We start from the raw sequence: 72,089 nt of genomic DNA, 5'->3' as shown, positions 1-72,089 counted from the left end.
TCAAAAACCTTACGAAAGAATGATTTTTAGCTAGTAAGATAGTGGGAATTGTCCCTGTAAGTTCCTGTAATTACTTTAATACAATGCTGCACATTAAACTTTACTCTTGGTGAATTTAAATAAGTACAAGAATGGCATTTAAATGCATTGGATGATGTTGATGCTAAAATGTTAAAAGGCTAAAATGGTAGACTCTTCTTGTCTATCATCTTGCTTATTTTGGACAGCTGGCATCAGACTTGACATGTCTTGGAAAAGCAGTGTTTTGGAAAGAGTTCAGAAAAATTGCTATATCACTTTTATAACAGTAAGATTTGAAATTGCTGAGATTGAAAATTGCTGAAATTAAACACTTGAAATAATGTACCTAACAAAAACACAGATGCATATTGTTTTTTGTAAATAAAAAATATTTAAAGAAAAATATATATTTGAGATCAGTAAGATTTTTAATGTTTTTTTAAGAAGTTTCTTATGCTCGTGATCACAAATACAGAAAAATATTTAATTTTGTGACATATTATTGCAATAAAAAAAACTGTTTTGTAATTTAATATACTTTAAAATATAATTTATTTCTGTGATGCAAAGCTGAATTTTCAGCATCATTACTCCAGTCTTCATGTCACATGATCCATCAGAAATCATTCTAATAGGCTGATTTATAATCAGTGTTGGAAAAAGTTAATTTTTTTTTTTAATAGTTTCACTTAATATTTTTGGGACCTGTGATAGATTTTTCAGGATTCTTTGACACATAAAAATTTTAAAAGAACAGTGTTTATTCAAAATAGAAATTTTGTGTAAGAATATACACTACTATTCAAAAAAGTTTGGGGTCAGTACATTTTTCTTTCTTTCTTTCTTTAAGAAATTAATATTTTTATTCAGCAAGGATGTGTTAAATTGATAAGAAGTGTTAGTAAAGACTTATATTGTTATACAAGATTTCTATTTTGAATAAATGCTGTTCTTTTTTTTTATTCATCAAACAACCAAAGAAAAAAGTATCACAGGTTCCAAAAAAATTTTAAGCAGCACAACAGTTTCAACACCATTAATAAATCAGCATATTAGAATGATTTCTGAAAAATCGTGTGACACTGAAAACTGGAGAAATTGCTGATGAAAAATCAGCGCTGCATCACAGAAATAAATTGCATTTTAATGTATATCAAAATAGCAAACCAATATTAGAAATAGCAATACTATTTCACAATATTACAGTTTTTTCTGTATTTTTGATCAAATGAATACAGCCTTGATGAGCATAAGAGACTCTTAAAAATTTTACAACTTTTATACAGCAGTGAAAATAAAGATTAGATTAGACAAAAAAGATTCTTCTATGGCATCGTAATGCACCTTTATTTTTAAGAGTGTAGATAAAAATGATTTAACAAGAATAAATTTTAGTTCTGATCAGTGCAGTATTACAACTCTAAAGCAGTGCAATATTTGCTGTAATCCTAAAAACTGCCAAGTGACTTCAAGCTGTTTTTGTTTGCGATCGCAGCGAATGCCAAAAATGCTTCATCATCTTAGACTCTACTCAAATGATACTCAATCTCTAGCATCATAAACATGCCTCAAACTTGATACATGAACTTGGCATCAGCCAACAGACTGAAGAGTTTATGCTCTTGAGCAATGAAATATTTCATCCACTGATATCAGTTCAGCATCTGAGGAAACCACAGCGCACCAAGTCAGTGGATGAGCGGGACAACATGTCCTACTCATGTATGTTTTAGATGGCGTACCAAGCTCTTTCAAATATGTATTTTTCCTTTCACTCATTTCCATCCTGTACACACCGGATGGACGAGTTTCTTCTGTGAAGTGGAGCATAGAGCAAATTAGCAAGTAAATACAGCACATTTTTTCAACAAATTTTTCTGCTGCACAGCAAACCGCCCCACTTCTCCTTACAAAAACCTATCCAGCTTCAGCGCACATATCAGAGACAACTCCCTTACAAAGGAACACAATGCCACATGAAAACAAACCGAGTGCAAACACAAAGCAAACAAGCCTCCTACAGAGATAAGCACATAAATCATGTGCAAAAAGACCAAAAACTCTGCTTACCGTCCAATCCGAAGCAGGACGTAATTTTTTGGGCGTAGTTGCACAGTCCATCGTAAGGAGGCTGTTTTTGCTGGTGCACTGCACTCTTCTCCCCCATCTCTACTGACAGACATAAACACACTCACACCCTTCCAGCCTCACACACTCACAGGACGGCCCGGCAGGACCTTCTGAGGCTGCGTCCTCATCAATAATTCACATTCGCACGCGGCCACGTGCACACGCGCGCACGCACACTCACGAAAGTGCTGAGGCGGTGTGTCCTCGCTGTGTGCGTTCTGGTGTCCGGACTGGGAGGAAGTGGAGGAGGAGACTCGGGTTACCGCGGAACCGGTTGCCAAGGATAGGCCAGTGATGCCGCAGTCTAACAGGTAGAGGTCTGCTGCCCTGGTGCAGAGGCAGGGCGGGGCATTTACGGGATGAGCAGCGCTACTGTTGGACACAAAGATGCAAGAACACACACACACACAAACACACACACAAACACACACACACACACACACACACACACACACACACACACACACACACACACACACACACACACACACACACACACACACACACACACACACACACACACACACACACACACACACACACACACACACACACTCTCTCTCTCTCTCTCTCTCTCTCTCTCTCTCTAATCCAATCTATTGTTATAGAAAAACTCCTTCCTAGTTGTCCACTGTGTCTGCATGGAAGCAGGTTTCTTTCACAGTTGATTACAAAATGTAGTTAAGTCATTACTATGAGCTAGTATGCCATTCTATTAAAAGGAATAGAGAAATCATTATTATGAGAAAGTTTCTCATTATTAGTAGATATTAAGTCATGATGTTTATCATCATTATGATAAAACAATTGAATACATCATACTATCTATATCATCATACTATCTACAGAACTACAGTGATGGCCAAAATTATTAGAACGCTAGGATTTTCACCAGTTATTTCTATCTTTTGAGTAGTGTGTCAGTAGGAAATATTAGATTACATTTTCAAACATTTATTTTGCCATTAATTGTAATAAAAGTGAGATTTAGATCTGATCTCATCATGATCCAGTCTGTCTGGAATGACGTGAAGAAATAGCACAAACTGAGACAGACTAAATCCAGAAGAACTGTGGCAACGTCTCTAGGATGCTTCAAGAGACCTACCTGCAAAGCTGAAAAACTATGCACAAATGCAAAAGAACGCAAAGGATGGTCACACCAAATGCTGATTTAATTTAGTTAATAGAAGTTATTTCATAAAGAAAATCAATTTATGATATTATGATATTAAGTGTCTAAAACTTTTAACAGTACTGTAGCTTTGCAGGTAAGTTTCTTGAAGCATCTTGGAGACGTTGCCACAGTTCTTCTGGATTTGCTTTGTCTCAGTTTGTTGTGTTCCTTCATGTCATTCCAGACAGACTGGATGATGCTGAGATCAGATCTCTGCGTGGAGCACTGGCTGTTGTCAGACTCCTTGTGCAAAATAAAAAAATCTCACTGAATTATTACAATTAATGGAAAAATTAATGTTTGGAAATCTAAACTGATATTTCCTACTGACACAAAACAGCAAAAGATAGAAATAACTGACTTAAAACCATTTTTAGCTGGTGAAAATACTAGTGTTCTAATAATTTTGGCCACCAATGTATATTTTTTTTAACGGACGACTAATAATGTTTATCATTGTTGATGCTGATTTATAGGGCGGAAGGTGGCCAATATAACGCTAATACACATTACAGTTCATAAGTTTGGGACCAGTGAGATTTAAACAAAAAATAGTTTTTTTTTTTTTTTTAGTAAAGATGTATTCAGTTGATCAAAAGTGAAATATATTTTAAATAAATGCTGTTCTTTTTAACTTTCTATTCATCAAAGAATCCTAAAATAAATTGTAAAAAATCACAGATTCCACAAAAATCAAAAATGTTCAACACGGATAATAATAAAAATGGTTTCTTTAGCAGCAAATCAGCATATTAGAAAGATTTCTAAAGGATCACGTGACACTAAAGAAGAAAATTCAGCTTTGCTTTACGGGAATAAATGACCTTTAAAATATATTCAAATTGAAACTGTTATTTAAATGGTGATATTTTTAATATTATTACAGGTTTTTTTAGATTAAACAAACACAGCCTTGGTGAGAATAAGAGACATTTGACATTAACATTTTTTTTACCGACCACAAATTTTTTAACAGTAGTGTACATTCAATAATTAAATTTAAAGATTGCCAATAAATATTTAAGCTACAGTTTCAAAGTCCAAAACTGCTTCCAATAAAGCTGTAAAATAAACAGTAGGATTAGATTTAAAGTCCCCATGAAATCAAAATGTAAGTGTTTTAGTCTTTTAGTATGAATATGTTAACCTTAAAAGGTTAGTACACCCAAAAAAAGAAAATTAGCCCATTATTTACTCACCCTCAAAGCATCCTGGGTGTATATGACTTCCTTCTTTCAGTTGAATGCAATTATAGTTATATTAAAAATTGTTCTGGCTCCCCCAACCTTTATAAATACAATGAGTGGGTGTTTCTCTTCATCAGTCCAAAACAATTCTAATAAAGTGCATTCATCCATAAAAAAAAGTGCCTCACATAGCTCCAGGGGGTGAATAAAGGCCTCCTGTAGCGAATCGATGCGTTTTTGTAAGAAAAATATCCTTATTTAAAACTTAATAATCACTTTAATCTAGCTTACGCTAGCATGCACAACGCTGACGATCAGCTTCTGTGTACAACTGTTAGTGCAAACTAGAGAATAGTGATTATTATGCTTTAAATGTGATAAAATGCATTGATTCACTGCAGGGGGCCTTTATTCACCCCCTGGAGCTGTGTGGAGCACTTTTTATTATGGATGAATGCACTTTATTGGACTACTTTTAGACTGATGAACAGAAACACCTGCCCACTGCCATTATAAAGCTTGCAAGGATCATTTTTAATGTATCTCCGATTGGATTCGCCTGAAAGAAGAAAATCATATATACCTATAATGCCTTGAGGGTGAGTAAATCAAGGACTAATTTTCATTTTTGTGTGAACCAACCCTTTAAAGATCAAAACCAAATATTTGATTACGGTTTTAGCCAAGGAAAAAATGCTAATAAAGTATAATATAGTGATTTTATCTTTCAGGATGTTGCTCGGACATGCGGTAGGGGTAAAGCTGCTTCACTCCTTCACACAGTTCACTCACTGAACATGGGAACATGGCCTTTGCTCAATAACACGGACTGATATATTGATTTACCTAAGAGCATCAGCATTAAAACGACAAAATGCTGAGCTGTGGGATACGAAACCACTTGAACATCCCGCAAACCTCCGTTGCACTTAACATTGCACCATTAATATATTACTATGTGTATTTAACGGTTATGTTTTAATAACCGAAACTAATCTCCTGTTGTTATGCATAGCTAATGTGTTTTATCATCACAGCCAAGCACGTTTGGAAACTGGATTTGGTGACTTTTGTGTCCCTGGTAAAGATCATGATATTATTGCCTTAACATTTTCAGCAACATCAATTTTAAAGTTGTCCTTGACATAAATAACACCTTTTGACCTTTAAACATATTTAAGTTTTTTTTTTTTTTTATAATTCTAAACATTTTACAGCAGGGGTGCCCATCCTGGAGATCCTACAAAGAGATCCTACAAAGTTCAGCTCCAATTCTAATCAAACACACCTGAACCAGCTAATTAATCTCTTAGGTAGCACTTCATAATTACAGACAGTTGTGTTGGAGCAGAGATGGTACTAAAGTCTGGTGGTAGGTAGATCTCCAGGAATAGGGTTGGGCACCCCTGTTTTACAGCATTTTAAACCACCAAATATCATCAGTTTTTTTATGTCCCCAGGTCTGTCTGCCATTCTAATGATGAATACAACACTTAATATTTAATAAAGGTTTTTAGCTTGTCCCTCAGAATATTGTCCACCCTGTTATATTCGACTATTAGCCCTTTAAATGAAAGTTGAAAAAAGGAAATTACATCATATCAAATGGCTGACATAATTTCATTAAAGGGAGAACAACTGGGGAAGGTGAGAGAGAGCATCTGTTTTGTTAATTGTCTGTTTTCTTATTTTATCTTTCTAACTGGATGTGGTCAACTTCAACATGTCCACCCTGTTAAAGGGGAATTTGAAAAAAGTAAATAGAAATGATTATTTGTAAAAGTAGCATTAAAAAAAAAACATCTACATACACCATCTGAAAGCTAAATTGTTAGAATATGACAATATTTGACCGAGATACAACCATTTTAAAATCTGGAATCTGAGGGGGCAAAAAAAAATCTAAATATTGAGAAAATTGCCTTTAAAGTTGTCCAAATGAAGTTCTTAGCAATGCATATTACTAATCAAAAATTAAGTTTTGATATATTTATGGTAGGAAATTTACAAAATATCTTCATGGAACATGATCTTTACTTAATACCCTAATGATTTTGCCATAAAAGAAAAATAATTATGACCCGTACAATGTATTCGTTGACTATTGCTACAAATATACACGTGCTACTAAAACTGATTTTGTGGTCCAGGGTCAAAAAACCTATATATGCCTAATTAAATAGGCCTAAATCAAGTTAGACGCCATTTTAAAAGTTAACGTAGGCAAAAACGAAGCTGTGAGAGAGATTTATAATCTTGAAAATTAATTTTCAAACTTTCAAAAAGCTGTTTATGGAGTTTTTGTCTACTTAAAGTCAGGAAATGTTTCCTTGTTAAACAAAAGTATAATTTATTGAACGCAGTGTACTTTAATTCAATCCTCACACTCTTGTTTTCATTCCTGTCAAACATTAAATATGGCGCTAACCTGACTAAGGTCTATCAAAGAGGAAAAAAACACTCTATAGAATGACACTATATGCATTTTGTGGCCAAGATTATACTTTATGTATCAACAGCACTCAACTTTTATCATAAACGCATCCAGAGAAATAATCACTTTAGTAAAGGGGTGTGACAACTAGCCCCGGTCTGCTGTACTATGATGAGCTCTACTCTGGCGCCATCTGTTGGTTAGCTAAAGTGTTACGACATTTCTACCTACTTGTGTTACTATACAATTTTTAAACCAAATGCAAGTTGTTTTTTAAAATCTTCACACAGAAATAAAATCTATCTTTTGGCACGTTGCCATTAAATTATGACATGCTTTCAGTCCCTTATTGAGTTAACTCCGAGATATTGAGGATCGATGTATTGTATTATGAATGAGAGTTCCTGAGAAGATGGAAATAGATTTTCATACCGCATATTCACGACGAGCCTGATAATAGGCGCTCAAATTCTGCAGCATGAGCAGGTAAGGCCGATGACTGGAGTTACTGGACATGACAGGTGCTGTAAATCCTGGGCTGATGATGATGATTATGATGGTGATGATGATGCATAAACGCGTGCTCCACTCACCGCGCACTGACATGCCTGACAACACCGCGTCCGGTCCAGATGGGAATGATCCGTATCGGTTCCTTTCGGTTTTGTCAGAGAATGACGCGCAGGGATCTGATCCAGCAATACTAAACAACACTGAACTGCAGGATGCTCGAGTCCTAGAGGAAAGAGGCTTCACGTGTCTCTTTAAGAAGCTACACTTGATTGCAATAACAAGTTTGTTTAAGCACAGTAAATAATAATACATAATTATATGCATTATTATTAATAATATATTAATAATAATAATAATAATAATAATAATAATATACAGCTAGTCTGTGGTTTCCAGGGGCCTGTTTCAATAAGGAGGTTCAACCAACTCTGAGTTTAAACTTGAACTCTGAATTGACTTACCCTGAGATGGGAAACTCTGAGTTTTTGGTTTCAGAAAAGCTGAACTAAGTTAGTTCAATCCACTCTGAGTTGGTTTACTCTGAGTTTAATGCTTGCACCATGACTATGAAAAGCCCTGATCAATGGAGCTCCGAAATTATGATTCACCATGGCAACAGCTCCCGCCAAAAAGACCTCTGCATACTTCGAGCCAACGCTTAACTTTAATTCTTAATAATTATTAAGAATATAATAATTGAATTATTAATAATTAGAATATCAAAGGTAAAAACTGGCAGAATGGTAAGTTACTGAACTATTAATTTTCATGGTATCCCACAGGCAAAAAATAAATAAATAAAATAAAATAAAAAATAATAAGAAGAATGAAACAGCTAAACATGAAGTATAAAAACATAATTCAACCAGGTAAAGCTTTAAGCATAAAGGGTTCATGAGTGTAGGCTACATGATTTTACTAATATTTGACATTAAAATATAATTCTGGGTCTATTTCAATTTGCAGCAGCTTTTTCCACATAGTCTAATGCTCTTTTCACATAATTAAATGTTCTCTAATCCAAACAGATGCATTTCTTAATTAGAGTAATGAAATGAACATTTGATGCCTACTCAGCCAACAGCAAGAAGGCTCAGATGAAGAGGAGATGGAAGTACTGGAAGAATATTAAAATCCAACATGAAAAAGAATAAAAGTTGCATTTGTGCATTTAGGAAAAAAAGATGGCTGTGGTGGTGGTTATATATATACTATATAAAAAATAATAATCTTATGTATGAAAGGACATGCCGTTTTTGTCACTTTGACAGTGTCTGCATTATGAAAATATGTGCAATAAATCAATGCACCTAAAAAATGCTTTTCTTACTAAGTGTTATTGTCTTGTTGTTTCCAATTTTAAAAAAATGTAAAGATTCTTAACCCTGGAGAACCCAAGAACCCTTTTCTTCTTTGGAAAATTATGAAGTTTACATTACATTACTGCTACAAGTTCACTGAACACCAAAATATCCACTTTTTCAATTTTAACCCTTTATTCCCTAATTTAGGATTAGTGCCAAATTTGACCCATTGGGCTTTAGGCGTAGCATATTAAAGAATCACAAAAACAAACAGTGTCAATGCAAACTATTTTAAATTTAGGAAAATAATCAGTCAACCACACAGCTACATTTAACAATGTTTTTTTTTTCTTCTTGCTTTATTTGTTGCATGTTAGAACTGGATTTCTAAAGGATAAACACTTTGGCTAATGGAAAAAAGAAAAATCAGGCCAAAATCACAACTGAAAAAAACTTTGCTTATCCAAAAATCTGTTTTGCTAGAGAGAGGAACTCACACTAAACATTGTGGTAGTCTTTGAAACAATTATTTTTGTAGTTGATGCAGAGAGGAACTGCACATTTTTCACAGTGCATTTCAGTTTTGAGGTCCTTGCACACAGCACATTGGAGCGGCCATACTCCCTGAAATGATATACTACTTTATTAGTCTCTGGCCTTGTACTACTGAGGTACCTTATTAAAATATATTATACAAATGAAATTATTTCAAGGCTTTATCCAAATACAGGACTGTCACCATTTTTCATCAAAGTCACTTAAAGAACCAATGGGTCATTTTTGACCCGACATTTTTTTAACCCATACACCCAGAGGGTCATTTTTGGCCCATTGTTTTTTGAACTAGCTCATAGTCCCTAATTTATCCAAAAAGAATATAAAACATACTTCTAGGCATTCAGAAAGCTAATATTAAATAGATTAACAAAAAATACACCATTTTACCAACCGCTGGTTTGCTGAGAAGACGATTTTGTTTGGGTAGGTTTCCAGCTCAACAAAACAGCATGTGGTCAGCCATCTTGTTACTACCACTCTGGCACTTGTGAGTTCAATATTCATCCACTAGGTGTCTCTATGCAGGGGCCAGAAGTGGCACTCTGGGCTTTTGAAGTTAAATTTGAAAAATTTGTTTTTGTTTGTTCATTTTGGGTAGCAGCAATTAACAGCGGCCAAATTTGACCCCGTGGGTTCCCCAGGGTTAAATCAAGATGCATTTCTAAGAAAAATGTCTTTCTTTTTTCTGTCAAAAAGGTTTTTGAGGAATTCCAAGATTTTTCTCCATATTTCGATGGGAGCCAACAGGCCAAATTTCAGTTTCAATGCAGCTTCAAAGGACTCTACATGATCCCAGCCAAGGAATAAGGGTCACTGGAAACTTGTAAAGCCCTTGAAAAGCTGTATGAAAGCTGTATTGAAACTGAAATTTGAACCTTCTACCCATTAGCTCTCATTGAAGTCCACTATATGGAGAAAAAATAGAATGTTTTCCTCAAAAACTTTAATTTCTTTTTGACTTGCAGAAAGAAAGACATGCACATCTTGGATTACATGGGGGTGAGTGAATTATCTGGAAATATTTTCTCTGGAAGTGAAGTTGTCTTAAGTGGAATATATATTTAATTAAACATTCTGACTGTTCCATGTTCTTCATCATCAAAGTATTTTAAATGTAATTGTGCTATATATAATATATATTATATTCTTAACAACAACAAAAAAAAAATGTAGCTAAAAATGTAAAATGTAAATTTTATATGGCATTTGTGCAGACTTTGTATTTTGTCTTTTAAATAAAACTCTTCATTTTTCACCTTGAGCATGCTTTGACACTTTATTGAAGGTTTTTTTGATTGTAATGATTTGTAAAATAACAGTGTTTCTCTGTAGAACATTTAGTGCTTTCACTGTAATAATCTAGGTAAAATCTGTCAAATAAGGGTTTTACACTGTAAAAAAAATGGTCAAACGACTGGCAGCTATGGCTGCCAAACAAAAACCATAGAATTAAAGTAATACAGTATATCCTAATTGAAACAAGGAAAAATCTGTAAAATAACGTTTTGTTTTTTTCTGTAAAACCTTTAATGAAAATCTCTGTAAAATTACTGTTTTTGCACTTTATTTCAATTTTTTTTATTTATTTTACAGTGTACATAAGGTGTTTATTTAATCTTTTAAAAAAAATTCTTATTTTGCATATTATCTGCCAATTGGGTAAGAAAAATAATCTTGTTTCCATTTGCATTAAGATTATTTTTCTTATTTTAAATAAAATGCACTAAATTTACATTCCAAAACACTCACTAAGAAAAGCATTTTTGGAGCATAAATGAATGAATGATGTATTTAAACATCACTTACACTTTAAAAAGGGGGAGGAGACCGAAAGAAACTCTGGGTTTACAGAAGAAAACTTGCTCCTGACCAGGTTTGGTTCACAGAGTAAGTTACCAAGGTAACTGACTCTGAGTATAAGTTACCTCTCTTTCAGAAACAGGCTTGACTTACCCTGCTTTCTCAGGTTTGATAAACCTCCCATTCTGAAACAGAAAACCCAGAGTTTCCCTTATTTCAGGGTTGACATACTCAGAGTTTTCACTTAACCTCTGAAATTCACTACACTCTACATATCCATTTGTAAATGAACATATCCATATATATATATATATAATATTTTCATATCTATTTGCAAATTCCTGATTACAGTTAAAAGCAAATGGTATATAATGTTCATCTATTGTAAATCTCTGATTAGGCTATAGTTAATGGCAAAATGTATATTTGTGACCCTGGACCACAAAACCAGTCATAAGGTTAAATTTTACAAAACTGAGATATATACATATACTTTCTATTGATATATGGTTTGTTAGGATAGGACAATATTTGGCCGAGATACATCTATTTGAAAATCTGAAATCTAAGGGTGCAAAAAATCAAAATACTGAGAAAAACATCTTTAAAGTTGTCCAAATTAAGTTCTTAGCAATGCATATTACTAATCAAAAATTACATTTTGATAGGTTTACAGTAGGAATTTTACAAAAAATCTTCATGGAACATGATCTTTACTTAATTTCCTAATGATTTTTGACATAAAAGAAAAATCAATAATTCTGACCCATACAATGTATTTTTGGCTATTGCTACAAATATACCCCAGCGACTTAAGACTGGTTTTGTGGTCCAGGGTCACATTTATGCTCACAGTACATCCATCTGTAAATATACCCATAGTTTCTCCCTGCACATATCCCCTATAAGTGCACTTACAGTGCCTTGCAGAAGTATTAATTTTTTTTCACATTTTGTTTTGTTGCAACATTATGTTAAACTGCTTTAAATTAGTTTTTCCCCACATCAATTTACACTCCATACACCATAATAATGACAAAGCAAAAACCAGATTTGCAAATTTTTACAAATTTATTAAAAATAAAACACTGAAATAAGTACATTGCATAAGTATTCATACCCTTAACTCAGTACATAGTTGAAGCACCTTTACAGCCTCAAGTCTTTTTGGGTATGATGTGACAAGCTTTGCACATCTGCATTTTTGTCAATTATCTGCCATTCTTTGCCTCACCTTTTCACCTCTCAAGCTCTGTCAGCTTGGATGGGGGCTGGCAGATATTTTCTAGAGTCCTAGTTGTTCCAGTCGTCTTCCATTATGGATAATGGAGGCTACATGCTTCTGTGAACCTTCAATGCAGCATATTTTTAGCTGAACTCTTCCCTAGATCATTGCCTTAACGCAAGTCTGTCACTGAGCTCTACAGGCAGTTATCTTGACCTCAGGACTTGGTTTTTGCTCTGATATGCATTTTCAGCTGTTAGACTCATTCAAATGAATTTGCCACAGTTTAACTCCACTCCAAGTGTAGTAACATCTAGAAGCAATAATGCTCCTGAGCTAAATTTCGAGTGTCTGAGAAAAGGGTATGAATACTTATGCAACAGGATCTTTTTAGTTTTTTATTTCTAATAAATTTGTTACAAACCTGTTTTGTGCTTTGTCATTATGGTGTATGAGATGTAGATTGATGTAAAAAAAAAATTAAAACAGTTTAACATAATGCTGCAATAAAACAAAATGTGAAACAAATGAAGGGGTATGAATAATTTTGCAAGGCACTATATAACTTATACATTTTTCCTGCACTTGCTGCTTATTGCACTCCTGGTTAGACCTAAACTAATATTTATCACCTTGCTTACCCAGTTGATTGATTACATTGATAATTGCAAACTTTTTTTGTACTACAAGTTTTCTAAAATGTTAGGTTCAAATATGCAAATGAGGCATTATTTAATGAAATATGTGCTAATTTGCATGCATTTCTAGTACAAAAATCTAAACACTGGATGAAGTCAGTTTCAAAATTCTTGTACGTTTTTTTTTTTTACATATTAGAGTCAAATGTTTTTACAGAGGGGATTTTGGGTATCTCATTTTGTCATGCCATAATTTAGAAAAAAAAAAACAGACTATTTAGTCTATTTACTAGAAAACTATTTATTTTTTTTAATTTTTTTTTTTACAATTTTGGGGGGAATAAAATGTATAAACAGGAATAAAAATAAAATAGACAGGAATAAAAATGTAAAGTCTGGTGTGTGTAAGTGCTACTGAAGTGGAGATTTATGACTCGAGTGTAGGAGAAAAAAACTCATTTTGAGAAAACAGCCTTTAAAATATGGATTGTAATTTAAATCTATTGACACAAATAGACAAAGTGCTATAAAAGAAACACTTAACTGTAATTTGGGTGGTTTCTTTCCACTAGTCTAAAAAAACACTTTATGAAAAACCAAAAAGGCGAAAATCTCAAACTTGACAGGTACATGAAAAAAACAGGGCTTTTGCCTGCAGTGTCTCCACTTAATGCACCAAAGCATCTGAGCAACTTAAAACTTTTACTGATAACCATATTGTTACAGTGCAACATGGTGCAGTTAATCAAAATGGGAATGTTGTTATTTACAATACTATTATTAAAAGGAAAAAAGTATTATTTTAAGTGCTATATCACATTATTTTAAGTATTTTAATGCATTATGTCACATATAGTATTATTAAAATTACAGAATAAAACTTACTGTTAAAAATATTAAAATTGTGTAATTATTTTACGGCGTTTGTGTATACTACCCCAGAGCGCGTACACGTGTAACGAGCCGGATGAAAAGCTCGTGCTCATGACAGATGGACGTGGCTGTGTACCAAAGGTAAAAAATGATATAAATGCTGTTCAGTTTCTCGCAAAAAATGATCGTTTCGTGTCTTAGGACATCAATATATCGCCACGAGCCGCAGGGTGTAATTTTGTTTACTTTTAAAGGTCTGGTGCCCATCCACTGTCATTATTTGGCTGACAGACTGCACCGTTTTTCGTTAAAAATCTTCGTTTGTGTTCTGCTGAGGAAACAAAGTCACCTACATCTTGGATGCCCTGGGGGGTAAGCAGATAAACATACATTTTCATTTTTGGGTGAACTATCCCTTTAAGAGCGCGTATTGCAAATCATTTGATTTAGATCAGAGCTTTGAAATGGGTTCTCAAATCTTTTGATTCAGTTTAGGAGAGCGGATTGTGAATCATTTGATTCAGAAAGGGACTTTGTGAGTTTGTGAATCTTTTGATTTAGATCAGAATAGAGTGGATTCGTGAATCTTTTGATTCAGATTGGAACTTAGGAGCGCATATTATGAATCATATGATGTAGATCAGAGCTTTGGAGTGGGTTCTCAAATCTTTTGATTCAGATCAGGAGCATGGGTTAATTTCGAATCATTTGATTTAGACCGGAGATTTGGAGCGGGATCAGAGCGGGTTCACAAATCATTTGATTTAGATCAGAGTGGAGTGGATTTGTGAATCTTTTGATTTAGATTGAAACTGAGCAGATTTGCGAATCTTTTGATTTAGATTGGAACTGAGCAGATTTGCGAATCTTTTGATTTAGATCAGAATAGAGTGGATTCGTGAATCTTTTGATTCAGATTGAAACTGAGCAGATTTGCGAATCTTTTGATTTAGATTGGAACTGAGCAGATTTGCGAATCTTTTGATTTAGATTGGAACTGAGCAGATTTGCGAATCTTTTGATTTAGTTTGGAACTTAAGAGCATGTATTGCAAATCATTTGATTTAGATCAGAGCTTTGGAATGGGTTCTCAAATCTTTTGATTCAGTTTAGGACAGCAGATTGCAAATCATTTAAATCAGATCGTAGCGGGTTCAGGAGCACAGATTAATTTCAAATCATTTGATTTTGATCGGAACTGAATGGATTCGTGAATATTTTGATTTAGATCGGAACGTAGCGAATTTTGCGAATCTTTTGATTCAGATTGGAACTTAGGAGAGTGTATTACAAATCATATGATGTAGATCAGAGCTTTGGAGCAGGTTCTTGTAACTTGATTCAGATCAGGAGCACGGGTTAAGTGCAAATCATTTGATTTAGATAGGAACTTTGGAACGGGTTCTCAGATCTTTTGATTCAGATCAGGAGCGCGGATCACGGGTTAATTGCGAATCATTTTATTTAGAGCTTTGGAGTGGGTTCTGGAATCTTTTGATTGAGATCGGTATCAGAGCGGGTTCGCGAATCATTTGATTTAGATTTGAACGAGTAGATTTGTAAATCTTTTGATGTAGATCGTAACTGAGTGGATTCGCAAATCTTTAGATTCAGATTGGAACGTAAGATCGCGTATTGCAAATGATTTAATTTAGATCAGAGCTTTGGAATGGGTTCTCAAATCTTTTGATTCAGTTTAGGACAGCAGATTGTGAATCATTTGATTCAGAAAGGGACTTTGTGAGTATGTGAATCTTTTGATTTAGATCAGAATAGAGTGGATTCGTGAATCTTTTGATTCAGATTGGAACTTAGGAGTGCATATTATGAATCATATGATGTAGATCAGAGCTTTGGAGTGGGTTCTCAAATCTTTTGATTCAGATCAGGAGCATGGGTTAATTTCGAATCATTTGATTTAGACCGGAGATTTGGAGCGGGTTCACAAATCATTTGATTTAGATCAGAGTGGAGTGGATTTGTGAATCTTTTGATTTAGATTGAAACTGAGCAGATTTGCGAATCTTTTGATTTAGATTGGAACTGAGCAGATTTGCGAATCTTTTGATTTAGATTGGAACTGAGCAGATTTGCGAATCTTTTGATTTAGATTGGAACTTAAGAGCATGTATTGCAAATCATTTGATTTAGATCAGAGCTTTGGAATGGGTTCTCAAATCTTTTGATTCAGTTTAGGACAGCAGATTGCAAATCATTTAAATCAGATCGTAGCGGGTTCAAGAGCACAGATTAATTTCAAATCATTTGATTTTGATCGGAACTGAATGGATTCGTGAATATTTTGATTTAGATCGGAACGTAGCGAATTTTGCGAATCTTTTGATTCAGATTGGAACTTAGGAGAGTGTATTACAAATCATATGACGTAGATAAGAGCTTTGGAGCAGGTTCTTGTAACTTGATTCAGATTAGGAGCACGGGTTAATTGCAAATCATTTGATTTAGATAGGAACTTTGGAACGGGTTCTCAGATCTTTTGATTCAGATCAGGAGTGCGGATCACGGGTTAATTGCGAATCATTTTTTTTAGAGCTTTGGAGTGGGTTCTGGAATCTTTTGATTGAGATCGGGATCAGAGCGGGTTCGCGAATCATTTGATTTAGATTTGAACGAGTAGATTTGTAAATCTTTAGATTCAGATTGGAACGTAAGAGCGCGTATTGCAAATGATTTCATTTAGATCAGAGCTTCGGAATGGGTTCTCAAATCTTTTGATTCAGTTTAGGAAAGCGGACCACAAATCATATGATTCAAAAAGGGACTTTCTGGGTTTGTGAATCTTTTGATTCAGATCAGGAGTGTGGGTGGTGAATCGTTTGATTAAGATCGTAATCGAGCGTGTTTGCGAATCATTTGATTTAGAACGGAACCGAGTGGATTTGTGAATCTTTTGATTTAGATCGATTCAGAAAGAAACATCACTTACAAAATGAGATAAGAAAAAAAAAAAAATCTGTGTGGGTACATTGCCAAAAAAGTGAATAACATCTTTATCAGAAGAGAGTAACAAAAGCAGCAACTCACTTTAATGTTTGACTTATAATTACACCTATAAGGTTTTTGTAAATATTAGAGTAACTCATTAATTTGTGGACCTCTTCATATTTAAGAAGAAAACTATAGTTCCCAGAGAGTCAAACAGGAGTTTAGAAAATGTTGGATTTCCACTGGGAGAGTAGAAAATAAATATTAGGAATATGCAACATTGCAAACATATCCAATGTAGTCAAAATAAACTGCACAGCAAAATCATTCCAAAACAAATTAGAAGAAAGCAAATGTTTTAATTGGGACGGAGTAAAATGAATGAAAGAAATTCAGAGGACACAGCAAACCTCATTATAGAGATTTACAGGCCCAACAGAATTAAGCAACTGAGATCACATGACATTACATCCCTAAAATTGTAATCGGTTAACTTTGTTCTTCTAAAAAGCGTCACATTGTGACACCATGGCAGTGGCGTTCAAATTCAACAGAAGATCCCTCCTGACACGTCTGACAAACGAGTGAGCTACAACTGTACAAGTGACGGGAATAAATCAGTCAAGCAGAACAGTGATTGGGTCTAAGCAGATGAATTACATATTCAGAGAAAACAAAAATACGTTTACAGCAGAAAGCCCAGAATCATTTTAACCAATGCTTTACAACATTTTTTTAAAAATTAAATGGACAGCATTAAAACAAAGATTTTTTTTTTCTCAGGTGTATAACTCAAAAACAAGACTGCAGAGGTTATAGGCTATAACCAATTACTGCATTTAAAATAAGGCATTACAAATATCCCCATAAATAAGCAAAAAAAAAAAAGGAAGGTCAGATAGAGAAGGAATATGCTTTCCTCTGCTGCATAATAACAGATATGACCTCGCATGCATTTCACACCAGACATCACTACTGTTATAACTGTACATTTGTATATACACAGTTCTGAACTCGGTATAAAATGTGCATGATCAAGAATTAAAAAGAAAAAAAAAAGATGCATATTTTTTACTTTCTCTCTGAAGCAGTCATGCTGCTCCTATGATCATACATCCTTTGGTTTTTAAAGAAAATAAAATTAAAAGGACAGACATGTAAATGGATAAATAGACACTAGTGTGCAATTTTTCAAAAATAAACGCAAATCTCGAGACGATGCAGCTTTAAATATACACTAGTATTATGGATGGAAAATGCAAAGTAATGGTTGAGATACACAAATTTGAACCCTGTAAAGATTGTTAAGTAAAACCAAGGCATTGTGAAAAGGCCCTGGAAGCCAGCCGTCCAAAAATAAAGAAAACCCAACCCTATTTCAAGCTGTGCCCCGTCTTTGCCAAATGTACACAGTGTGCATTTAGCACAGCATGTTCTTTACAAAAAACAGCAGCAGATGAAGCGAGCAGCCTGATGAATAACACTATTGCTGGTATAATACCACACTGCCACATAATGCAAATGTAAAATGTTACAGATCCCTTGTAAGGAAGCAGCTAAACTCCAAACTAGCTGATCGTTTCTGAGCTTTACAAAGAATAGTTCACCTAAAACTCCTTAAAATTTCCATTCACTCAGTGATTTTTTACTACCAAGCTTTAAAAACACAATAAAAGTGTCATAAAAGTGATCCATATGACTTGAGCACTACATTTCTAAATCCTATTCAGTGCAGTGTGATCAATTTAAACTGTTATTCACTGAAAATCTTGATTAATGACTTAAACAACCCATTTTAGTTCACAGAAATCTATTGCAATGGCTTCAGAAGACTTGGCATAAAGCGCAGAAGTTGTATGAACCATTTTTATGGTACTTTTTAGGTTTATCAATATTCCTTATTGCATGTTGTTTCATAGAAACTCTTAAGTTACAACAACACACGGACAAATACATTATCATTGTTATTTTAGGTGAACTATTCCTAATCATTTGTTAAATTTATAATAAATAGATGATGATACAGGATGAAGCACACAGCTACTGTCTAGCTGAGACCAAGGCACACACATAACACGTCAAGTTTAACAACTAAAATGATTTAGGAACACTGTCAGGAACATAAAGGATGAACAGCTCTCTGGGGATGCACCAGTGGAAACCGGTTTGAGTGCAAATGTGCCCAATCTCAAATCAATCCAGTCCGCATTGCTTTCGGTTCACTTTATAAAAAAAAAAAAAACATGAGTTGAGAGAGGATTCACTTAAAAACTGCTTGTTTTCTGATTCTCCAATTATTTAAAAACAGACTTTGAATCCTGAGTTATTGTAATTTTTCATTGCAAATTAACTGCTGCGTTGCAATTGACATTTGTATTAGAACTATTTTTCTCAAATGAACAGAGAACAACAGACGACAGTATCTTTGATACTGCAAATGACAAACAATAATCAATAATTAAATATTTAATTTAGCACATTCAGCTTTTTTTTCCTTTTTGCTTCTTGTGTTTTCATTACTTGAATTGAATTATTTTTCTACATTTGAACCTAATTTTTTGGCATGAAATTATGAAGTTTTATACTCTTTTTTTTTTTCTTTCTTTACATGTCAATGCTACAAAATCCTCTCCAGATGGGCTGTTCCACGAGAGTCACAATTCACTCGTCTCATTACGAAACTCTCCTCTCTTGCCTTTAGAACAGTACGCTCAGTCAGAGTTATGGAAACATCCCAGAGATAACGCGAATGAAACATCCTTGAATGCGAGTCCTGCCACAGGCAGTCTACGCTGAGGGATGAGTACGGTTGGGTTTGTCGTTCCTGTGTCATCCGCCTCCTTTCGTCTGTTTTTTCATCTGTTTGTGTCCTGTGCACAGTGGCGAGAGGATCAGGGGGAAGTGGAGGCGGATGCATGGAACTTCACAAACGCGATAGCCGCAAGCTCTTTGCAAAACTCCTCAAGAACAATGACCCCCTCGAGCAATGTCACGTGATCCACGCTGTAAGACAAAAGATGAATCTCTTTATCAAAGAAAAAGAGATACTCAGCAAAGAAACATCTCTCTTCAGGGGCAGGTTGTATGATGTATTGAATTTCCATATAGTGAATCAAAATATATTCACACTGATTTAATATTTAAGAAACATTAACACTGTTTTATACATTCTTTGTTCTGGATTTTGGTGCAAATGCACATACATGCGTCCAAGCCTTACCTCATCCCCTCTGGCTCTAGTCCCAGAAGTCTCTTCCTCACCAGCAGGAGTTTAGGGGTAAAATCAGGGATGCGGTGAGTTCTCAACATTAGATCGCCAACCACCTGATCAAAGCATCCATATAAACAATGGGTTAAACAGTTTCCAAAGAGGTGACCAAATTAAACCACAGTAAGGGGAAAAAAATTGATCCCATGTTGATTTTGTATGTTTGCCCACTTACAAAGAAATTATCAGTCTATAATTTTAATGGTAGGTTTATTTTAACAATGACAGACAGAATAACAACATCCAAAAAAATCCAGAAAAACGCATTTCAAAAAAAGTTATAAATTGATTTGCATTTTAATGAGTGAAATAATTATTTTACCCCTTTGCGAAACATGACTTAGTACTTAGCAATCACAGAGGTCAGATGATTCTTTCAGTTGGCCACCAGGTTTGCACACATCTCAGGAGGGATTTTGTCCCACTTATCTTTGCAGATCCTCTCCAAGTCATTAAGGGTTTTTTTGAGGCTGACGTTTGGCAACTCGAACCTTCAGCTCCCTCCACAGATTTTCTATGCGATTAAAGTCTGGAGACTGGCTAGGCCACTAGGACCTTAATGTGCTTCTTCCTGAGCCATTGCTTTGTTTGCCTTGGCCATATGTTTTGGGTCATTGTCATGCTGGAATACCCATCCACGACCCATTTTCAATGGACTGGCTGAGAGAAGGAGGTTCTCACCCAAGATCTGACGGTACATGGCCCCGTCCATCAACCCTTTGATGCAGTGCAGTTGTCCTGTCCCCTTAGCAGAAAAACAACCCCAAAGCATAATGTTTCCATCTCCATGTTTGATGGTGGGGATGGTGCTCTTGGGGTCATAGGGAGCGTTCCTCCTCCTCCAAACATGGTGAGTTAAGTTGATGCCAAAGAGATTGATTTTGGAGATTGATTGTTCATTGGCAAACTTCAGGGAGATGCTTGGCAATGGCCTTGTAGCCCATTCCAGCCTTGTGTAGGTCTACAATTTTGTCCCTGACATCCTTGGACAACTCTTTGGTCTTGGCCATGGTGGAGAGTTTGGAATCTGATTGATTGATTCTGTGAACAAAACTTTAATAGAGTGCTCCTAATCTCAGCTTGTTATCTGTATAAAAGACACCTGGGAGCCATAAATCTTGCTGATTGATAGGGGATCAAATAGTTATTTCACTCAATAAAATGCGAATCAATTTATAACTTTTTTGAAATGCGTTTTTCTGGATTTTTTGTTGTTATTCTGTCTCTCACTGTTTAAATAAACCTACCATAAAAATTCTAGACTGATAATTTCTTTGTCAGTGGGCAAACTAGGGCTGGGCGATATGGCCTAAAAATAAAATCCCAGATTTTTTTCACAAAAAAAAAATTGATTTAAAATCGATTTTTTCCCCCCTACTACTTTTAGCATGTAAAGAAACCCCAGCTTTTCCACAATATATATGGGCACCATATATTTTGTAATATACGTTGCAACTGCATCAGTGATCGCTTTCCACCAGGCCCCATTCTTATCATACCAGACACAGTAAATGTTTGTAAGACAAATAAATATGAGATGGGAGGAAAATATATATTTCCATGCTTTTCTCTTGCACTTATATCGTATACAAAAATATACAATTTTGAACACAGAAATATTAAATGATTTAAAAAACTGAAACGATCTGCCAGCAGGTGGTGGTAAGACACTGATTTAATTACTGAATCATATCATTCATTTGATTCGTTCGAATGGATGGTTCATTCAAGAATAAATCAAGTGACTCTTTATGAATGGGAAATTGAATCATTTCACTAGATTCGTTTAAAAACGCACGTTCATTCATAAACGAAACACCGCTGTGTTTGAGTGGAGATGCGCAGCGGCTCAGCTGTGACTTGTTTCAGATTACTTTTGGCGACGAAATAGAGCAAAATCAGGCAATAGTGTTATAGTCAGACGATGTAAGTCACTTAATAATACCTTCTTGTTTATTTAACTGTTGTAATAAATCAATATCTCGTTTACAAACTCCCTTAAAAATGATTAAAAGCTGTCACTCATCTTAGTTCACAATCTCACAAAGCTCTATTATAATAAACAAAGCTACTGCCCATTCAGTCTCTTATTTACACTCTCTCTACACTTGAGATACATTAGTCCACGTGCAAAACACATAGAAACCTTTGAAGCTCCACTCAGCGCAAACACAAATATGCTGGTCAGGTCAGTCGCACATGGTGCGCCTAAATATTTTTTCATAGTCGCACGTAGTAGGTTTTTTTTTGCCCTTGAACTGCTGGTCGCACCATTGAGAAATTAGGTCGCACTCTAGAGCCCTGATATGCAAATAATTCGCCATTGTCTTCAATCATCTCTCTACTCTGTTTATGTGGTAAGTGAAATTGTATGTACTGTAATGTAACAGGCTAACTTGCTAGCAAGCAGCTAAGCATTTAAACCATTCAACATCTATCTAATATAGTCACCATCAAAGGATAAACAGGAATTATATAATACTGTATGATTAGCATACAGTCTAACAGGCTATGGATGGAAGACATCTATTATAAAGGGCAGGTTTGCACCTTGAAACTGCTAGGATCATTTTGATTGGCACTACTTGTGTTTACAGTGGTGATTCAGCATGGAGAACAGCAGACGTACCCTGACAATGACTGAGAAAAGAGACCTGCAGCCCGGCGCCAGGTTAATGTATGGGTCCAGCAGGTATTCATGAAGATGAGCATGAGGCAGCAGAGACAGTTTAGACAACACAGACGTCACCTGTAGGTTAACATCATACGGCTGGATAGAAATAGAGAGAGAACAAGAGAGACATCAGCAGGGCATTCAACACTGATTTCAGGATTGCCTAAACAAAAATAAATTGTATTTATAACTTGTGCACTATATTCCATCTCTTCTGAAGCTATATATAAGCTCACAAACCTGATCGAGGATTCGTCCCATTCTGTCAAACAAGACTTTGAGGAAGTGTCCCTCGAAAAAAGGACTGTCGAGATTACACTTCTCAAAGGGTTTTGGACTGCTACGCCAGTCCCACCTCTGACAAACTCCACAATAGTCCCGAAACTGTCAGCATACAACCAAATATGATGACAACCACATTTAAAAAACAGCACTCACAGCAATGTCTCACTTGAATATAAAAAAACATTAACAGCAAATATCTGACGTGGTTAGGAAATAACATCACAATACATTCACAATGCTTTATGCAACATTATAATAATTACTTCATTATTATGCCACTGGTTGTTAAACAGATAAATTAATTTCCATCTCCATTAGCTATGACATCTATATTGTACTAATCCCATGAATGAATAAAACTAAATATATTTTAAATAACCAATAATTGAAGTAAGAATTTAAATATATTCAATTTTTCTTATTATTACAGTAGTGGCCAAAATTATTAGAACAGTAGTATCTTCATCAGCAAGTTTTTTTTTCTGTAGTGAAATATCAGTTTACATTTCCAAACATTTATTTTGCCATTACTTGTAATAATCCAGTGAGATTTTTGTTTGCACAGAGAGTCTGACAACAGCCAGAGATCTGATCTCATCATCATCCTGTCTGTCTGGAATGACATGAAGAAACAGAACAAACTGAGACAGACTAAATTCAGAAGAACTGTGGCAACATCTCCAATATGCTTCAAGAGATCTACTTACAAAGCTACCTGCAAAACTATGCACAAAAATGTATTTAGAATGAGTTTTTTGACAGCATGCTCAATTTACAGCATTTTTACACACACCCAAGTGCCCAAAACTTTTAACAGTACTGTAGCTTTGCAGGTAGGTTTCTTAAAGCATCTTGGAGACATTGCCACAGTCTGTCTCAGTTTGTTCTGTTTCTTCAGACAGACTGGATGATGATGAGATGAGATCTCTGTGTGGAGCACTGGCTGTTGTCAGACTTGTGCAAACAAAAATCGGGATTATTACAATTAATGGCAACATTAATGTTTGGAAATGTAAACTGATATTTCCTACTGACACACAACAGCAAAAGATAGAAATAACTGACTTAAACCCATTTTTAGCTGGTGAAAAACTAGTGTTCTAATAACTTTGGCCATCACTGTATTTATATAATTATCACATTGTACAAGAGCTAACATTTGTAAATCACTGGTGAACTAAAGCCATGTAATATATTGAATATTCACTATATTCTGTTCTTATTGTTTTATTTCTCACCTGTCTGTGAGCATCTCTCAAGTAGGTGTCATAGCCTGTGCCCTCAACCTGATAGGATGATTTTGCCTCATCAGGCACCAAACACAGGAAACTACAGGGAAAGCAACATTATTAAAAACTATTTACTAAAGTATTATCTGGAAAGCTATTATCTTATCACAAAATGATAAATCTGGCACATCACAGCTGATCAGATGTGGTACCTGTTAACTATTTTGTGAACCTCTGTCTTCCCATCAGCCTTTGTGTGTTCTGTGCTTGGTGGTGGAGAGCAGCTTAACCAGTCAGGGCTGGAGAGTCTGTTATCAGGGGAAAGATCTGAGAACAACGGGTCCTCTTCCAGATCTCTGGGGAAACAACACAAAGCAATATAATTAGATGATTACATGCATTCCACCTTTCAGATCTCACAGATGTAGCTGCTTTGATCTCTGAAGATAACTATGTAAAACTCTGGTATAAAGCAAGACTACAGTAAAATTATACTACCACCATAATTTAGTTTTGAAAATATATTATAATGAAGGTATATGGATTCATATCTGGCATATGTTTGATATATCAGACCCATTTTGACATGTGATCTATATTATTTGGAAGAATTGTTTATTCAGATTATTATTACTCATAAGTGCAACTACTTCTTGAACCTCATCTTTTAAATGCTGTTACCAGCAAACCTCTCCAGCTTGTAATTCAACACTACGATTGTTTGTTTGTTCATTTCTCAAAGGCATGGAATGCTGTTGTATTAGGCATTCATTTAAAGGAGAAGTGTGTAATTTGACTGTTGTCAAACAGGTTTTCCCCAACACTCTCCCCATTTAGCATTGATCAGCAAACATGTTAAATTCAGTGCGTTGGACAGGATAATGTTGGTATGTTACAATGCATGTTTAAACAGACAATGTCACAGAGTGCTTTTCAGGGGAAGTCACCATGCAAATGGTTTATATTCTAACTTAAAAGTCATTGCACATAAAAAAAAAAGTTACACACTTCATCTTTAGTTACTTAATACCACTTAATCCCTTTACAAACCGTTTCATTATACAACTTCCAACCAAAACACATTTCAAAAGTATCACTTTGGTTGACTTGCAATTAAGTTTTATTCATTCAGAAATTGCATGCTCTAGAACCATGCAGACGCATTTATCAGAATGATCTGGAAGTTTAGCAGCAGTGGAGACAGCAGCTCTTACACGGCGTCATGTGGTTGGCCGTTCTCCATGTGTTCACGCTCCTCTCTTTCCTCTGGCTGTTTGTTTTCTGCGTAGTTGCGTTCTTCCAAGCAGCGCAGCACCAGGTTCTGCAGTATATGCTGACATGGTTTCTGCAGCAGATGCTCAAACAGCCGTAGAGTCATGATGCTTATCTAGAACCAGACACAGAACCAGAAGTTCATGAATATAAAAACATTAAAACTGCTGCAAAAGATCTATAATGAGTAAATCATTCAATGACAATATGTGCTTATTTAACAGAGATTTATATCTATAAATGTTTAGACATTTTTTTACCATACTCCAGTCTTCAGTGTCACATGATCCTTAAGAAATCATTCTAATAATTCATTACTTTTATTATCAATGTTGGAAACTCTTGTGCTGCTTAGTATTTTTTTTAACTTGTGATTGTTTTTTCAGGATTCTTTGATGAATAAAAAGAAAAGTTAAAAAGAAAAGCATTTATTCAAAATAGAAATATTTTCGAACAAAGTAAGCATTTGCTATCACTTTTTATCAATTTAACATCTTTGGTGAATAAAAGTATTAATAACGAAAGAATAAACATTTACTGACCACAAACTCTTAAATGGTAGTGTATATTGTTACAAAATATTTCTATTTTAAATAAATGCTGTTCTTTTAAACTTTCTATTTATTAAAGAATCCTGAAAAAAAAAGTACCACATATTCCAGCTAAATATTAAGCAGCACAAATGTTTTCAACATTGATATTAAATCAGCATATTAGAATGATTTCTGACGGATCATGTGACACTGAAGACTGGAGAAATGATGCTGAAGATTCAGCTTTGCATCACAAGAACTAATTACATTTTAAAATATATTCACATAGAAAACAGTTATTTTACATTGAAATAATACTTCACAATATTATTGTTTTTTTTATCAAATAAATGCAGTCTTGATAAGCATATGAAACATCTTACTAATCCCAAACTTTTGCACCGCAGTGTACATACATGAGCAAGCCTATATTGAATATACAATATACTGGATTATACTTTAATAGAAATTGCATAAAAATTAATATTTGACAGATGTTAAAGGATTAGTTCATTTCCAGAACAAACATTTACAGATAATTTACTCACCCCCTTGTCATCCAAGATGTTCATGTCTTTCTTTCTTCAGTCGTAAAGAAATTATGTTTTTTTTAGGAAAACATTTCAGGAATTTTCTTTATATTGTGGACTTTAATGGTGCCTGTGAGTTTAAACTATTTTCTAAAATATTTTTACAATTTATACACTTTTTAACCTCAAACGCTCTGCGTGAACTCTGTGTATTCCAGTTCATGACAGTTAGTTTATGTCAAAAATCTCCCATCTCATTTTCTCTTCCAACTTCAAAATCGTCCTACATCTCTGTTTTACCTTTTGCAGTGATGTAGGATGATTTTGAAGTTGGAAGAGAAAATGAGATGAGAGTTTTTTCGACATACCCTAACTGTATTGAACCAAAGTGCACAGTATAGATGCACATGGCAGAGCTAGACAAGACGAACATTTGAGGTAAAAAAAAAAAAAAAAAAAAAGGATATAATAAATATATATATATATATATATATATATATTTTTTTTTTTTTAGAAAATAACCCATTGTTTTGCTAAATAAAACCCTTCTTTCTAGGCTGGGATCGTTTAGAGCACTTTGAAGCTGCATTTAAACTGCAGAAGTCCACTATATGGAGAAAATTCCTGAAATGCTTTCCTCAAAAAAAAAAAAAATCTTTACGACTGAAGAAAGAAAGACATGAACATCTTGGATGACAAGGAGGTGAGTACATTATCTGTAAATTTTTTTCCTTATAGCGATCTACTCCTTTAATATTTGATCTGACTGTAGGAGGTCACAAGCCCTTTCATCTAGATCCTAGATGGAGGATGAAATGCATTGATTTATGCAGTAATGGCAGCCAGGTTTACCTCATCTGACAAGTGGTCACAATGTTCTATGAGTCTGTGTCTCAGGGGATGCTGGTTAATGCCAGCAAGTGTCTCTGGCCCCGTTTCCTCTCCCAACAAGAAGTAAATGGTCTCCTGAAGCAGGGCCTCTGATGTCACCTGTCTGATGATCCTGTTTAACAGTGCTGTTGAAGTCAGAATGCCAACCTCTGACCTGGAATGAGGCAAAAATGAAAAAGAATGTAAAAGAGAACGTGTGTGTGAGAACGAAAACCTTTACTGTTCAATTGCAAAGTATGTGAGACTGGCAAACAAACCTGAGATAGCTTGCATAACTTACGTTTGCATGAGCTGAGGCTCCATTACGGCAACAAAGAACCGCTCTCTCACAGCCCGTGCCAGAACTGCAGCAGCCGTCTAACGTTACAGAGGAAAAAATAACAAACATGTTACCCAACAAACACCTCAATATGTGAATTTTCTGCCTCCTTTAATGAAACCCATCTGATTTAGAAATATGACTGACTATGTTCCTGCCATTTGTAGACGGATTTATACTGAGCATGACTCAATATTTACTTATCTTCTCCGATTTTTTTTTTTACCTTCTGTGCCTCTTTGATGAGCTGATCACAATAGTCCAGCCACGAGAGGAAAGAAATAAGTGCACGTTTGCCCGCAAAAGTAGCAGCATCTTCCTTTAGAGTATACACATCCAACCTACAAATACACATAGACTCATTCAAAACAGTTACATGTGTCTCTGGGTAATATACTGAAAATCGTTATATATTTGCGATAAGTTTGCTGCCAATAACAATGAATGATCATCATCAAAAATGTTGCAATGATCCAAATGTTCTAAGCGACAGGACAGCTATTTCAGAGTTTATGCATAAAACATTTTAGTTCAAATATTATAAATATTTTACTTCTTGCATCTAACAGGCAAGAATAGCTAATATAATAAAAAATATATAATAAACAGTTATTATATATTTATAAACACATTTAAAAAGAAAATCATTTTTAGTATTGCTCTTAAAACTCAAGTGTAAGCAATATAATATAGGTACTAAATTATATGCCATGTACCCCCAGTTTACAGACTCCACAGTTTCGATGTCAAGAGGGTCCATGGACTGAGGAAGGGCCCGGTAGAACTGTGCTAGCCGGTCTGTGAGAAGCTGACTGAGCTCTGTGTTTTCTGTGAGGCATTTGGCTGCAGCTGGCTCAGGCAAACTGACTATCAGCATCAGACCCTCACATGCCTTTACCACAATACGGCCATCCTGAGAAAGAGACCAGATTAGTTAACACACATATTATCAAATTTATTCATAAGGATGGTTTGTCTTGTGTCAGAGATGGAGAGCTGCACTTACTGGACTCTTAGTGAGGTTAAGAAGGGAGCTGACTAGGTTGTAGTTGTCGTTGTTTGGCAGTGTAGTGTGGACAGAGGACGGACTAGCTTCTCTTGGGCTGGTGGCTTGACTAGTTGCTTCTTTCAGTGCAGATGTAACCAGACTGGGATTTTGGTTTTGATTCTGTCCCGTATCTGGAGAAGATGGATCCTCTTTCACCAAATCAGCTCCACCATCTTTAGCAGTATCCAACTTTTTATTCTTATTCTGCAGAAACACATGAAGACATGCCAATGGAAGATACAGCCACTGTGCCATAATATATGCTGCCTACACAAGCAGATATATCTTCCATATTTCTCAATCACTCACTTCCAGGAAGAAGTTGACGAGGTAAGGGTCCTGCTTAAGTTTAGCACAGACGGTACACAGAAACTGGATCTCTTCATTCTCTGTAGGAGCAGCCAGAACCTCGCCGCACAGGCGGACCAGTTTCTGAGAAAACACCATCAGATACATCATGCATGGTCAATTAAATATTCAAGGGATTCGCAATTTGAAGTGCGAAGAGAGTTTAAAACTGTAATTCTGATCACCTGTACAGGTCTGTGCACATTGATGTGAGGCAGGAGTGGCTGGCGAATTCGACCCAACAGCTTGGTGTAGAAACTCAGAACCTGCTGTTTCATTCCCGGAGGGCACTAAGGAGGAGCAAACAGGGGGAAAAAAAAGACAGAAACAATTTTTTTAATTCTTGCTTTACTGGTACTTTGAGCTTTATGGGGCAGCCGTGGCCTAATGGTTAGAGAGTCGGACTTGTAACCCAAAGGTTGCGGGTTCGAGTCTCAGGTCCGGCAGGGATTGTCGGTGGGGAAGGTGAATAACCAGCACTCTCTCCACCCTCAATCCCTTGAGCAAGGGACCGTTCCCCCAACTGCTCCCCGGGCGCAGAGATGTATAAAGTACTAGAGACCCAGACTTGAGTAAAAGTACAAGTGGTCTATCAAAAAAGTTACTTGAGTAGAAGTTGAAGTGCTCTTTAAGCACTGTACTTAAGTGGAAGTACTAAAGTATTCAAAAAATTTTGTACTTAAGTATTGCAAGTAGTTTATTTTAAAATTTACTACTCAAATACTGAAAGTAAAAGTAAAAGTATTGTGTTATGTTAGGGTGACCAGACGTCCCGAAAAATTCGGGACAGTCCCGAAATCTAAGCTGCTGTCCCGAATCCCGAATCCCGCTCTAATTGTCCCGAAAATTATACTGAAGCAAAATCTTAAATAATTATTGTCTGATAAAACATAAAAAACTGTCCGTGGAGCGAGGTTGAGTCATCCTGCAGCCTGGCAACCAGCCCCCGCCGGCTGCTCATTGGCTGCAGCATCTTGTTTTTTTTGTTTTTTTTAGATATACCGTAGGCGCGCATTAAGATATGCACTGATAAGCAAATTTTCATTCATGAAATTGACATGGCTGGTGTACCGGAACCCCAACATGCTGCAAAAAAGCTCAATGCAAGCAGGCAGCGCTGTCTTCTTTGATCGTCTGATTCGCTCAATGATGAGCCAGCTTATTCAAATCTGTGACAGAGCCATCTACTGCTCTGGCAGTGATAATGTGGGTTTGGAATGGTTCATAACATTTTTATAATTGTAACGAGTAACGATACAGCACATAAAAAAACTATCGGAGTAAAAGTATTAAACTCATCGAAAATATGTACTGAAGTAAAAGTGGAAGTAGGAGAAAAAAACAATACTCCAGTAGAGTACAGATAATGCCTTTTAGTACTTAAGTACAGTAGTGAAGTAGTTCTACTTCGTTACTATACATCTCTGCCCGGGCGCCGCAGCAATGGCTGCCCACTGCTCCGGGTGTGTGTTCACTACTGTGTGTGTGCACTTGGATGGGTTAAATGCAAAGCACAAATTCCTAGTATGGGTCACTTCACCTCCTTTCCTTTCCTTTCCTTTCCTTTTTAGCTACAAAGATCAAAAATTAGTTTCAAATAGTTGTATCTCAGCCAAATATTGTCCTAACAAACCATACATCAATGGCAGGCTTATTTTTTAATGTATAGGTCTCAGTTTAAAAAAAATGGACCCTTGTGACTGGTTTTGTGGTCAAAGGTCACATTTTAGGTTAAAACAAAAGGGCTAATCAACAGTTAATTTAACACATACCATAGAACTGCATTGATTTCTCTTTATATTACTAAAATAAATGATGAGCTACAATATTACAGTTGCACAAAAAGATGAATCCACCTAATATTTTAATATAAATCCTCTTATTAGCAATAACATCCAGTGAAGATTCTTTAAATCGGATCAGGACGCTGCACATTCTGTTTTACACAGCCAGCAGCTATTTTCCTAATGACTCAAAGCAACTGACAGTCTCTCTTCCTAAACATGACTCACAGTACATGAGTATGTCTCTACTGGCAATACAATTCAGTGTCCCTTTGCTTTCTTACAAAACCTAGAGAGCTGCCCACGTAGGTAGCAATTTAAAGTATTACAGGAACCTAAGTGACACAAAGGCTGTTCCAAAAGTTAGGCATGATAATGCTAATGGAAAACTATATTTGAAATAATATAGTGTGCAAGAGCTTCGAATTTATCATGTATTGATTTATAATTTAATTTCAGTTACGATACTAGATAAGAATGTTTTGGATCAGAGCCATCTTCTGAACCGGGGTCACCACACTCAGTCCTAGAGGGCCGGTGTCCTACAGAGCTTAGCTCCAACCTTAATCAAACACACCTTAAAACTTCCAGGCAGGTGTGTTGAGGCAAGCTGGAGCTAAATTCTGCAGGACACCGGCCCTCCAGGATCAAGTTTGGTGACCCCTGTTCTAAACAAAAAAACAAACAGATGACATTTCTAATATTTACAAGTCTGCAATTGATGAAAAGCAGTAAAACACTCACATCTGCTTTGCCCAGGGTGTAGAGCGTCTCCAGGATCTTGTGGTGGAGAAGATACTCCATGCAGGGTCCCGTCTCTCCTGACTCTCTCTCCCTCTCCTCCTGGGTCAGAATATCCAGCATCTGCTCCAGATGGGAGGGAATGTTGGTGTCTGTCACTGGGGCTTTGTCATCTACAAAAACATGAACAGATGGTGACATATTGTGCTTTATTACCATAAGTGAGACTGACTATCACTGTCTCTTACCTGAGGTTTCTATGTAATAATGTGTGATGGCCTTCCAATGATAGACAAAGTCCTCTTGCAATGGCAGTGACGGCGCAAGCTGAATAACAAAGCAAAGCAATCATAAAAATTTGATGCTTTCTATATGTCAAAAATTTTTGAACAGTAAGTTTTTAAATGTTTTTTTTAAAGAATTCTCTTCTGTTCTCCAAGCCTGCATTTATTTGATCCAAAATACAGCAAAAGCAGTAATTATGTAAAATATTTCTACTATTTAAAATAACTGCTTTCTATTTGAATACATTTTAAAATGTATTTTTTTTTCTGGTGATCAAAGCTAAATTTTCAGCATCATTACTCCAGTCTTCAGTGTCATATCATTCTAATATGCTGATTTGCTGCTCTAGAAACATTTATTATTATTATCATAATCAATATTTAAATCAGAGTACTTTTTCTTCAGGATTCATTGATGAATAGAAAGATCCAAAGATTAGCATTTATCTGAAATAAAAAGATTTTGTAACATTATAGACTATATCATTTAAAAGTTTGAAGTCATTAAATTTTTATTATTGATCAAAAGATTATAAATACATTTAAAATGCTACAAAGATTTCTATTTCGGTTAAATTCTGCTCTTCTAAACTTTCTATTTATCAAAGAAACCTGAAAAAAAAAAAAAATTTAACATATTTTTGAGCAACAAATCAGAATATTAGAATGATTTCTGAAAGATCATGTGACTGGAGTAATGATGCTAAAAATTCAGCTTGAAAATCACAGAAATAAATTAAAATTTAAAATATATTCAAATAAAAAGCAGTTATTTTAAACAGTAAAAATATTTCAAAATTTTACTGTTTTTGCTGTATTTTGGATCAAATAAATGCAGGTTTGGTCAGCAGAAGAGACTTCTTTAAAAAACATTAAAAATCTTACAGCTCAAAAACGTTTGACCAGAAGTGCATATCTGAAGATCACAGTACTGTTATTGTATAAATAAATGAATAAAAAAAAACAAATGAACAAAATTAAGTGTCCTCTGCAAACAAATACTGCTTTTCTCATATTAAGCTTTTTACAGCTTGTTGTCAGTTATATTTAACTGTGTTTTGGTGAATTTAGTAGCTGTATTTTGCCTCAGTTCAGGTTTCCTATAAATTATAAACATAATTTATTAAAATGTCTATCAATAAATTGTCACAATACTTTTTATCTTAATTTTGAACAGTGGTTCTATTGTTTTAAACCTAACAATCTTCTTTTTGATAAAAATTTTGATTAAAAAGAGTACTTGAACAATATATCCTAAAACTAATGTTTAATTTCCCTGACATTGTATCATTTAATGTAATGACATTGTGTAAACGTGTGTAAAACGCTTTTTGTGACACTGTCTGTATTAATACAATATTTTTTCTTTTGCCAGGGAATACAACCATAAATATACGTGATATATGTGAATATGTGCATTAGATGTTATCTCGTTATGTAATGCAAAGATAATCGTACATTTGTACGCGTGTCATAGTAACAGCTGTTTTGTTTACATCCTGCAATTGAGCTGCTAGCATGCTAACTGGCTAACGCAGATACATTTAATGTACATTTCACATTATATAGCTAATATATCTTATAAAATGTGAGAAATATCACTTCAAAATTATTATAAACTCAAAAGGTTCGCGTATATGAAGACATTTAGCCAAAACCATCTGAGAATTACGCACGATTTAGCACAGTTGCTAAAATAACGTTACACAGCAAACAAAGGCTTAATATATCCCGACCAATCATAAAAACAAAATAAACGACAACCGAGCGGACACACCATTAAACACACTTGAGGAGACAGTTAAAACCGCTTTAGGTGTTTTGTCTGTCATCTGTTATTTATTACATAAGCTGTTAGCTCATGATGCTAACAGGCCTTTACATCAACACTAACGTTAGCCGACTTTCCCATTTCTCATTTCCTAGTCAAACAGTCATTTAAATACGGTCAGATGTAGTTTTAAAAGCTCTCACCGCCTCGACAGCGTGCTGTAGGATGGAGGTGAATTTGGAGAACATGTTGTTTTTGGACAGGAGGAGTTTTGCTCGGGAGATCTCCTCTCTCTTCCCTCTGCTCCTTCTGCGGTTATCCAGATTGAACACTTACGCTAAAACACACTTGAATACATGTATACTGATAGCGTGCTAGTGTGTATTTACATTTCAACACACACTCTAACGCAGATTAAGAAAACACGTACTGCAACACTGAAAGAATAATGCGGGTTTGTCTTTTTAAGGCCACGGTGGCACTTTCATTGCGCTCGAACAAACACTGAGATCACTGATCATATCTGCCAAAGCACAACAGACCCCGGCAAACTAAAATATAAAATAATAATAATAATAATAATAATAATAATAATAATAATAATAATAATAATAATAATAATAATGATAATAATAAAAATCAGCCGATATTCAAGTAAATTCTTTACTGATTTTTCCTTTTATTTGACATTTTAAAAGCGTGAGAATTGTTCAGATAAAATACAAAATAAATAAAAATTTACAGGACCTATATTAATGAAAGCCGGGGCACTGCGCATGTCTTTGAAAACGACAAACATATTTTAAATCTGTGTGCATTGTTTTTGTTGTTGTTGTTAATAATATTAATTAATAAGAATAAGAATAAAAATAATAAGAAGAATAAAATCAAGAGGACTCTTATTGTAAAATCAGGGACTCTTATACTTTCGCTCTGTGTGTCCCGTCAACTTTGTAAATCAAAGTTACCGATATATAAACACTAAAATAAACAAATACTTAGAACAAATATTTTATTTTAGAAGAGAATTTGTTATTATTATGTTTATATATATTTATATAAGTACTGGTTTGTTTTAATGTTTTACTTGGCTTTAATCTTATGATCTTATGTATTTTAGCATGTTTACTAATATCCTAAATATTTTTTTCAGGCCAGTTTAGTTGCAAAATACAAAACATTGTTATGATTTAGAATAAATAGTGTATTGTTTAGCTGATAATATTTAAGATATTATTATTATTATTATTGTTATTATGATTATATTTTTATTGTCATTGTTATTATTGCTATTATTATTATTGGTGGTGTTATTATTATTATTATTGTTGTTGTTGTTGTTGTTGTTGTTGTTGTTGTTGTTGTTATTATTATTACTATTATTGTTATTGTTGTTATGATTATTAATATAATTATCATTGATATTATTATTATTGTCGTTGGTAATATTATTATTATTGTTGTTGTTGTTGCTATGATTATTGTTATTATAATATTTTTATTACCATTGTTGTTATTATTATTAATATTATCATCACTGATATTATTATTGTTGTTGTTATTATTATTGTTGTAATTATTCATTTTGTTGCTATGATTAATATTATTATCATTATTGATATTGTTATTACTATATTTTTATTATCATTGTTGTTATTATTTTTATTATTATTATACTTTTATTATCATTGTTATTAATTTTATTGTTATTTTTTATGATAACTATTAATGTTATTATTATAGTTATTGTTGAAATTATTATTATTACTGATAACTCTTAATGTCATTATTATAGTTATTGTTATTAATAGCTATAATATGTAAATTATTATTATTATTACTAGTATTACTATTGTTGTTGTTATGATGATTATTGTTGCTGTTATAATTATGATTATATTATTTATTTTTTTATAGTCTATGAGTGAGATGAAGGACTTTTATTCTGAAGGTGTGTCTGTGTGACTGGTAGTGCTGCTGATGTCTGTACTGTTCTTCTCTACAGCAGCAGCTGCGCAGTGTGCGCACTCATAAACACAAACATGTCCGCGGTGCCTGACGGCAAAAAGCTGGTCCGGAGCCCGAGCGGACTCCGCATGGTACCGGAGAACGGCGCGTTCACCAGTCCGTTTTCCCTGGATGAGCCGCAGTGGGTTCCGGACAAAGAGGTAATGAACATTGCGGAGATTATGGTTATGATGATGCTGTGGTTGCTCAGTCTCTATCTTTGGGCGTTGTTTGCACAAGGCAACAAGAGAGAGTGGAAAATATTTTGTAAGTTTCTCAGGTGATGTTACAAACAAAAAAGATGACAAGACCTGGCTCTTTTAAACAGATTTGATCTCAGATGCATGTAAATAAATGCATAGCTGTGGTATAGTGTGTACACACACGACTGTGGACAACAACAATGTAAACTCTTCATATCGGCAAATAATGATTATTAGGGGCGTTTGTCCTGAAATAAACTTTATTCAATGCTTCTGTATGGCAGAAAGGCGACTGTCAAATATTAGGTCATAATATTCAGAAGTATGCAGAAGCCGCTGATGCACAAATGCATAAATATTACATAGTTCACTGAAAATAATATTTTGTCATCACTTATTCGCCCTTATGTCCTTTCGAAGTTATTTTAAAGAATGTTGGTAACCAAGTAGTTGCTGATAGCCATGGAAACTATGAAAGTAAATTGCTACCAGACCAGGAATTGCTTCCCCCCCCTTCATATCAAAATTTGTAATGCTGTGAGTAAACAAAGATTAAGTAAAGACATTTTAAAAATGGCTCATGTGCACTATTGCACTCTTTTATGTGAAACACCAAGTTTTTCCATGCTTTATTTGGTCTTGATAGAAGATGAAATATTTTATATAACTTTACAGTGGTTTAGCAAGCAATTTACTGCACTACTATCATATCATAAGTAAGTCTTGTAGCATTGCAGTGTGTATTTTAATGTTTATTCTGGTGCAGATGAGTCGAAACGATTAGATTTTGATCTTTGTGGGAGGAGCCCAAAGCTGTCATATATTATGTAAGCATGTTAATCAATTATAAAACTCATGATATTTAGGGCTTTGTTGGCAAACATATGTATTAAATGCTTAAGACATGAAAATTTGATCAGACATGAAACATTTTATTCTACTGAAACAGGCTTGCTGTGGCCGCTGTCAGATAACATTACCAAAAAGCCCTGTGTATTTCGCCTTAAAGGTTTGAGCCCAGATATGAGACCTAAATTCAGATAAAGACTGACAGGATGTAAGGATGTTTTGTCAACTTATAAATGAGTTATAAATGTGTTTGATTTTATATTTGATTAAACAATACATTGTATAAGTCCAAATTATTGATTTTTATGCCAAAAATCATGTTCCATGAAGATATTTTGTACATTTCTTACTGTAAATATATCAAAACCTAATTTTTGATTAGTAACATGCATTGCTAAAAACTTCATTTGGACAACTTTAGAGGCAATTTTCTCAGTATTTAGAGTTATTATTATTTTTATTTTTTTTTGCACTCTCAGATTTCAGATTTACACATTTGTATCTCAGCCAAATATTGTCCTAACAAGCCATACATGAATGGGAAGCTTATTTATTCAGGTTTCAGGTGATGTATTAATCTCAGTTTGAAAAAATAGACCCATATGACTGGATATGTGGGTCACATTTGTGTTGTAAAGAGCATTTAAATAATTTAGGTTGTTTTTCATTCCTATCCTCTTTTAGTGCCCCAGATGTATGCAGTGTGACACTAAGTTTGACTTCATCACCAGGAAGGTAAGCACATGGACCCATCATGTGTCAAGAGTCATTTTAAGACAAGTTGCTGTTTCATTTGAAATCGAAAAGTGGCTGTATTGTTGCTCATAAGTGGCCACCTGGATGTCCTAGTTTTATTGATGGTCTATGTCTGTAAGTTTTGAGAAACTGATCACAAATGGGATAAACTGATGGAAAGGTAGCATGTCATTTGACAATTTGGATTGAAAAGAAAAACATTATTTGAAGTAAATTTGCAGAACTATGAATATGAACGTTTAGCAATGCATAAATCAAACACACTTAGAATGCATGATTTATTGTTTTCATATCCTATCTATCTATCTATCTATCTATCTATCTATCTATCTATCTATCTATCTATCTAGATATAGGTAGATAATATATACATGCATACAATCAAACCAAAATTTATTCAGACACCTTCAAATTTCTCATATTATCACAGCTTATTTGCTATAGTTTAGATTAGAAAATGGTAATAAAATATGACAAGAACTTAGAGTTAAACTGTGTCAGAACAAGATCATCTTGATAATTACAAATTAATTACAGTCAAACTAAAATGAATTTAGACACCTTCAAAATTTCTCACATTATCACAGTTTATTCACTATAGTTTAGAAAATGGTAATAAAATATGACAAAAACCCAAGAGTTCAACTGTGTCAGAACAAATTCATCTTGATAATGTCAGATATCTTTGATAGAAAGGTATGTAACAAAACATGGTCAGGTCAAAGTGTCAAATCAAAATTTGTGTCTTACATTTTTATCAATTTTACTGGTAGTCCACTGTATGAAAATGTTTTGGGTATAATATGTCACAGTTTACTTTATTTTGCTAGTCTCACTTACATATTACATATTATAAAATATAGTGTCCTGCACCCACTAGTTAAGAAAATATATCAAAAATTATATCTGGTGTCTGAATAATTATTAGTTTGACTGTATATCCCTGTATATGGGTGTTCCTCATTTTAGTAATTGCCACATTTTGTCACTGTTCATTTAGTTTTGTCACATCCCTATTTTTCAACATAATTGTTGAGAAATGTCATTGACGATTGACTTCCACCTGCTTTGTTGCTTCAAATCTCTTTGTATTTGTGAACGGCCATTTATGAGTGTCTTCTTTAAGCTTTAGCAGTTTCATTTGCTCTTTTCAAGTGTCTTTGTTTTTTAATTTCTGCAATAATATGCCTTTGCAAGTTTCCCTTCCTGTTTCCGTTTTTCTCTTTTTTTTTTTTTTGCTTCCCTCTTCTTCCTGCCTTTGTTGTGTGTGAATCTCTGTTTTTGTGGATACATGATAGTGTTCTGTGTTAAGGCGTAGAATTCTATACAATTCTGTCTACATAAAAAAACATAAATATGTTTATATATTTTAGTTCAAATCAATCAATTTGTAAAATCCCTTTTCCTCAAAGATAACACTTTAGAGATTATACTAAGTAATGTTACAACTACACTACCGCTCAAAAGTTTGGGATCAGTAAGATTTTTTATGTTTTCAAAAAAAAAAAAGTTTTTATGCTCATCAAGGCTGTGTTCATTTGATCAAAAATACAGAAAAAAATTATATTGTGAAATATTATTACGATGTAAAACAATGTTTTTCTATATTAATATACATTAAAATGTAATTTATATCTGTAAAGAAGTTGAATTTTTAGAATCATTCTAATGTTTCTAAGATGCTTGCTATTCATAGAATCCTGAAAAAAAAGAATCACAGGTTCCAAAAAATATTTGGCAGCACAACTGCTTTCAATATTGATATTTCTAATAATAAATCAGCAAATAAAAATGATTTCTAAAGGATCATGTGACAGTAATAAGGACTTGTTGTAATAATGCTGGTGAAAATCACAGGAATAAATTATATTTTGAAGTATACAAAAATAAAATCCATTGTTTTATATTGTAATAACATTTAGCAATATTACCCAAACTTTTAAATGGTAGTGTACATGTCAACTACCAATTACTGGAATATTAGTAGACTGTCTGCTTAATATCTAAAATGCATTATTAGTTGAAATATAGTTGCAAAATTACTTATAGTTAGTAGAATGTCTAATATGGACTATTGTAATATACACAACTATTACCATCATATAAATTGACTCATGGTGTTATTTAGATTTTGGTCATATCACTTTTTTGTCATTTGTAAAGGGATTGTTCACCCAAAATGAAAATTCTGTCATCATTTACTGACCCTCACGTTTTTCCAAACCTGTACGAGTTTCTGTTCTCCGTTAAACACAAAAGACGATATTTTGAGCAATGCTGGTAACCAAACAGTTGCTGCTGGTAGTAATAATATTTTTTGTGTCTCATGGAAGTCAATGGCTACCGTCAACTGTTTGGTTACCAACATTCTTCAAAATATCTTCTTTTGGGCTCGACAGAAAAAAAAAACAACTCATACAGATTTGGAGCAACTTGAGCATCAGTAAATGATTACAGAATTTTCATTTTTGGTTTAACTATCCCTTTAGTTTGGTCATGCTATGTTTCCTCTGTGTATGTCAGCATCACTGTCGACGCTGCGGTCGGTGTTTCTGTGATAAATGCTGCAGTCAGAAAGTGGCTCTTCCCAGGATGTGTTTTGTGGATCCGGTGAGGCAGTGTGCGGAGTGCAGCCTCATCTCACAGAAAGAGGTGGAGTTTTACGACAAACAGCTTAAAGTGCTCACTGCCGGTGGGTTGAACAAACACACACTCAAATGCTTTTAACTTGAAACCACTGACACGCTTATACCCACTTTTCCATTCGCAGACTCGCTGAAGTTTATGATGTTGCTAAGTAAAGGCCATGGAGAGCGTATGAATGTTATGTAACTCATCCAGTAGCTTACTTCAGTGTGCACTGACTTAATGAGTAATCCTTTACCTGAGACTCAACTAAACTGCTGCTGAAAACAGAATTTAGTCACTGTGCATGAGTGTGTGTTTGGCAAAGGTTGTTCTGATAGAATTGGGTAAAATAAAAAAGCTTTTAAATCACCATTGCTGTAATCTAACGCTAACCATACTAATCTACAGTGAGGGGAAAAATTATTTGATCCCCTGCTGATTTTGTATGTTTGCCCACTGACAAAGAAACGATCAGTCTATAATTTTAATGAGAGACAGAATAACAAAAATACAGGAATATGCATTTCAAAAAAGTTATGAATTGATTTGCATTTAAAGAGTGAAAAAAGTATTTGACACCTTCGCAAAACATGACTTAGTACTTGATGGCAAAACCCTTGTTGGCATTCACAGAGGACAGACATTTCTTGTAGTTGGCCACCAGGTTTGCACCAGTGTTGTGCAAGTTACTTCCAAAACGTAATACATTATATATTACTAGTTACTGTCTTTTAATAGTAATTAGTTACATTACAATATTACTGTCTCTAAATTGTAATGCGTTACACTACTTTTAAGTTACTGTTGAGTTACTTTCATCAAATTATCCACAGATTATAAAATGCCAAAAAAAAGTTTAGAGCTGCTCATTATACATGAAGTTTAGGATAGCTAGCATAAAATTATAAAAACATATTTAGGTAGGCCTACCGGTATGTCTATTAATGTTACGTTGTAGTTTAGGTTAAACATGGATAAGCACAAAACTCATTAATACTTTCAGAAATAACACCGATAAATAAAGCAAAGTGTTATAATGTACAATCATTAAACACAATGAATAGCCTATAGGCTATTTTAAATGGTTTTCAGAACAAAACAAGAATGAAGAATACAAGTTGCTAAACAAGCCAAAACGAATGAGGGTAAAAGCGAAACTAAAAACAAACGGCGTTGTTCTCGTGCAGCCTACCTCTCTCATTCTGCATCAATCCAATTAAATGTGTCCATATTTGTGATGAATTTGAATGCTAAACTATTATGTAAACCAGGATTTGTACTTAACGCGCTTATAAAACATCCTCCTCACATGAGCAAATATGTGTTTGGCTCGAGCTCAGGCTGACGGCACGGATACTATGCAGTACGCACTATTTCATTTTACCAGTGACTGTATTTTATTCTTATAATTAACAGACTGCAACTTTTGCAACGCTGTGTGTGCGTGAGGCGCCGGGGCAATCGAATAGCGGAATAACTCCGTCATTTTTGGTCATGCAGATCATTTAAAATTGCAGTGTGTTTACTTTTATTTCCTTTCCGTGAACTTTCGTAGAGCGCCACTCCACACAAAAGCGAACCAAACTCAGAAGCATATGTCACTCAGTCTTTTCGTTTTGAAAATCAGATATATTTCGCGTATTCATCCATTTTATATGCGGACTATGATTTAATAAAAACAGATTTTGTCATTTTTAGCTTAATTTTTGTTGCTTATGCGCTCGTCCGTCATTTTTTCTCTTCTCCGACTCCGCAGCTCTCATCATTAGTTTAGTGTTACGTGGCACCAGTCTAGATGTTTCTAGGAGTTACTCGTGCTGTTTCTCCATAACGGGAGTGCGTCCATCTCATAAATGTAGAATTCGTCTCTGCAGTCATCTCAACCATCGAATTCCAGCAACAGGAAGACAAAATATTTTACTTGTGGACTTTTTTTAATTCACAAATTAATTTTGAGTTAAAATATGTTGATGTAACTTGCGTTACTGAGATTGTAACGAGTAATATTATTACCCAAATTGTATTAGTAATGCGTTATATTACCGCGTTACAGCAAAAAGTAATAAACTACTGTAACATATTACTTTTGTAATGCGTTACTCCCAACACTGGTTTGCACACATCTCAGAGGGGATTTTGTCCCACTCCTCTTTGCAGATCCTCTCCAAGTCATTAAAGGAACACTCCACTTTTTTTTTTACTCCGGAATGGGAGTGTAGTTCCTAATTTATCGGCCTAGAAAATCGCATCTTTACATTTTCCGCCGGTCTTAGTACATGATATAACTGCAGAAGAGTCAAGTTTTAAATTGGACAAATACCGAAACTAATTGGTTATGTTTGAATGCTGTTTTGAGGCTGACATTTGGCAACTCAAACCTTCAGCTCCCTTCACAGATTTTCTATGGGATTAAGGTCTGGAGACTGGCTAGGCCACTTCAGGACCTTGTCATGACGTGGTTTGGCGTTAGCCAGGCTAGAGCGAAGGAGGTTCTCACCCAAGATTTGATGGTACATGGCCATGTGCATTGTCCCTTTGAGTAGTTGCAATTGTTGTGTCCCCTTAGCAGAAAAACACCTCCAAAGCATGATGTTTCTACCTCCATGTTTGACGGTGGGGATTGTGTTCTTGGAGTCATTGGCAGCATTCCTTCTCCTCCAAACACGGCAAGTTGAGTTGATGACAAAGAGCTTGATTATGGTCTTATCTGACACTAACACTTTCAACCAGTTCTCCTGTGAATCATTCAGATGTTAATTGGCAAACTTCAGACAGGCCTGTACAGTACATGTGCTTTCTTGAGCAGGGGGACCTTGCGGGCACTGCAGGATTTCAGCTCTTCACGGTGTAGTGTTACGATATGTTTTCTTGGTGACTATGGTCCCAGCTGCCGTGTGATCATTGACTAGATCCTCCCGTGTCGTTCTGAGCTGATTCCTTACCGTTCACATGATCATTGAAACTCCACAAAGTGAGATCTTGCATGGAGTCTCAGACCAAGGGAGACTGACAGTTATTTTGTGTTTCTTACATTTGCGAATAATCTCACCAATTGTTATCACCTTCTCACCAAGCTGCTTGGCGATGGCCTTGTAGCCCATTCCAGCCTCGTGTAGGTCTACAATCTTGTTCCTGACATCCTTGGACAGCTCTTTGGTCTTGGCCATGGTGGAGAGTTTGGAATCTGATTGATTGATTGCTTCTGTGGGCAGGTGTCTTTTATACAGGTAACAAGTTGAGATTAGGAGCACTTCCTTTAAGAGACACCTGGGAGCCAGAAATCTTGCTAATTAATAGGGGATCAAATACTTATTTCACTCATCAAAATGCAAATCAATTTATAACTTTCTTGAAATGTGTTTTTCTTTTTTTGTTGTTATTCTGTCTGTCATTGTTAAAATAAACCTACCATTAAAATTATAGACTGACTATTTCTTTATCAGTGAGTACTGTAAATGTACAAAATCAGCAGGGGATCAATGTTTTTTCTTCACTGTATAAAAGTGCAAATAATTTAGCAAAACAGTGTTAAGGAAATCTCAAAATGAAAATGCACTTTCATACTGTACATTGTAATGTTGTCATACCTAAGTTAACTTGTAGCATTCAAAACAATTTAGCAAAAAAATATTTCTTTATTCAAGTTTTAATTTATTTACCATGGAAATAATTCTCATGAAAAATAAATAAATGTTTTCTTAATAGCAAAGTCAAAACACTAAACACTGGAGTATTTGCTGCTGCAAATTCAGCTTTTCCATCACAGGAATAAATTATATTTGAAAATATACTCTAATAGAAAACAGTTATTTTAAATTGTGATAATATTTCACAGTATTTGTGTTTTTACTGTATTTTTTGTATCCAAAAAATTTTCTTCCACAAATTTTTGTATTAGTAGTTTACGTCACTCAGATGTGTGCGCTTTCATCTGGCTGTAATAGATTTCAAGCGTTTACTCTTCTGCCTCATAACGGAAGACTGAACATCTGAACGGTCTGTTGTGAATCAGCAAACATTAATATTTGAAGATGTTTATTAATGCAGTGTGACTGATGTGAAAGGCTACTTGTAAATTGTGCTGTAAACATTTATGAGCTCTTTTATTTCTGTGGAATATGTTAACAAATTATCATTAATGAGTCTTTCCACCCACAACCTTACAGCCTTTTACAACCTTGCATTGTAGGAGGAACTTTCCTGGTCAAAGTGGATTCCTCAGAGAAATCAGAGACCATGGTCTGCCGTTTGTCTAATAATCACAGGTATGCATGTGAGAACTGACAAACTGACTTCTTTAAGTGTGATCTATCCTCCCTAAATCTCTTTTTTTCTCTCAGATATCTCTTCCTAGATGGTGAGAGTCATTTTGAGGTGGAGCTGTCTCGCATTTCCAGTATGCAGGTGTTGACTGAAGGCACAACCCCAGGAGGTGAGGCTTTATGTGGACAAGACAAACTTTTTACAGCAGTACAAACAATTATTGATCTTTGAGACTCTTTAGACACTAGGTAAATGTAATGACCGAAAACAGAAGCAAAAACTATTTTCAGTGATCTTAGCACATTTGCTATTCACAATAATATTGTTAAATATTATTACACTGTAAAATAACTATATTCTATTTGAATACATTTTAAAATGCAATTTATTCCTGTGATCAAATGTTGAATTTTCAGCATAATCACTCCAGTCTTCATTGTCACATGATCCTTTAGAAATCATTCTAATATGCTGATTTGATCCCATTCGAAGCGTTTGTGATTATAAAAAATGTTTAAATGTTTTTTGGAAACCGTTAAATTTAAATGAATCAATTTCAAAACAAACAAGTCCAGCTAGACTTACTAGTTTGTCCTCAATAATAGTTGTACAACTAGTCGATCATCCTGACCAATCCTCCTGAATTAGCGAGTGCTGAGTCTGAGTCACTTTTATAGAGCATCATTAAGTCTTCTTGTCAGATTGTCATAAATTACTTATAATGGGCATCTTTTCCGGGTGGATTGCAAATGCTCATAACTTCCTGTAATACTAATCAATAAAAACTTACTGCCTCATTTCTGTTTCAGAAGAAAGTGAGGTTTCAGCATGAATCCTATCTTGGGGTTTGTTTTCAAATATAAATTCATGCATGTAGATATGATGGATATGATTATGAACTCAGAATTATTCTGCTAATGAAATACATTAGATGGACAATATGGCCTGATACTGATAATATGATATAAATGATATAGAGAGATTTCTCTGAAAGCTTCACATGTCATGACACATAAATCTTCAGATAATCACGACTATACAATTGCTGCATTGATTTCAGCTTTAACTGAATGCAGACGGTTATTAACACTGCACAGTAGTACTGAGTGAACTTAACTCCATGCAACTCACATATACACACTATGCAGTGGCCCCAGTACTTTTTTTGGACACTTAAAATGTCTGAATGTCATTGCATTAGATAAGAAATATCAAACCTTTCTCTGAACTAACGTCACATTTTAGAGCCATTTCTGGCAATGACTTTACAACATAGTGGTCACCAGATGATTTTTAGTGCATGAAGTCAGTTCATCTTAAATTCACACATAAATGTCACTTATTTAGATATTTTGTAATAAATGCAAAAAACATTCAGACATTAAGTGCGACTTGACTGACTTTTTGAGGCTAATTTATATACAGTTGATGTCAAAAGTTTACATACACCTTGCAGAATCTATCTGAAAAATGCTAATTATAAGAGGGATAAAATAAGAGGGATCATACAAAATGCATGCTAGTTTTATTTAGTAATGACCTGAATAAGATATTTCACAAAAAAGACATTTACACATAGTCCACAAGAGAAAATAATAGTTGCCCATTCAAAAGTTACCTGAATGATCCACAGCTGTTTTTTTTTTGTTTTTTTTTTGTTCATGAGTTCCTTGTTTGTGCTGAACAGTTAAACTTCCCGCTGTTCTTCAGACAAATCCTTCAGCTCTCACTAATTATTTGGTTTTTCAGCATTTTTGTGCATTTAAACCCTTTCTCACAAAGACTGTATGATTTTGAGATCCATCTTTTCACACCGAGGACAACTGAGAGACTCATTTGCAACTATTACAGAAGGTTTAAACGCTCACTGATGCTTCAGAAGGATAAAAACATGCAGTAAGAGCCAGGGGTGTAAACTTTTAAATAGAATGAAAATGTATACTTTTGTTATTTTGCCTAAATATCTTTTTTTTTTTTTTTCATTTAGTACTGCCCTACAGAAGCTATAGACAATACTTGTTTTCCAGAAGACAAAATAAGCTAAAGTTACCCTGATCTTCAAATTAAAAAAAGTTTTCTTGGCTCTCCAGCCCACCTCTTGGCATTCTGCTGTCAGCTCAGAGTACTTAAGATGCTTTCTTTTGTGGGCTGCTGTCATGTCCTCTTCCCAGGAGATGGTAAGTTCAAAAAGGAGGACCCTTTTGTCCACCTTGGACCACATGATGATATCTGGCCGGAGGGTAGTTGTCACAACCTCTCTTGGAAAGACCAGTTGCTTCCTGAGGTCTGCCAACATCTGCCACTCTTTGTCCGGTGTGAGCATGGTGTTCCTTTTCAGAGCAGGAGGTTGGAGCGTGCTGCCACTCTTAACAAACCCTGCCTGGAAAGGCTTTTCTGCTGCTGGTATGCCGTTTACTGCAACCCTACAATGCTCCAGGACCTCCGCCAGCTTGGCCAGGACTTGATCATAGCGCCACCCAAAGCATCCCTGTATCAACGCTACTTCGCACCCTGACAAGATATGCTGGATGCTTGCCTCAAAATCACAGTCATTGTCGGAAAGGGTTTAAAACACAAAAATGCTTAAAAACCAAAGAATTTCTGGGACCTGAAGGATTTTTCTGAAGAACATCAGGCAGTTTAACTGTTCAGGACAAACAAGGGACTCATGAACAACTATCACTAAACAACAAACAAAAAAATCATTCAGGTAACAACACAGTATTAAGAATCAAGGGTATGTAAACTCGTAAATCCAGCTATTATTTTCTCTTGTGGACTATATGTAAACATCTTCAAAATATGTGAAATATCTTATTCAGGTCAGTACTAAATAAAAAATAACATGCATTTTATATGATCCATCTTATTTTGCAGATGCAGCAAGGTGTATGTAAACTTTTGACCTCAACTGTACATCTATGTATGATGCATACATATACTTAAACAAACTTTTTTCTGTTTGTTTATATCTCTTTCCTTTTAACATTCTCTTCTTTTCTTTAATTTCCCTGTTCTCTTCTGCATTAAGAGAAAGATATATGCTCGTACATGAGCTTGCTGGACAGTCAAATATCTGAAGGTCAGCGTCCCTCTGTCTCTCTCTTTTCTTTTTCTTCTTCTCCCTTATCTAAAATACGTGCCATTTAGTTTGTTTTCCTTGTTGTTCCCTTCATATGATGTAAGTAACCTCGCATGTACTCATTTCCTATGACATTGCTGTAAGAAATACTGCAAAGCAAGGCAGTCTCATGAACAGCATGTGCATGTTTATTGTGATGGTCCTTCAGATTTATGGTGTTCAAGACATCATGTTATTCATGGGTTCCCCATCATTTATGTTTGCTGGAGATATTACAGTTGTACTTCAGCATCATGTTACCGTCGTATTATGTGAATCACATCTGTATAACCCAAATCTTTGTGTGCAACCCCACCACTGACCTCTGACCTGTTTTTAGGAGGTACTCTTCGAGCCAGCGGCATGGTGCTTCAGTACAAGCCACCAGGATCTCAGAACCTGCAGCAGCTCCATATGGACATTGCAGATGACAAACGTGTCGCGTCTGCCTGGCTTGCAGCCATGCACAAAGTAGGTGTGAGTGAAAGAGTGCATTGTGTAAAAAAATAAATAAATGTATACAGTTGAGGTCAAAAGTTTTCATACAGAAGATTTAAATGCTCACTGATGCTCCAGAAGGAATCACAATGCTTTTGTTTCCTTCGGAAGCATCAGTGAGCATTTGAACCTTCTGTAATAGTTGCATATGAGTCCCTTAATTGTCCTCAGTGTGAAAAGATGGATCTCAAAATCATACAGTCATTGTTGGAAAGGGTTCAAATACACAAAATTGCTTAAAAGCCAAAGAAATTGTGGACCTGAAGGATTTTTCTAAAGAACAGCAGACAGTTTAACTGTTCAGGACAAACAAGAGACTCATGAACAACTATCACTATCACAAAAAAAAAAAAAGAAAACAGCTGTGGATCATTCAGGCAACAACACAGTATTAAAAATCGTAAACTTTTGAACGGAGTCATTTTTATAAATTTTATGTGAACATATTTTATGTGAAATCTTTTTCAGGTCAGTACTAAATAAAAAATAACATGCATTTTGTAGGATCCTTCTTATTTTGGTAAAATAATTAACATTTTACAGATTCTGCGAGGTGTATGTAAACTTTTGACCTCAACTGTACATATAATAATGGTAATAATAGCAGTCATAATATTAATCAGCAGAATTTCTTCCCTGATATCACCCAGCCCCCACCCAGTCAGAACAAAGGGAGTTTCTGGACTTCAGGATTCATCTATATTGTATAATATTATGCTGTCTATTCCGCGTTTGTCTCTAGGCTGCCAAACTGTTGTATGAGTCAAGGGACCAGTGAAATGACACCGTGCTGAGGACAGAGAGGGATGGACAAAACAAAACTGAGGAGAGAGAGCGATCAAAACCAAGTATTATGTGTTATTCAGTCTTACATGTACTCTAAGATGCTTGTATGATTTCTATTCAATCTTTTGCTTCAGCTCCCTGTCGAGACAGACCAGATGTACTTACAACCTCTCTGTCTGTGCCAAGGGGAGGACCAAGTTTTCCGACGATTCTCGTGCAATATGGACATGTATGATAATATATAAACACCATTTAACAGATGCTTTAAGTGTAGTCTCACGTATCAAAGTTTTGTAAACAAAATATATTTTGTCAGATATTCTTATTTTAACACAAAATGCTGTGTATCTACTTTTTACTGCCCGAGTATTTACAATATGTAGTGTTTTTTTTTCTTTCTTAACATATTTGAAACACTTTTGGAATTGTTTTTCCTACACTACAGAATGATGTTTCAGGTCTTCATTTGTTAGTAACGTGTTTGCGTCTGCAAAGCAAGATTTCCCTTTTTTAGAAAACTGAAATTAGAGCAGCCAGATTGCCTGGACTTACATTAAAGATTGTTCTAGGTCATCAGGTTTTGTTTGCTAATTTTCAATTTTCAGTGTACACCAAATAAACATCTTCAGTCCACGACTGACCAATGTATGTCTGTGTTAATTTTAATTCTTGATTTTTTTTAAGGTTAAAGTTTAGTATTCAGTTAAAAGTGCATTAGAAAATTAACATTTAGTACAGGATTTATGCATTTTCGAAATTTCAAGCTGTTAAATATTAACGTCTTATATATAGTCTTATTCTTAGGATAGAACAAAATTTGTTGAGATACAACTATTTAAAAATATGGAATCTGAGGGTGCAAAAAATAAATTAAATGCTGAGAAAATCGCCTTTAAAGTTGTCCATATGAAGTTCTTAGCAATGCATAATACTAATCAAAAATTAAGTTTTGATATGTTTACGGTAGGCATTTTACAAAATATATTTACTTAATATCCTAATGATGTTTGGCATAAAAGAAAAAATAAATTAATTTTATACATAGTATTTCTAAGATTATATTTAAATACTTATTTCATTTAAGCTATAGGTATATGTGATTTAAAAACAATACAAAAACAGTTTTTTTAAACTTTTGTTTGTGATGCAGACACTTCCTTTTTGTAAGAGATGGGAGGTTTCATTGTTCCTTCTCATGGATGCAGAGAAAGCACATTTGTTTTCATGATGGACTGCTGCTGCCCTCTTGTGTCCTGTACACAAGAAACTTAAGCCTTACGAAAACAACAACACTATACATACAACCAAACTTTTTGAACTTTCAAGCGTTATCATGTTTATACAAATAAAGATGAAGATTTTTAACCAACAAATGTATTAATTAAAAGTAAAAAAATTTTAGGTGTAAAGGTGTGGATAATGACTAAAGGACTTTTTAATGTTTCCAGCTGGGTGGGTGTGGTTTCTGTTGCTCCAGGGGACTGTGAGGTGGAAGGTTCCTCCTGGATACTGTGGCTCAAAGGAGCAGGTGATGGGGATGCTGTCACCTCTGAACACCTGTGGCTCCGGAGGGCCTCTGGACACACTGATAGGAGTGGAGAAAGAGATGCTGGGTTTCTCCAAGAGCTCTGAAGATAGATCATGGAAAGCTTAATAGTGAGGTGCTGTTTTTGTCACTGTTCTAATGAAGATGTCATTCACTTGTTTGGCATTGTACCCACACAGAAAAATTTTGGTCAGATTTTTTGAATGTTCCTAATCTCACTTTGTAAGTGACTTTACAGTCGTGGCCAAAAGTTTTGGGAATTACATAAATATTGGAAATTGGAAAAGTTGCTGCTTAAGTTTTTATAATAGCAATTTGCATATACTCCAGAATGTTATGAAGAGTGATCAGATGAATTGCATTGTCCTTCTTTGCCATGAAAATGAACTTAATCCCGAAAAAAACGTTCCACTGCATTTCATTGCTGGCATTAAAGGACCTGCTGAGATCATTTCAGTAATCGTCTTGTTAACTCAGGTGAGAATGTTGACGAGCACAAGGCTGGAGATCATTATGTCAGGCTGATTGGGTTAGAATGGCAGACTTGACATGTTAAAAGGAGGGTGATGCTTGAAATCATTGTTCTTCCATTGTAACCATGGTGACCTGCAAAGAAACGCGTGCAGCCATCATTGCGTTGCATAAAAATGGCTTCACAGACAAGGATATTGTGGCTACTAAGATTGCACCTAAATCAACAATTTATAGGATCATCAAGAACTTCAAGGAAAGAGGTTCAATTCTTGTTAAGAAGGCTTCAGGGCGTCCAAGAAAGTCCAGTAAGTGCCAGGATCATCTCCTAAAGAGGATTCAGCTGCAGGATCGGAGTGCCACCAGTGCAGAGCTTGCTCAGGAATGGCAGCAGGCAGGTGTGAGCGCATCTGCACGCACACAAGGGCAGCAAAGAAGCCACTTCTCTCCAAAAAAAACATCAGGGACAGATTGATCTTCTGCAAAAAGTATGGCGAATGGACTGCTGAGGACTGGGACAAAGTCATATTCTCTGATGAAGCCTCTTTCCGATTGTTCGGGGCATCTGGAAAAAGGCTTGTTCGGAGAAGAAAAGGTGAGCGCTACCATCAGTCCTGTGTCATGCCAACAGTAAAGCATCCTGAGGCCATTCATGTGTGGTACCAAAACACCCTCCAACCGCAACTTCTTCCAACAATCCAACAACAGTTTGGTGAAGAACAATGCATTTTCCAGCACGATGGAGCACCGTGCCATAAGGCAAAAGTGATAACTAAGTGGCTCGGGGACCAAAACGTTGAAATTTTGGGTCCATGGCCTGGAAACTCCCCAGATCTTAATCCCATTGAGAACTTGTGGTCAATCCTCAAGAGGCGGGTGGACAAACAAAAACCCACTAATTCTGACAAACTCCAAGAAGTGATTACGAAAGAATGGGTTGCTATCAGTCAGGATTTGTCCCAGAAGTTGATTGAGAGCATGCCCAGTCGAATTGCAGAGGTCCTGAAAAAGAAGGGTCAACACTGCAAATACTGACTCTTTGCATAAATGTCATGTAATTGTCGATAAAAGCCTTTGAAACGTATGAAGTGCTTGTAATTATATTTCAGTACATCACAGAAACAACTGAAACAAAGATCTAAAAGCAGTTTAGCAGCAAACTTTGTGAAAACTAATATTTGTGTCATTCTCAAAACTTTTGGCCACGACTGTTCTTTCTGTTTTAAAGATGTTTCTTTGGATTGGCCTACTTGATAAAGAATCGGAAAATATATAATTAATTTGTGTTTTATGCTAGCTAAATTCCACACATAAAGAAAAATCTGGCCCTAAACTTACCAGTTACAAAACATACACAAACCAGCTCTAAAGTCCCTACCTGAATCAAATGATTCGCGATCCGCACTCTGTAGTCTTGATCTGACAATCATTTGCAAACCATAATTTAAACAGCTCGCAAATCATTCAATTCGCGAAATGATCGTTCAGGTAATCAAATGATTGCGATCCGCGCTCCCGATCTGAATCAAGTTTGCATAACCATTCTGAAGTCCCGATCTGGGGTGTGTTTCCCAAAAGCAAGCATGGTTGCAAATTTCATCGTTACAAATTGAGTTCAGTCGAACTAAGACCATGGGAAAGCACCCCTGAATGATTCGCGAAACCGCTCCGAAGTCCCCACCTGAATCAAATGAATCGTGATCTGCATTTCATACTGTCCCGATCTGATAATGATTCGTGAACCATAATTTAAGATCAGAACTTAGGAGAGCGGTTTGCAAATTATTAAATTCGCGAATTGATTTGCAAAGCCGCTCCTATCGAAGTTCCGAGCTAAATCAAATGATTCACGAACAGCACTCCCAATCTGAAGTGATTCACGAAACCATTCCGAAGTCCCGATCTGAATGATTCTGAAACTACTCCGAAGTCCCGACCAGAATCAAATGATTCGTGCTGTGCAGTATCGATCTGAATCAAAAGATTCACGAACTCGCTCTAATTTCTGATATAAATCAAATGATTCGCATCCAAAGTTCAATCTGAATAAAAAGATTCACGAACTCGCTCTAAGATCTGATCTAAATCAAATGAATCGTGCTCGGAAGTCCTGATGTGAATCAAAAGATTACCAAACCATCATTTCAGATCTGGACTTTGGAGCGTGGATCACGAATCCCCATACGCGAACTTCCGATCTGAATCAAATGATTAAAATGATTTTCTGTTTTTGCCAGTGGTGGACGAAGTACACAAATCAAGTACTTTGTAACAGCCAGAGTACAGCAGAGCGTTACCAGTTGACGCCACACGGTGGCGCCCCCTTTTTATTTTGTCACTGCGTATCACCTTTAACCCAAGTCGACTTCCGTGACTCCAGTAATGGACGCTGGTGAAAGCTACAGACCACGAACGTTCTGTCCGGTTATTATTTTGCCGAAGGTAATAGTTATATGCCGTGAGACCTGGCTTGTATGATCTGTATCTGAGAATAAATGTGCAATGTGAAAATCCCTCCACTTTGTCTCCTGCCTCGCTATTTTATTTCATTACCGGAGTTGTACTAATAGCTTCATGGCTTGGCTTCCCTCCATCACCACGTTACAACTTGAGTAAAAGTACAGATACATAATACAATATTACTCCAGTAAAAGTAAAAGTAGTCCTTTTTCAATTTTACTCGAGTGAAAGTACAAAAGTACTACATTTTTTGTGTACTTAAATAAAAAAAAGTACTGAACTGTTTTGCAATTTTATATAGGCTACTTAATTTAATCTTATAATAGCATATATTTTTTTATAATCCTACTGTTCAAAAAGCCTTGGATTTTCCCAAAATAACCACTAGTCTATATGGAGTCAAGATATATTTTTGTTGTTGATATGGACTACATTGACGAGAGCGATGTAGTAATGTTCACTGTGAAGCTTACATTGCAATGTACCTGAGAGAAAACTGATTTGACCATCTCATTTTCACCAGTAAGAAAAAAGTGTTTTAAAGCTTGTTGTTAACGTCACAGTTAAAAATGATATGAGAATAAGGCCTGAAGTTAGGAAGAACATTTTAAGGAAAATGCAATTATATTTTCATAATATTTTTCTTTTTTTCTCACACATTGTCTGTGGTGAAAAAAAAAAAAAAAACACCCCTGGCCAAATGCCCCCAGAGGGCATCACTTCCCACTTTGATAATTACTAGTTACCATGATCTGAACATCACATCTTTTCTTTTTCCCTCAGATGTAATCTGTCAAGGTGGTTGATTATAAATATTTGGACTTCATATCTGAAAATTACCTCAATTTAGCGCCAGCAAGCTTGTTAGCTAGACAGTTAGCATCAGCTAACAATATTTACTTCAGTATGGTTATGAATAAACATTTATATCTGTCTACTAGGCTAGTTGATTCTAACAATATAAAAAGTATACCGTTAATAAACAATATAAAAACAGACGTCACATAGGGCGTAGCATTTTAATAAAACTGTTAAAGGTTACAGCAGCGAATCTGTGTTGTTTTAATGTTTCATTTTTTGACCTAAAACAGAGACAACAATGTTGATGTGTCTGCATTCAATCATTTCAGTGGGATTAAATGTATCACCGCTTACAGCAGATTTAGTTCGCATACAGTTACAATAATTAATCCTAAAATTCGACATTATAACTTACTTTTCGCAGCATCAGTCGCGCGCGCGATCTCCCGGTTCTTATTTGTGAATTCAGTTGACTTTGACTGGAGACTCACTCTAAACGGCTCATTTGAGTAAGTGAGTTGTCGACTCCAGAACAGCTGCAATTGGATCAGTCCAATTCGTGAATGAGTCGTTTGTTGAGATTCATTTGCGAACCAATTTAACAGGTTCATTGAAAAGAATCAGTTTGTTCATTAATCAGACAGTCACACTGCTTCTGCGTCTCGGAACACGTGATATATTATGAGTAAGGACCACTGATCTATAATAGAGAACATTATATAGATCAGTGGTAAGGACATGTTTTATGAAATGTAGTTAAGTAAAAAGTAAGATCTTATGCTTTGGAATGTAGTGAAGTAAAAGCAAATATTACTCAAAATAAAACTACTCCAGTAAAGTACACATACTTGAAAAATTTATGAAGTACAACTACTTCGTTACTGTCTATTACTGTTTTTGCCAATGAATCGCTTAAACTGCATGATCGAAGTCACGTATTTGAATCAATCTGATGCCGCGTTCCAGACAACCCCTAACCCCTGTTTTCCCGACCTTCTAGTGAAAGTGCACTGGAACGGCAGTCAAACCCGTGACTTCCCACTCGTGAACTCATACTAGGTCGATGTACTCCCAGTTACGAGTTCTAACATAGCCCCTGAAACAACAAAGTCAGCCCTAATGGGTGCGGTGTTTATGCAAGTGGCACAGGGTGGAAAAATAGAGCTTAGGACAATTTAACGTTGCAATCAAATTAATAATAATATAAAAATAATAATAATTCATAAATGTGCTCAGGCAGTTTGGCGTGACTTGCCTGGAACGCTACAAAGTCGTGAGTCGTGGTTTGAAGTGGTGATTTACCAGTTAAAAAACCTGCCTGGAACGCACAACGCAGCATAAGTTCTGAGTAGTAGCCTACCATCGTAAATGACTCACTCAGTTGAATCGGTTTGTCCGTTCCTCCCCTTTTTGCGTCTTTACACATCAGTACTACTACTGTCTTAGCTCGCTAATTTTTCATTAACTGAAATAAGCGAAAAAAGTATGATGTTAGTTGAGGTGCAAACTCTCAAATCTCAACCAACAACACCATTAAGTTACACCTGAGTGGAAACTGTAGCGTTTGAGTCGCATGCAGACCACAACACTAACGGGAGAAACTAAAAAACGGTATGAGCTGGGCCTCAACCCTTCAGATGACACATTTCCGTCTCTGTAAGTTAACTAAACAATACCACAGATGAAAACACACAACGCACACGCATAACATGACAGACAGCTAGTTTTTTGAGTGTGGTTGTTTTTACGATTGTGAGTCTGAAACATATCTGTGTGTGAACGTAACCGTGTTAATGACCCAAATACAGGACTGACAACCATATTCTGCTGTGTGAATGTGGCCTATCGCAGATAAACACAAATGTTGTCAAGATTCTTGCTCTGGAAATTCTGGTTCAGTTTGGCCAACCACAAACGACTTTTATTGACAATTTTTTGCACTTTTCTCCTGGATTTGTTATAACTTTTGACAGTCTATAGTACTATAGTATGTTTTACCCGGTCCAACTGATTAGTACAGCCCAAAACATGACAATAATTTACCATTTTCAGCAGCAATCCTCCTCCAATAATCAGCAAAATACACAAGTTTCGTTCAGGGGTCCATTCTTCGTACCACGCTAACTAAGTTAGCTGGATTTGATTGTTGACGATTTTGCGTGATCTTGGATCGCTCGGTTCTTCGAAGCTCATCCGGGACTTGCTGTCATAGCAACAGGTGCGCAAGCTTAAACCTGCTCTGGAGCAGGTTTATTTCATGTAAACAGGATTTAGGCAGCGCTCCTGGCGGGTTATGATTGGTTGAAATGGCGAGGTCACATCTGATTGGTTAAAGAGCACGACTGACGCGGACTGACTCACGTGGGAAAAGAAAAGTATCTTGCAAGAAAGTGTATATATATGACAGGTTCCAAAAAATATTTGGCAGCACAACTGTTGATATTATCCAACATTGATCATTCTAATAATAAATCAGCATATTAGAATGATTCCTGAAGGATCGTGTGACACTTAAGACTGGAGTAACAGCTGATAAAAATTCAGCTTTTCATCACAGGAATAAATTCTATTTCAAAGTATGTTAAAATATATTAAAAAAACAAAAACATTATTTTATTTTGTAAAAACAATTTGCAATATTACTGTTTTTTTCTGTATTTTTAATTAAATAAATGCAGTCTTGATGAGCATAAGAAACTTCTTTAAAGACTATTACAAGTCTTACTGACCCCTAACTTTTGAACGGTAGTGTATAAAAAAATAAAATAAAAAAATAAAATAACATATCAAGGAAAAAACATGTAACATGGGCAGCATTAACGTATTTAATTTGTTCACTACTTTTTGCCAGCCCTCTCTCCTTGCTTTTCCAGCCTTTGCAGTTTTCCCTTGCGTTTTAATTAAACTCTGAAACTCCTGAAATCCCTCAATCAAGAGTTCTTGCTCTGCTGCAGAAAAATACTGAGCGCGCTCCTTCCTCATGTTCGCCGACCAATCAAAGAGTTGCCCATCAATGTTTCTACTATCGATACGTAGCCCCTTTTAAGCCACCCAGTGATCTCAAATAACTTCATCCAGCTATACTAATCATCAACAACAGGTGCGTTAGGAGAACCGGAATAGCCAGCTCATAGTTAGCGCGATGATTTGATCTTGGATGTGTCATTTGATCCTGGATGTAGTAAGCGAGGTACGAAGAACGGACCCCAGGTCAGTGGCATTGTTTACATTCAGTGGAGCCAGTATGTTTGATTGATGACGCTTTTTAAAAGCCCTCTATTGCATTGTTACCATTGTTCAGCAGACAAAGCGTCTTGATGAAAAAGAAAAAAGAAAACTTTCTGTACAAACAAAACTCCATTAAATAGTTTTGAAAGTTGTGAGTTGTGAAAATGACATGATCTAGATACTTTATAGTGTGCCATTGTATGTCAATTCCTCAGTCTCCTTGAGTTAAATTCGAGAATATGGTATCTGAAGTCCATTTGCTATGATCTTTTTTTTTTTGGTGATGTGCTGCTGCCGCCCTCTTGTGTTCATTTGACAGCAGAACAAGACATCTATTCTTTAATTGGCCAAGATATTGCATTTCAAAATATCACAGCTCTTCTAACACTAATACAGATATTATAAATGTGAAAGAGGAGTTGCTAAATAAATGTGTTTGCTTGTCATAAAATGAAAAACAGCCATGTGCTGTGGACCATTTGGGACAAAACCTGTAAACCTTTTTTAAAACTGAAAACCACTAGATTTGAGCCCTTATAATTTCAAACCAAAGGTAAACGAATTGTCCACATTGTAATTTCATTTCTCCTTTATTGCAGTTTTTAGAATCGAAATAAACTCAGTGTTTGCGAGAAACTCTTTTTGTTATTGTAGCTCAGTGAGGCTAAAGTTTTAATGTTTGAGGTTTGTGTTGATTTTGATTTGAGCTGTTAATTGATGCTAATCACTCTCTCTACTTCCCTCACATCTGATCTTATAGAGATTGTCTACGTGATCACCGCAGGAGATAGCTGATTATGGGCCCTTCGTCAGCAGGTTGCTGCAACACAGGTATTTTGGGGGTGTATAATAGCATGTCTAGTGTAGCTGTAGGTGTGGAAACCACTCAGACTAATGAAGAGAGGCATCTCTCTACAGCAGGGGTCCCCAAACTTTTTTTCTGAGAGGGCCACATAATTTTCCTTTCTTTAATGGGGGGCCGGATGGTTTATAAAAGAAAATACCATGGGCCGGACTGACTACTAGTATTATTATTATTTTATTATGATTTTACCTGTTTTTATTCTACCTTTTAATACTAGAATAGTTTATTTTGTTATGCACCACACAGACAAATGACCATTTCTTTTCAAAAGATATACAGGTGCATCTCAATAAATTAGAATGTCATGGATAAGTTCATTTATTTCAGTAATTCAACTCAAATTGTGAAACTTGTGTATTAAATAAATTTAATGCACACAGGCTGAAGTAGTTTAAGTCTTTGGTTCTTTTAATTGTGATGATTTGGCTCACAATTAACAAAAAGCCACCAATTCGCTATCTCAACTAATTAGAATGTGGTGACATACTAATCAGATTATCAACACAAAACACCTGCAAAGGTTTCCTGAGCCGTCAAAATGGTCTCCCAGTTTGGTTCACTAGGCTACACAATCGTGGGGAAGACTGCTGATCTGACAGTAGAAGACAATCATTGACACCCTTCACAAGGAGGGTAAGCCACAAACATCCATTGCCAAAGAAGCTGGCTGTTCACAAAGTGCTGTATCCAAGAATATTAGCAGAAAGTTGAGTTGAAGGAAAAAGTGTAGAAGAAAAAGATGTACAACCAACCAAGAGAACCACAGCCTTGAGAGGCTTGTCAAGCTAAATCTTTTCAAGAATTCACTGTGTTTTTTGAATCACACGTCAAACTCTGCCTTCATCATTTTCAGCGCTTTTACAGGCTTTTCAACTGGGAATGGGGCCACTGGTTTCTCAGCAGAAAAACTTTGGGTAACTGGGAGATGAGTGAAGTCTTGCTTTTGCACCTGTCCCACAAGCAGTGCTAGTTTCACCTCAAATTCTATTGAGTCATTTTGTCATCCCTCTGAATTTTCTAGCTGGCTCACGCATCACCTGTTCGATTGTGATGACACATTATGTTGAATGTACCATTCTGTTGGTGAATTTAACAAATAATTAGGCTATGCTAATAACTAAGGGAAATTTTAGTTTGAAAGCCAACCTTATCAAATACCAATATGATATAAGTAAAACACATATTTAAAATTTTTCATTTTCATTTTTCATTTTCAAAATATGGCATTGTGCAGAGGGCCGGTTCAAATGAGGGGACGGGCCGCATTCGGTCTGTGGGCCTTAGTTTGGGGACCCCTGCTCTACAGTGTCGGGAGATTTGAGCAAAATTCATTCATTTTAAACTAGACAACTTCCAAACATGCTAAAGGAGAGGAGGATTAAAGATAAGCTTTCAGTATGTTTGGAATGGACTAAAAGGGCATTGATGTGTTAACGTTAACTTTATTGGATTTAAAAGATGTACAGTAGAGCTAAAACTTTTTTAGGTTTTGCATTTTTTATTTAGTTTGTATTTTGGTAAAATCACTATAATGATATAAGTAAAACCTTAAACTGAAATTGAAACTTTAATTTGTGCAAATCCCAGTGATCATGTTCCTGTAGACAATTCTGTGTGTTTTTTTCCCAATTTTAATTGATTTTCCCCAAATTAGAGTCAGCATGACACTAGTTGCGTTTCCATTACAGATTTGCTCAAAACTTTGGTGCTATTTTATAAATGATGTTGATTAAAAAGTATTGCGAAATGATGGCATTTCCATTAACCTATGTTGTGCGACTGAAACTTATTTTTTTCCTCTCGCGATAAGTCATGGCAACGAGTTTTTGTGGCAGTTTGGGATTTTATATTTAATCAAATGTGACCTGTTGATGTGAAAAAAAAAAAAAAAAAAAAACATTTCCATTGCGAAATATGCCTTTTTCGAATTGCCTGAAAAACCACCTCATGTGAACAGAAAAAAGATTTTTTTGCAATATATGGGAGTTGACGCAATTTGCAATTTCAATTTGCACAATTTAAAGGGTACTGGAAACACAGCTAGTATTTCTGACTCTCTCTTTAGCAGAAACATGTTTTATTGTCATACTCGATAATAATAATTATTATAAAATTAAATGTAATTAATAATTTCAAACATTATGTGAGTGAAAATTTTAGTCCTGTTATATCTTGGCACAAATATTATGTAATATGATCAATTTAGCAAGCATTTATTCATTCTATAATGCACTGTACTCAATTTGATCTTCCATTTCCAGTGTAATGAATAAATAATAATTGCAAGAATTGAATATGTGACCCTTGACCACAAAACCAGTCATAAGGGTCCATTTTTTGAAATTGAAATTTATACATCATCTGAATAAATAATCTTTCTATTGATATATGGTTTGTTAGGATAGGACAATATTTGGCAGAGATACAACTATTTTAAATCTGAAATATTGAGAAAATCGCCTTTAAAGTTGTCCAAATGGTTCTTAGCCATGCATATTACTAATCAAAAATTAAGTTTTGATATGTTTATGGTAGGAATTTGACAAAATATCTTAATGGAACATGATCTTTACCTAATGTACTAATGATTTTTGGCATAAAAGAAAAATCGATAATTTTGACCCATACAATGTATTGTTGGCTATTACTTATGATGGTTTTGTGGTCCAGGGTCCCATATTTGAAGAATAATTGAAATAATACTAATACTAAAAATACTAATAACATCTCTATTTGATTTGTGTTATCAGACTGTTTAATAAAAACTGCAAAATAACCATTTTTGATTAACTGGTAATTGGTTACATTATGAGGTCATGTGACATACTGTTGGAACTATTGCAGAATGCTTGTGAGCGAGTATTCTATTTGCAAACATAGCAATAAAACAGCATCATAAATCATAATCATAAGGAAACTGCTTACGCTTCAAAATCAAATGTTTCTGAAGGGTGCTCTTTTGTCTTGCTTAATTATGACAAATTTTAGGAAATAAAAACACTTGCATCTGTGTTCAGTGAAATGGGAAATGAATTTGTTTGGCTTCACTGTGTTCATCACACTCATTAATGCACATACCTGCAGATTATTTTTAGATCATGTTCAGGAAAAAAAAAAAAATCAGCAGTAATAGAAAATAGTTTTTTGAATGAACAGTAGAGGAGAGTCAAGTTCCATGAAATCCAGCAGTGTGCAGGTGCATTTTGTATCTCTCTGCTGCCCTCCAGAGGAATGTAACTAAACAAGCCTAATATGAAATCATAAATACAGATTGTATTATCATAAACTTTTAAGATGCATTTGCATTTTTAAGATTCAGTTATTTTTAAATACAAGTACATATCTTTACTGTATCTGATATGTCACACAGGCTCTCTCTCTCTCTTTCTGTACTTCCCTTCACAATAAAGACAAGAAAAACAAGACAAAACTAATATTTATATGTTTTATGTATTCAGGTCATTGATGTAGCTCACCTTTTCTGTTTTGCAATTCATACACAAATAACTTAAATTTAAAATAAAAATTAAAAATAATTTAAAATCTGTTTTTGTTGGATATACAATGCTGTTCAAAAGTTTAGGATCAGCAAGACTTCTCTTATATACATCATTGTGTGCATCATTAGGTGCATTTATTTGATAAAAAATACAGAAAAAAACAGTAATATGGCAAAATGTTATAACAATATAAAATAATGCTTTCTATTTTAATATACTTTATTATTTATTGCTGTGATGCAAAGCTGAATTTTCATCAGCCATTACTCCAGTTTTAATTGTCAAACGATCCTTCAGAAATCATTCTAATATGCTGACAATAGTTGTGCTGCCAGATATTTTTTTGGAACCTGCTATATTTCTTTTAGGATCCTTTGGTGAATAAAAAGTAAAAAAAAAAAAAAAAAACAGCATTTATTCAAAATATAAACCTTTTCTGACAAGTATTTGCTATCACTTTTTTTTAATCAATTGAACACATACTTGCTGACTAAAAGTATTAATTTCTTAAAAAAAGGAAGAATAAAATTGTACTGACCCCAAACTTTGAACTGTAGTGTATATTGTTAGAAAAGATTTCTATTTTGAATAAATGCAGTTTTTTTCTTCTTTGATCATCAAAGAATCCTGAATCCAAAAAGAAATATTAAGCAGCACAACATTTCCAACATTGATAATAAATCAGCATTTTGATTTCTGAAGAATCATGTGACACTGAATACTGGAGTGATGATGCTGGAAATTATCAGAGGAATAAATTAGATTTGAATGTTTATTCAAATAGAAAAACAAAAAATCTTACTGATTCCAAAATTTTGAACAGCAGTGTTGTGAAAGATAAAACTAACATTAATATGATTACTTCATGTGTATTTTAAACAATTAAAAAAACTGCATCTTTTTCATGATTTCAGTTTGTTCACTGACCAGATTATCTTCCTTGTTTTTTTCATGTCAAAAGTCAAACTTCTTTTGTAGAACTTCACCCTTCTTCTACCCCCCCCCCCCTCTCTCTCTCTCTCTCTCTCTCTCTCTCTCTCTCTCTCTGGCCTATGCCTGGATTCTTCCACTGTCTATGGCTGTTTGTATCTCAAGGGATCTTATTAGAAAACACTCATGTATTATAGCACTTGTTAAAACCCTTATTGTGATCTCTCATAACCCTGGCACTGCTGTGGAAATGGCCTCTGCTTTCATCAGCTTAATGTTAACCAGCAGGGCATGAAGTTAAACACCAACACACTCAAACTTTAGCTAGTTTAAACTGGCACACTGTTAATAAATCACAAAGACAAAAATTTCTTAAAGCAAAGTCATGTTTGCAAAATAATGCTTTGATACAATGAGCAAGTTAAATTCAGAGTTTTGTTTGAAACACAAGAGCAGAACTATGAAGTTATACAATCACAAAGATCACATATTTTCTGTGATGTTCTCTGTACTGCCAGTTGCAGATTATCATAATTCATAATTATCATATTATTTTTGATCATGATTGCTTAAAGTGTAATTGTGCTGTCATTCTCAAATAAATGACATTTGATATTGTATTATCTCATGAAACAACATTTGCACACTTTTAAATGAGACTTAAATGTCTCAAAAATATTTTGGTGGCTTACAGGCTTGCTGTGTATTCAATCTATCTACTAAACACCCTTCCCCCTTATTAGTTTAAACACAACCAGTCCACTTTTCATCCCTAATCTGGCTTTGTGCAGCTACTGCAGTATTGTTTATAGACATAATTCATTGAGAGAAATAAATGAAATTGATGGTGAAAGGCCACCAAAGCCCCCACCTCCGCTCAATGCAGGGGGGGTGGCTGTTCCACACCTCTCATTTTGATGTATATAGCCCCAGCTTCAAATAAGCGCCTGGGCGATGTTTTATCTCCTGGAAATGTTCCATAATTCATCATTATCAGATCCAATTATGGGCAGCAAAGCACAATGCAATATCCCACTACCTAAGCTAGAACAAATAAACACCCCATCAACTCATATTCTCTTCCTGGCTCTACTTTTTTTTTTCTTCAGTTCTCTTTTTGCAGCTCCTTTGCTCTCTAGCACTGATTAATAAATGTAATTAAATTAAGGCATGAAACACATTCATAATGGGAGACTAGTTGTAATTACCACAAGCAGTATTCAATCTGTGTGCAATAAAGTAGAACCCATGAAGACTTAATTAGACACGAATGTGTTTACAAGCAGCCATTTGCAGGGTGAAAGGTCCGCCCACTCAGTCACATGAGAATTTCTTGATTTCGGTAATAATAGAAACAAGATGAGGTGTACAGAGTTGTATTCTTCAGAGATTAATGTTAGGGACTGTTTACTGTGAACTAAATGAGACAGAGTGTTTCTCAATCAGAGATGGCCTTATTATTGGGAGATACCAGCTCTACTTTTGGAGGAAGTTTAAAGTCCCCATGGAATCAAAATGGAAGTTTTTTGGCTTTTAGTATGAATATATTAGCCTTAAGGTTATCAGTAAGCTAAAGCTAGTGTGTTTCAAAACTGACAAAATTCGCATTAACAAGATATGAGCATTCAAAACTTACTGTCTGTTACTTACGGCAAAATGGATCAACAATTTTAATGACATCAGGCCGTGTTCACACTTGGCGTCTTTTTTGACAAGAAAAAGTTGACAAGAAAAAGTAGTTACAAAAAAATCTGGATGCGTTGCAGCCATAGACTGTAAAAAATATGGATGTAGTATCCGTGACGTCACCCGTAGGATTCTGAAGCGCTAATTTGAAGCTCATAGTGGGCGGGATTCGGCCGTCGCCATCTTGGAATCGCGTCATCGCGCGTCACTCCCGGATAATCAAAAATGGGCAAAAAGGCGGGATGTGGGTGGAGCTGGTTGCTGAAACCGCGCCCACCTAGAGCGACAGTGGCAATTCCCCTGTCACTCAAGTGGCCATGCCCTTAATTATGCTGAACTTTAAGGCTTAATATAACTTAAACCGATGAGTTATAAAAAAAATTCACCCCCCTCACAGTTGACATGAAGGGCAAAACTAGCTATATAGACCAAAACCATTTTTTGAACCAGGCTGTAAACATACTTTTTTCTGCTGTAAAGTTGGGCATTTTAACATGGAGTGTCAATGGGATTGACTCCCTTTTGCAGCCAGCCTCAAGCGGCCAGTCGATGAATTGCAGTTTCAGTCACTTCCGTGTTGGTTTCACGAGGGAGACAGGAAGGTTGCCCCTTGGTTGCAGCATAGGGCGTCTTTTTGTTGCTATAACAACAGCTGCAATAGTGTGGTGCAGAAATGTCGATAAAAGAGGAAGCTGGCTCTTTTCTTTTTGACATTTTTGCCTTTTATTTGATAGGACAGTATTTAGACAGGAAGCGAAGTGGGAGAGAGAGAGAGGGGGGACGGGATCAGGAAAGGTCTGCGAGCTGGGACTCGAAAAAGGGAAGCCCCGAAGCTCAACGGCGCTACTGTACATGTCGATGTGCGGCTCAAGAAGCTAGCAACGCTGCACGTCGTTTTTTTAAGTTAACGGGAGGCGAATCCGGTTCACAACAATAAAATAAAAGTCTATATAACGGCACCTTTCCCATTTTTTCTTGTAGTTATGGAAACGACAGGTCTAGCTACTCGCTTGTCATTGGTCAGCTGTCAAAAAAGCGCTTGATGTAGGGTGTTTTCTTCAGAAAAGTTAAACTTCTTTCAACTTGAAAAGACGCTCTGAGCTGCAGAAAAAGCGCTCAGGACTTTTTTGAAAACACGGTTTACTCCATAGGATTAGAATGTAAAACAGACGCTGACCGTTTGAAAAAAGATGCCAAGTGTGAACACGCCACCCTGCACTTCAGCTTCTTATCAAACTTTCTGTCTAATCAAATGCTCTCTAGAATCCAAAGAGTCCTGTCCAGAAATCAGTTACTTGTTCATAGAATTAGTATTTACTGTTTGGTGAATTGCACATAGTACAATATATAGGGGATAGGGAACGATTCAGAATATGCTATCCATTGGGCCGAAAAAAGTCTGGTTTTGTGCAGTTTCACACAAACCACCACAGCGTGCACACATTCTGCTCTGGTCCAGAGACACGATAGCATAGACCGGATCATATGCATGAGTTGGTACAGACCTTAAAGGGATCATTGGATGCAAAACTCACTTACATGTTGTTTAAACATTAATGTGTGTTGGCAGTTTGTGTACACAACCACCCTACAATGATAAAAATCCACCCAGTGGTATTTTTTTGATCTTTAAAAGTAATATCCCCTTTTTAAAATCAGGTCATTCTCAGCTTCTTGTTGGTGTGATGTCCCACGATAGTTGATTGACATGAGCGCCTTACCTTAGACCCGCCCTCACCGAGCTGAAACAGTCCGACTCGATCGCCATTGTGTGACTCAGGTACAGGGGAAGACAAGTATGTCTCAGATTGAGCGATTGAGGTGTTCTGTTGTTGGATGTAATAATGAACATAGCAGTAGTCATTAACTCCTGACATCTGAGCAGCTGAAGACGCAGAGGATTACCTTTACTTTAGTTTTTGAAAGGAAAGCGTCGATCCCGATCTACATATGTGTCTATGTTCGTGCAAATCATTCATGATGCAGCTTCACCCACAGCAGAAGTGAGTATAAGGGTTTTTTATGCATCATTGCAAATGACCTTTCCTAATAATGTGGTAGTTAGCAAGTTTTGCAGCTAAACGTGGCTAAATGTGGCTAAAGTAAACATTACTGCTTGTCATCCAATGGCAGAGAGGGGCGGGGCGAGCAGAGCTCATTAGCATTTTAAAGGAACATGCAACAGAATAGCTCGCTCTAAAAAGAGCTGATTTTGACAAGGTAAAAAGAGTGTTTTTTACACTACCATTGAAAGATTTTAATCAAAGTATGTTATAGATTTCTCATTAAGACCCTAAAGAATCATATCAACTTGTGGAAAATGGGCATCCGATGACCCCTTTAAAACTTATTTGACCCATTTGAATTCTACACGGAATGGTATATATTATAGCGATATGAAAGAGATTGTGGCTGTCTTATGCTGTTCATGGGCTCTGGCCCAAGCTGTGATATAAACTAAATGCTATTGGCTATTTAAAGGGGGCGGTACTGCTTGATAATGATAGTCCCACCCTGTCTTCCTGTTTCAGTTCATATTACGTCAACACACAGAATAACGTTGTGTGTTTTAAAGCACTTAATTGGACCTTTAATGTTCAGTTTGGATCACATTTGCCTTGATAACCAATCATATTACAGCACTGACGTCATTGAATTTCTGTCAAAGTTGTGCAACAGTCAGTTACTGTTTGCTTATATCATAAATAAATGTGAAGTGTCGCAACCTCAATCCTAGTAATCACAAAATTTTCAATAGATCAATTCAGAATGAATGTTTAATGGAAAACATGTTGAAGATTTTAATTTTGAAAAGTGAAACGTGAAGCTGTAATCATAACTGTGTACAAAAATGATAACAAGTGCTGGCTGTTTTTCCGCCTCTTGTGTTCATTTCTGTTTTAAACTGCAGTGATATGTACTTAACGGTACATATCCCACGTCTTGATAAAAGTTTCCCACAGATACATTCTGGTCATGAGATCAGGTAGGAAAATCGACCATCACTAATGCAGATATGAATTGGACAAGCATAGTAATCTAGCAGTTGACTTACAGTTTTTCTCAATTGCTAAAACACTATAACCAGTCTTTTGAACTAAAATTTCAAAACTATAACGCCATTTTTGAAAAAGCACACCCATTTCCCTAAACTATAAACACTATTCCCTGCTTTGACACATGAGTTATATTTGGTGAACTGTTACTGCAAAACTCTACACACAAATCCCTACATTTCTCAGTGCTTACACCATGTGGTCATTTAGAAAGCACAAGCATTCAGTATTGTTCACTCAGGTCTGCGAAGTTTGAGCTCAATTAGCACACAATTACCCAAGTGGAAACACTAGGAGTCAAAATTTAGCACACACCAATCAGAAGCTTCGGTGGAGATAAAAGAGCCAAAGTCAGCTTACAGTTTTTCTCAGTCACTTTGGTGCATTTCTCAGATCAGAAATGAAATTGTCACAACTACTTGTTCAACATCCACATCATCTAGTCTTTTGTCCTGTTGCTCAAAATGTATTATATACTGTATTTCTCTGTGCAAGAGTCATACCCCTCAAAACATCAAGTCATTAGCTCATCGTATAAGTCATCACCTAAATGCAAAATTTTTGATCTAGTTGTCATAAACTGTCAATCATATATTCTACACATTTCTATTAGACTTTTTGTAAAATTGCCATTATTCAAGTGAATATTGACTTTCACTAATGAAGATAATATAGATCAACCAATGATAAAGCAGTTCTCTGAAATAGATCAAAGGTACAGCTCATGAACCTTCAATTAGAATGCATATATAGACAGAGGACAATGCAGGAGTTACAAATTCTGACAGTGGACTTTCTAATTTTCTAATTTATTTTCACCTTTGTGCCCATATTTCTTTTTCATTTCTGTTTCACAATGACATTGTAATGTGTTTTTATTTTATTTTTATTTTTTTTATAATTTTTTTGTCTGACCACTAGTACAAGTGTAACTGTGAATCCTGTCCAGTTTTTTCAATCAGTATCCCACATACAGTAATGTGTAATTTTGAAGAGGAAGAGTAGGAGGTGACAGAGGAAGAGGAGAAGAAGAAGGATTATGACGATGACAACATGGAAGAGACAGAGGAAGGGCAAGGGCAAGAAGACAAGCAGTCTCAAATATTTTAGTTGAGTACCAGGGTTGGATCAGGCATGCAATAGGATATTACCCCTGCTGCCTGGCCAGGGCTAATTTAGTGATGCTGAAGAGGTTCTTTGGCCTGTCCCAGACCAAAGACTGGATGCTGAGCAGAATAATTATTTTTGTTGTTGTTTGCTGTTTTGTACTGTACTCTACAGTAAATTAAATTAAGGAATAAAACAATTGCAAAGGCATAGATTTGTTGTGTTTATCATGTGAAAAGATTTTTATTTGTATTGTTTTCGTAGTATTGTTTTGAATTTATCTCATCAGTGTGGAAAACTGTGTTGTAGTGTGTGTGTTTTTGAGGATTTGTGTGTCATGTCTGAGAGCAAAGTTTGGTTTTTCAGCAAGATTGAATTGTTTTGAGTGGAGAGCTTCATTTTGACATCAATATAGGAAGTTTGGGGAATTGAGTTAGAAGTTGTGGATTTGTGTTTAGAGTTTCACAAATAAGAGGCATAATTTCAAGAAATGTGTTTAAGCAATTGAGAAAAACTGTAAATATAATTAATAATGGAATTATAAGCATCAAAAGTTAACTTCTTCAAAATTCTTGGATTACTTTGCAGGAACTTTGTAAATTTGGACAAACCAGTGATAAGATTTTTATTACAGTTTGTAGCAGTATTTAAAATAGCAGTTATTAAAACACCAGAGGTTTGTAATGCTGTGGAATAAATTAGAGCTGGAGGATTGCTCTGAAAGGAGCTTAATTGCATCACATTGGCATGTGGTTCACCAATCACAAAAACTCCAGAAAGATCACAGGATGCAGCCTTTTCTGCTCACCCAACCTTCCCCTATCTTTGATAAGCAGTGTGATTTGTGTTTCAGCGGTTCACATCAGCCTGCTGTAGTAAAAGTTTGATCTTAAATCAGTGCAAAACTGTACAGTTAAATGCACAGTACGGTCAGCCGTGACTTTGCCAGCTGATGGGGTATTTCTTGGATCAAAAGCTTTTCGTTCTCACCAGTCTTTTTCCTCCATCTTCTTGCTTCATAGCTGGAGGCATCACTCAATCAGGAGATGAGGAGCTGATACAGAGAAGTTGAAGGCTTTGAGAGTGTTCATGGCAAATCAAGGTCAGATACATGCTCTCAAAGGCAAAAATACAACACGTTCACACATCAGCTAGTGATTAAAGGAACAGTTCAACCAAATGAAACTTCTGTTAATATTAACTCACCCCATGTTCTTTCCAAAATTTTACTATACAACAAGAATTCTGTATTAACAGAGGCAAAATGGGTAAAAACAAAATGCATTTTTTAAAGGTAATGTTATAGTATTTTGAGATTATAGCCTGCGCATGCAAATGTCCCAGATTGGGAGCACCGGGAGAAGTTGCCAGGCCACCGAAATTTATTTAAATATATTTGGGATTATTAGTAGAAATCATAGCATGTGTTATATACGCCAGGACAGTATGCATGGAAATAATATTTAACATCTTTGATTGCATTCAGGGCCTATTTGTAGTGCACCAGCCACCAAATAATAACAATAAGCTTTGTGCTTTTCGTACTTTTAATATAAAACAAAGTCTCAGCTTTCAAAATCGGACCTTTTTTTGGCGAAATACAAACAGTGTTTTTTGCAATAATGTGTTTTTCACACTCTTTAATGTGGCGGGGACAGATCACTGTATTTATGTGAATCAGTCATCTTTTCAATTACAATGAGACATTTGTTTCATTAAATTATACTGCTTTCTTTGTGAAAATTCCATCACCTACTCCACAAAAATGTCCAATCTTTCATTCCTCACATGTATTTTATTAAGAACTACAATAAAACGTTCTGAAGGGTTGAAGTGGACTCTGACTTGTTAATATATTGTTGTCTTTTCTGAGGTATAAGTGACTATTAAGCTGTTTTATTCATGGTATAATACAGTAAATGATTGGAAATAATATGTAACGTCTTCCATTCATTATTTGTAGAGTGCCAGCCTCCCAGTAATCGCAATAATTTTGTGCTTTGTTGCTTTTAATGTAACACAGCTCAGGAAACTCAGAAGGATTAAAAAAAGGAAGTTATTGAAACAAATGTCTCACTAGCTGCGTTTCCATTACCCTTTAAATTGCGCAAATTGAAAATACGCCAAATAGAAACGCGTCAATTACGCAAAAACTTCCATATATCGCAAAAAAGTTCCTACGCTCACATGAGCTGGTTTTTCAGTCACATAACATCAGTTAATGGAAATCTGTCACTCCACATTAAAGATTGTGAAAAACACATTATTATAATAGACATATATTGTTTGTATTTTGCTATAAAACTGTCAGATTTTGAAAGCTGAGACTTTGGAATATCTCTCTGTGCTTCCAATTCTGGCCATCTTCATGTGCAAAAGGCTAGAATATGGGCCTACTTTCAAAATATTTAAACTTTTATCTCGTAATTGCTACCAATTCTTTCTCTTGATTTTGACTTTATTCTCAAAATAATTTGACTTTGTTCTCGAAACATTTTGCCTTTATTATTGAAACATTTAAACTTCATTCTTATAATTTTGACTTTAGTGTTGAAATATTTCAACTTTATTCTTGTGATTTTGACTTTATTCTCGTAATATTTCAACTTTATTCTCAATATTATGACTTTAATCTCGTAATCTTAGGTTTTTTTTATGCACTAGCTCTGTGATGCATGTCTGCGCCGAATTGCATTGGAAACATTGTGCTTGGTTAGTTCCTTATCTGTGTGCTCTAGTTTAAAAAAGTAGGGTAGGGTGAAATTTTCTTATTTTCTCCTCCAACTTCAAAATCGTTTGACAACCTTGTTTTACCATTTTTGTAAATGGCGTTTGACTTTCTTTGCACGTTTGTGGGTCGGTACTTCCGCCTAAGTCATGCCTGACCTTTCCAAATGTGATTATGTAATGCTTGAAGTCTTGTACACAGAGCTAGTGCCAGATGAGCATTTGTGGTTAAAAAGTATATACATTTTTTTTTTTTTTTTAGATAAGACCCTTATTCCACAGCTGGGATTGTGTAGAGCCCTTTGAAGCTACATTGAAAATGCAATTTGGACCTTCAACCCATTGCTCATTAAAATCCACTATATGGAGAAAAATACTGAAATGTTTTCCTCAAAAACCTTAATTTCTTTTCAACTGAAGTAAGTAAGACATGAACATCTTGGATGACATGAGGGTGAGTAAATTATCAGGACATTTTAATTCTGGAGTGAGGTAATCCTTTAACGTCTTTAATTCTTTTGTGTTCCTCACACAAAGCTGTTGTATGACTTCAGAAGACTTGCAGTATAATGATATGGACTGGAATAGTGTTTTTTTGTCCTTTATGGAGCTGGTCAGATGTGATTTGTATTAGAAACCTGTGCTACACACAGATCCCATGCTTCTTTTCAATTTAAGATGCACACACTGGGTCTAAATTGTTTTATTGAGGCTTATTTTCAAGAGTGACTCTCATCCTGATTTAGCAGAATAGCACAATGCTGGAGATAAATGTATGGCTTGAGATGCAGGAGCGAGCGGTTGAATTTGTGCAAGGC

At 35.4% G+C, this 72,089-nt stretch overlaps 3 protein-coding genes across 7 annotated transcripts in view; 1 reads left to right on the top strand and 2 right to left on the bottom strand.

Annotated features, from left to right (window-relative positions):
• Nucleotides 1-7,653, bottom strand: part of ablim1a (actin binding LIM protein 1a) — a 72,260-nt gene extending 64,607 nt beyond the window's left edge. For 2 of the 4 annotated variants that reach the window (XM_073833685.1, XM_073833694.1), the window contains exon 1: nucleotides 2,092-2,405. In XM_073833685.1, coding sequence (XP_073689786.1) covers nucleotides 2,092-2,188 — 97 coding nt within the window. In that variant the 5' untranslated portion in view covers nucleotides 2,189-2,405. The other 2 variants (XM_073833691.1, XM_073833693.1) reach the window with 2 other exon arrangements.
• Nucleotides 7,654-17,145: 9,492 nt separating this feature from the next.
• Nucleotides 17,146-34,273, bottom strand: fhip2a (FHF complex subunit HOOK interacting protein 2). The gene is made up of 17 exons (XM_073834853.1): nucleotides 33,987-34,273; nucleotides 31,977-32,055; nucleotides 31,732-31,901; nucleotides 29,389-29,493; nucleotides 29,165-29,287; nucleotides 28,814-29,059; nucleotides 28,524-28,720; nucleotides 28,034-28,148; nucleotides 27,769-27,845; nucleotides 27,450-27,642; nucleotides 25,477-25,649; nucleotides 24,475-24,618; nucleotides 24,272-24,362; nucleotides 22,989-23,132; nucleotides 22,704-22,844; nucleotides 20,027-20,130; nucleotides 17,146-19,809 (listed from the first exon to the last, which is right to left on the bottom strand). The coding sequence occupies exons 1-17, from the start codon at nucleotides 34,029-34,031 to the stop codon at nucleotides 19,698-19,700; spliced, it is 2,259 nt and encodes a 752-aa protein (XP_073690954.1). The 5' UTR covers nucleotides 34,032-34,273; the 3' UTR covers nucleotides 17,146-19,697.
• Nucleotides 34,274-35,793: 1,520 nt separating this feature from the next.
• On the top strand, nucleotides 35,794-49,542 carry zfyve21 (zinc finger, FYVE domain containing 21). Of its 2 annotated transcripts, XM_073833680.1 has the most exons (8): nucleotides 35,794-35,951; nucleotides 37,527-37,577; nucleotides 40,122-40,290; nucleotides 44,416-44,491; nucleotides 44,567-44,658; nucleotides 47,521-47,571; nucleotides 47,951-48,081; nucleotides 48,851-49,542. In XM_073833680.1, the coding sequence occupies exons 1-8, from the start codon at nucleotides 35,826-35,828 to the stop codon at nucleotides 48,884-48,886; spliced, it is 732 nt and encodes a 243-aa protein (XP_073689781.1). In that variant the 5' UTR covers nucleotides 35,794-35,825; the 3' UTR covers nucleotides 48,887-49,542. The 2 variants fall into 2 exon arrangements, with proteins under 2 accessions (XP_073689781.1, XP_073689782.1); XM_073833681.1 differs by lacking the exon at nucleotides 47,521-47,571.
• Nucleotides 49,543-72,089: the final 22,547 nt, after the last annotated feature.

This window comes from Garra rufa, chromosome 2 (genome assembly GCF_049309525.1).
Source record: "Garra rufa chromosome 2, GarRuf1.0, whole genome shotgun sequence".
In the NCBI taxonomy this organism is placed as follows: Eukaryota; Metazoa; Chordata; class Actinopteri; order Cypriniformes; family Cyprinidae; genus Garra; species Garra rufa.
The sequence above is the reverse complement of the archived record's forward strand: the minus strand, read 5'-3'. Positions and strand labels throughout refer to the sequence as shown.

Bases quoted from the DNA above. Each gene is read 5' to 3' on its own strand.
- zfyve21 (XM_073833680.1), top strand. From the start codon at position 35,826: ATGTCCGCGGTGCCTGACGGCAAAAAGCTGGTCCGGAGCCCGAGCGGA. The intron at 40,291-44,415 runs GTGGGTTGAACA...CTTGCATTGTAG, and splicing joins GCTTAAAGTGCTCACTGCCG to GAGGAACTTTCCTGGTCAAA. The intron at 48,082-48,850 runs GTAGGTGTGAGT...GTTTGTCTCTAG, and splicing joins GGCTTGCAGCCATGCACAAA to GCTGCCAAACTGTTGTATGA.
- fhip2a (XM_073834853.1), bottom strand. From the start codon at position 34,031: ATGTTCTCCAAATTCACCTCCATCCTACAGCACGCTGTCGAGGCG. The intron at 27,846-28,033 runs GTAAAAAAAAAA...CTGTAACGTTAG, and splicing joins TCATCAAAGAGGCACAGAAG to ACGGCTGCTGCAGTTCTGGC. The intron at 23,133-24,271 runs GTGAGAAATAAA...GTATGCTGACAG, and splicing joins TGAGAGATGCTCACAGACAG to TTTCGGGACTATTGTGGAGT.